The sequence below is a fragment of the Argentina silus genome (assembly GCF_951799395.1).
Source record: "Argentina silus genome assembly, chromosome: 10".
Lineage (NCBI taxonomy): Eukaryota > Metazoa > Chordata > Actinopteri > Argentiniformes > Argentinidae > Argentina > Argentina silus.
In genome coordinates, this window is record NC_139664.1 from 21,838,728 (window position 1) to 21,904,355 (window position 65,628).

Genomic DNA, 65,628 nt, shown 5'->3' on the forward strand with positions numbered 1-65,628 from the left:
TCAACGAACTGAATGTGTCTCTGCAGGGAAAGGACACTATCGTTCTGAACCAGTATGACAAGGTGGGGGGATTTCTCAAGAAAGCAGAGCTGTGGAAGAAGGCATGTGCAGAAGGGGATTTCACCTGCTTTCCTCAGGTGGATGCTTTCCTTTCCAATGAGGATGTGGATAGAGCTCCAGTGAAGGCAATAATAGAGGGACATTTGGCCAACTTGACTAGTGGTTTTAATTCTTACTTCCCTGATATTCAAGAGAAATCTGCACAGCTGGGCTGGGTGAGAAACCCATTTCTCTTGGCTGAAAGCAAGAGAATCAAGCTTCCTGCCAGTCTTCAGGAAAATCTCATTGATGTGTCATCTGACCGTGGCCTACAGATGAAGTTTGAGAGCTCCACTCTCACAGTTTTGGGTGTGTGTGAAGAAGGAACACCCTGAGCTGGGAAAGAAAGCTTTGGAGCAGCTACTACCATTTGGATTTATTTGTGTGAAACCTCCTTTTCGGCAATGACCCAAATTAAAACAAAGCAAAGAAACAAGCTATGCCTGGAAAAGAGCCTGATCATTGCAGTTACCTCCCTGCCACCCAGAATGACTAAACTCATCAATGAAGCACAGGCCCATGTTTCCCACTAAATTGTGAGTATATGCACCCTTTTAATGTTCATGCTTACACTGCCAAATAGAATGCACATACATTATTTATGTTCATTTTCTTTTTTTTTCTCCCAAAAATGTGGGCTTCTATGTGGGCGTGACCAGGCTCCGGTTCCACTGTCTCTCTCTCTCTCTCCACCTGCTCAATACACACCTTTTGGCCATCACCTCATCACCATGCAGTTATCTACCCTGGCTTTCCAACTACTCATCGCTAGATTGTACTAGTTCCTATGGTAGTTTGTAGCCTTACTACGTTTCGTCGTATTAGCTACTGGTGTTTTGTACCTGTTCTAACTGATCTCCCTGTTCCTCGTATCAGATTCCACCTACCCGTCGGCCTGCCTACCTACCCACTAGCCTGCCTGTCCACCCACCGGCCTACCCTTCCACGCTGCCGGTGCTACCTGCCTTCCAGCCGCCTGTCCACTGCCAGACTACCCCCTACCCTTATCCCCTCATTAAATACCCAAACGTGCTATGCTTGTCCGACTCTGTATTCGCACCTGGTTCCCCCGTTCAGTGCCTAACAAAATGTTTTGTGCCGGTGAAGGGGGTACTCATATTTTAAAGGGGGTACACTAGCAGAAAAAGTTTGAGAACCACTGGACTAGACTAAGGTGGAATGAAACATAGATAAACATTGATAGTGATGACAATAATTGTTAAAGGAAACAATTATATATTTTTGTGGATGATGACATTTTTTTTATTGTTGTAAAAAAGCTAAATGAAGATATGTTTAAAAAATACAAGCATTATAGGAACAAACATTTTGTGAATTTAAAATTATGTACAAAGTACATATGCTATTCTATCTTCTGAAAAACAAATACTGAATAATAATATGTTCAAAACAAATACAAGAAAGTACAAAAAAAACATTGCACATTACTGTAATTAAGATTTAAAAAAAAAAAAGCATTTGTCAAACACAAGCCACATATCTAAAAAGCTGTTTATCTACATCCATTAAACTCCAATTCAATAAAATGTGTTGGTTATTACAGATGCAGAATATAGTTCTGAGCTTTGCTGACCTCTGGCCACACTGAAATGAAAACGTAAATATACTACCTTTTTTTAATAGTAGCAACCAGTAGCGACTTTGACACAACTCTTTAATGGACACTCTTTACAGTACCACACAATCTCAATCCCTGATTGCTAAGGATTTATCATGGCCATGTAGCACTAGCTTGAAGCCCAAATCTACATACTGGACCTTGAATTATTAATCCAGGGATTTGTGTGTGTGTGTGTGTGTGTGTGTGTGTGTGTGTGTGTGTGTGTCTGATGATCCTCTGATGCCTCTTTAACTCCTATCTCCCTCAGTGACCTAGAACACATCACCACATGATGTTTGTTACAATATGCAGTCATACACAGCATACAGCAATGAATGCATTAAATGTTATGAACAGACAATGTGTGAGTATTAGTGCCATTTGAATCCTCAGCTTCAATACAGTCAGTGTCTGAGTCTTACCTGTGGTTGTCCATGGCTTCACCTCAGAATAGACAGTGTCTGCCTCTTGTGGGGTTGACATTTCTGTAGGGGGTTGGGGATAAAACATCAGGATATAAGGTAAGCTGAATGTAATGAGGTTAAATGAGAATGTGAGAATGATAATAGTAGGAGGATAGGAAGGAAGTGAAGTCAAGTCAGGTTTTATCTACATTACATCAGAGTCTCAACATACTTTACAGAGAAATAAATATATCTATATATTTTTTATATTTACAGAGATAGATCATAGGTCACATCAGCAGGTCTGGCTCCTGCTTCACAGTATGTACTGTATCTTTTTATTGTATCGTATTTGTTTAATTGAATCTAATCTTTATTTAACCAGGTAAGACACATTGAGAAAGGTAAAACAGGGAAGTAGCAGCATGCACATATATGTTACAAAAATACAAATGCACACACAAAACAAAGAGTTACAAGTTACAAATGTATGTTGTCATGTTAAAACCACTTTAGTATATTGTTTCTTTCTGAGATACATGAGAGGATGGATATACCCTCTAGGGGGAATGGGTGGCAGTGAGAATGTGAACACACATTACACACTTCTAATAAAAGATTAGCTTAAGGATTTCACTGGCTTATTGCAAATTCCATTCTGTCTCTTCATCAAAACCACAGATGCTGCTAAGAAGGCCTGCCTATTACTGCCGACTTCATCGAAGTTATGAACGACAGCTGCACCTATTTCCACTTTGAGCTTTGTTGAGCAGAGCAGTTTGATTTCCTGCTGCTATGTAAGCATTGCTTTGCTGCTACATACAGTGATACAGCTCATAATATGTGAACACTGCAGGATATTCCATTTACATTGCCATGGCCGCATCAGGACACTAGGGGGCGGCAGTAACCATTCCATGAACTCTGGCACAATCAGTTCATCATTGACATTCTCCATTTAAGTTGTATGTTTTGTATCTCCCAGTGTGAGAGCTTGGAACTTGATAGAAGCTTGTCTTTTGTGGCCCTCTTTTGTCATATCATAGAGTCTAGTCGTCTATGCTCTAGTGATATAAGTGGAGTACTTTGGTGTGTTATTTTTTCTAAGTCTGTTCCTGTCTACTCTGTGGATTACTGCAAGTAAAAGTGTCTTTGCATTTCAACTGCAATCATTCGTCTGGTCTCCTCTCTGCGCCTGGATCCTACCCCACACACCGTATACAATCAGTCTTGATTTATTTGTCCTTGCAGGAGGAGATGTTCACAGCTATCACAGGCCATACAGCCACAACATCAACAGCTTCATAATGTTTATTCCCCATATCATAACATTTTACATTCAAGTTCATGCAAACTTGTTACAATCCCAGAGATTCAATAATCAATAATCTGGGTTATGGATGATGGTCTTACCTGTAGTTGCACCTGTCTTCACCTCAGAGTAGAGGTCAGAGTTCTCTTTTGAATCAGTTTGTGTGTCTGAAGAGGATCAGAAATCAGAATTGTTGAATTCAATATTTTAAAGATTACAAATCATCCTGAATCACTCTATATTACTTTTCACATTTCATAAAAAGCGTATGTTTGATACTAAGATTGACAGTGGGAGTGTGGAACAGTTGAAACCCACCTCTCTTTCTCTTGGGTTGCCCCAACATTTTGAGTTGGATCTGAGCATAAGTCACATCATCGAGTCCAGCATCTGCACCATCTGAAACACGATACAAGACATCTCTACAAACAGGACATCTCTACTTATGACTAGAATCTATGTTTGTCATATGTGGGACAGAAACAGCACCTACTTAAAGCTTCTCATTGTTATTCAGCTTAAATGCAAAAATCTTTACCAGAAGCAGGAATGGTATCTTAGATATTGAAAAAAACGGGTTAGGAGGTTTGAGACCACTATATGATGACGGAAGAACATGTTCCAAAGAGGTTGGTGGTTGTGTTAGGTTCCAAAACCCTGATTCACACTCCACAGTTGAGCCAAGTTGAGAGCTGTACCAAACCTGTACCAAGTCATACTATTCTGTAAGGTTTCCTTTCACAGTGCATTTTTCAGCCCAGTTCGGGTTGTTAAAAATGTGCTCAGCTGGCCCCACAACACATCTGGTGCCAGCCCCTTTGTTCCCGTGGGGCGCATAACCATGACAGAGTCTAAAGCCGCCCGTGTTGAGGGCGGGCAATCATGAGGTTGTCCAAACACATGTCAACTCGATGGTGTTAACGCATTATTTCTTTTAACTTTAGCTCCCACCCTAACAGGGCTGTGATAGCCCATGTGTAATGAAAGCAGGCTGTTCAATACCAAGCCGTACTCGGCCGTACTCAATAAGGACCTGCACCTGCACAGCTCGGGTTGGCCCCATAGTGTGTAATAGTCCACAATAAGTGTACTGGGCTGGTTACGCATTCACCATAGTTGCTGAAACAGTGCTGTAAATGACAATGTGACAGGAAATTCCTTGGCCAGCACAGTAGAGTTCGGGTTAGACTAGTAATGTGTTACCAGTTACAAAGTAAGTGATAGAGATCTGCACTAAGACTGACCGTCCTGCAGAGGTGTATATCCAGTATCAGGAGCCTGGCTCTGATTGGCTGCCTGGTCCCCATCTGACCTCTGAGTGGTTTTCTGGGACTGGGTGACCCTGTAAAGGAGAGAGAGAGATTCTGAATATGTGAGCATAGTTGGTAGTACATGGATGGATTCATGTAAGTTTATTGATTGCAAAACATTTTTTTTAAGATCTTTGTGGGAAAGGAGTATGCAAATGCAATTTCACTGCAAACAGACAGTAAATAATCACATATTCTCAAGTTAGTTTAGAAAAAAAAGTACTCACACAAATATTATGTCAATACAGGGACCTGTTATGACAAATACATAAACAAAAATAAAAACGTATAATGTGTAACGATTTCCCCAGCATTGTAGTCAGAAGTAGAGAACACAATCAACTGGGTGTTGGACAAGTAAATAAGCAATAGCTGGTCTCACCTTTCACCTTTTTGTAGTAAATTAGCAGGAGCAGTAGAATGAGCAGTAGAACAACAGCTACACCCAGCCCCACAACCACTCCTACTACGACTGATGAAGAAGGTCGTGAGGCTGCGACTGGAGAGACTGATGAAGCCCAGCAAAATACCAGAGTTAAGGAAGAGTAAATGAGGTAGATGTATTGAAGAGCATGAAGGGAAACATAATCAGGTTGATGGATTCCTTGGACAATCTTGACAATTGAAATATGAGATCAGCTATAGTGTCTACACCTTCAAATACGTGCTTGATGATGATACAATTAAAACATTATCCTTCACACACACACACACACACACACCACACACACACACACACACACACACACATACACACACATTGTGTGTGTATGTGTGTGGTAATGTTGGTAACATGAGGTAATGTTTTGTCACCTCTCACTGAACTGTTTTAGAATGTTTTTTTGATGAGATACATTTAAAAATTCCTAATTCATCTAGTAAAGGTTTTGTGTATGTTTTCTCACCTCTCACTGCCACCCAGCTCTCTAGAGATTCTCCTTGGTCAGAGTATTCACACTTGTAGAAGCCTTCATCTGACTTTGATACTGTAGGGATGGTCATCTCTCTTGCGGTTCCATTCATAATGAGTCTTCCATCTTTATAGAAATCAGCCTTGGAGTTTGAGTCAGTGGCCTGATCCTTATATCTACAACCCAGAGTCACAGAGTCCCCTTCAGTCACAGGAACAGCAGGGCTCTCCAGAATCACATTGTCATCTGTGAAACAGTTTGAATTGAATATATATCTATTATGTCAAAAGTCAAAATATGTCAGCACATACAATATATCAGCATCGTGAGTTTGTATCATATTGTCTGATAAATGTAATGATTCACTGACTAAATGAATTTACATACAGTATCAAACATTGAAATGTAAAATGGACATACCATACACTGTGATGTTGACAGCATTGCTGTACTCTCCTGATGCAGACTCACACCAGTACACTCCATTGTCAGATGGGAATATGTAGCTAATGGTACACATGGATCCTGTCATTGATCCCCAGTAAGAGGGACACTGTGACAGCCGTCCACCCTCTGTGTACCTCTTCAGTTTCCATTCAGTAGAGTTGACCTTACAGCTCAGTGAGAGAGACTTCCGTGAAAACTGCTGGGTTCTGTTGGTACTCACTCTGAGAGAGACTGAAGGATGCGGATCTATTGATAAAGATAGGCAGGATCAGAGATCACACTGAGATACAAACAGACACACAGAGAGAGACTGAAACCGTTCTGCAGTAATTTACCTCCTGACCATAGGAACTGAGGTTGGCTGTAGAATGTATAATAGACTGGGTCTCCTCTCCCAGCTCTACACACATATCCCCCTGTGTATGTGGGACCAACAGATCTGAGAGAGTATGAGGAGATTCCTGCAGTTCCATTTGTGTTGTCTGACAGGAGCTGTAGAGAGTAGGACTTGTCTGATAGAGAAGGTAGCCCATCTCTGTAGGGAACAGTCTTGTACCAGGAGAACATCCAGCCTGTAGAGGACTCTGTAACTTCACAGCTCAGAGTGACTAAGTCCCCAGGGTTCAGCCACCATGAGGGAGAGATACTCAGGACAGGCTTGGGTATGGCTGTAATAAAGCAGGCAGATTCCCATATTTCATTTTTAGGGAGATTTTCGTTTATCAATTATACACAGACATACTGGCACAAAATACAGCACTGTATGCCTTTTATACACTCAGTCTTCAATGGAAAACAGTTATAACTGTAATGGAATTGTATTGTCTAATAAGTGTTTCATCACCAGTTTATCACTTTCTTCACTGATTAGACGTTGTCTGTTTTCTTCGTTTCTCATACAGTTGTCTCTCTCCTAATTGCCTCTTCTCTACTTAAACAGCAATAACTCGAGAAGCAAACAGACTTACCAGACACAGTCAGTTGAACAGCATCACTGGTCTTGGAGCGCAGAGAGTCACTTTTACCCTCACAAGTGTACTGACCACTGTCAGACTCGAGGAGATAATATATTCTATGTTCAGGTGCTTTGCTGAAGTTATACACTGAGTTACCATCCTTATACCATCCGTACTCCCAGCCAGTGTCTCCTCCCCCCTGGATGTCACATTTGAGAGTGACATACTCTCCATGGAAGACCTGTGTCCAGTTGGGCTGCAGGGTCAGAACTGCCATGGGTCTCTCTTCACAGACACAACACACAACATGGTGAATACACCAGTTACAAAAAAATATCATGAATAATACACACACACACACACACACACACACAATGACTCACCTTTCATATACAGTATATATACAGTGTCCTGCATAAGTCATCCTTATTTTGGCTCTACACTCCAAAAGTTTGGATTTGAAATCAAACAGATGACTGAAGAATGCTCACCATAATTAAGAAAAAACACAAAACAACTGTCCCACTGTCAGGAACACTCCAGAAGGTAGGTGTGAATGTGTCAGAGACTACCTTCCGCAAAATACACTCACTGGTCACTTTATTAGGTACACCTGCTCAACTGCTCGTTAACGCAAATATTTAATGGTGTGGGGAATATTTTCTTGGCACACTTTGGGCCCCTTAGTACCAATTGAGCATTGTTTAAATGCCACAGCCTACCTATTGTATTATATATTATATTGTATTAGTATTGTTGCTGACCATGTCCATCCCTTTATGACCACAGTGTATCCATCTTCTGATGGCTACTTCCAGCAGGATAACGTGCCATGTCACAAAGCTCACATCATCTCAAACTGATTTCTTGAACATGACAATGAGTTCACTGTACTCCAATGGCCTCCATCGTCACCAGATCTCAATCCAATAGAGCACCTTTGAGATGTGGTGGAACGGGAGATTTGCATCACCGACAAATCTGCAGCAATGATGCTATTATGTCAATATAGACCAAAATCTCTGAGGAATGTTTCCAGCACCTTGTTGAATCTATGCCACAAAGAATTAAGGCAGTTCTGAAGGCAAAAGGGGGTCCAACACGGTACTAGCAAGGTGTACCTAATAAAGTGTTACAGCCGAACTACAGAGGCTTCACCGTAAGGTGCAAACCACTAGTTATCCTCAAAAACAATGGTCACTTACAGTTTGCTAAAAAGTACCTAAAAAGCCTGCAGTGGTCTGGAAAAAGGTTTTGTGGACAAATAAGATGAATATTATCATGAGTGCTTGCAAGTGGAAAGTATGGAGAAAAAATAATCTGCCCAAAATTTAAAGCATACCTCCTCATCTGTGAAACATGATGGAGGGGGTGTTAATGTCAGGGTATGTATAGCTGCCACTAGAACTGACTCATTTGTGTTCATTGATGATGTAACTGCTGAGCACCAGAATGTATTCTGAAGTGTACAAAAACATCTTGTCTGCTCAAGTTCAAGCAAATGCCTCCAAATTCATTGGATGGCGCTTCAAACAGTAATGACCCAAAACATACTGTCATAGCAACTATGGAGTTTTTCTGATCCAAAAAAGTTCTCGACTGGCCAAGTCAATCTTCAGATTTAAATCCAATTTAACATGCATTTAATTTCCTAATCATTTTTAAATGGTGAAACCAATCTGTACAATCTCAAATACCATCAAATAAAAGCTGAGGTGAACCCAAGTGCGGACGAATACTCAGACGGAAGACGTAGTATGAAAATACTCTACCATTAAAATGGGGCCCATGGTGATGGTCATGAAGGTACTGATATGAATAAGAGATGTGCTGACTTACCAGTTACAGTCAGTCTGACTGGATCACTCCAATCAGAATACTGTTGGTTACTTGCGTTTTTACCAACACATGTGTACTCCCCAGTATGACTGAGTGTCATTTCAGGTTCCACTTTGTTGGTCAGGGTAAGATTACCATCCTGTTTCCAGGAGTACATCCAGTCAGTGACTTGTCCCTCATCTATCTCACATCTGAGAGTGATAGTCTCTCCACTGAACACCTGTGACCTGTCAGGCTGCCTCACAGAAGCCTTTGGTGTCCCTACACAAACACAACCACATTGCAATTACTTCAAGTGTTCAAGTGTTATCAGAAGACAGTAAACACTGAATATTATTCACCTATTGGTTCACTTATGTTTCACCTATTTTGAAGAGTGTAGAACACAAATTGAACATACATACTGTACATCTCTTTACATACACTGTACAAATAAATTGACACGTTTTTTCATGTAATGAATTAACAGAATGAAAGAAAACATTGAGACAAGCAACAGCTGTGAAAGAGACAGGAGCATAAAGAGATGGAGATGATCAAGAACTAATATCAACCATCACCTTGTGTGTGTCCAGAACATAGGAGCACTGAAACAAAGACAGAGAACGTCATGACTGAAAATGTGAAATATAATAGTGAAATATCATGCCATTTTCATGTTACCAAATACTAAAGCCATCCTATGTGGTCATCATGTGTCTTTACTCATACTTGTTACTTTACTCTGGGCAGCCACTCACTTTCCAAACTCTGCACAAAGAACTGTAGACTAAAGACAATAATCCCATTCTCATTACTCTTACTCTATTCAGCAGTGTAAATTAAGTGGCGGAAAATCAAACAATCATATAATGCCCATAAAATCATAACATATGCAAGCATGTTGTAGAGAGTATATTTGCCATCACTGTTCCCATGCTGACATACATAGGTTGTGACCTGTCTTAATGTACTGTACAGTACACCACACTGATAACCCCCACTTGGCGTCTGGTGTACAACCTCACATTCTCACAGAGATGACACTGATTAAACAGCTACAGGAGGTACTCTACAATAGCCTACAGTATATAAGCACTCACTCTCACTTTCTAAACACTAACAAACACAGTACTCACAGAGTAACACAGAGACAGCTACTGGAGTTCTCTATGTATTCAGTATTCACTCTCACTTTCCAAACAATTAACCTCCTATTGTTCTCCTACTTCACTCTTGCCAACTGACAAACACAGTACTCACAGAGTAGTAGCACACAGAGCGAGGTGTGCTCCATTCTCTCCTGCCAGCGATGAGTGACTCTCTCTAAGCGATTGTGCATCTTCTCACTCCTCCACTTCCTATGTGCTCAGACTAAGATCATGTCTCTGTAATAAAGAGAGAGAGAGAGAGAGAGAGAGAGAGAGAGAGAGCACTGGAAATATTTCAACATTTTTCTCACTAACTTCTGCTTCTGCTTTCCTCTTAAGTTGAAATGAAACGGGGGATGAAGCAAGAGTACAGATGTGAGATCCAAGATCCAAGCCACCCCGCACACAGACTGTTCAGCCTCCTTCCTTCTGGAAGAAGGTATAGGAGCCTCCGTGCCCACACCACCAGACTCATGACAAGCTTCATACCCCAAGCTGTTAGGAAGCTAAATTCTCTCCCCTCACTCCCCCCAGCCACATCCTCCAGGCTGCCAGGAAGCTGAAACCCCCCCCCCCAACCCTTCAGCCCCCCCCCTAAAAACATTACGGACTCTGGACAATCTACCGATCTATTGCACTATTATTATTACCAGCATTTGGCCGCTATTTACTGTATTTACTGTCTTTACTGACTGTTCTTTTGCACTGTTTAAATTATTTTATTGTCTGTCATTGAATGTTTCACTTTTAGTATGTCTTGTCTTATCTGTTGTGCCTGTGCACTTTATCTGTCTCACCGTGGGAGAGTGAGAAACGTCCTCTCGATTCCTTTGTATGTCTTGACATGTGAAGAATTGACAATAAAGCCACTTTGACTTTGACTTTGATATGTAATACTAGCCTAATTGCACAGCTCATGTAAGTGACAGATCATGACAAATTTAAGTGTGCTTACAAAACAATAGCATTACACAAATAAATAAATTCTACACCGTTATTATATAACATTTTATATAGCTAATCCAGCCGGCATAGAACGATATAGAATAGACAGTGACAAAAAAATAATAATACACAAGAAATACGCTATTATTTGGTACTTGATTTTTTATTTTATTCTTTACAGAATATTCGCATATGATTTACTTGAGAGAAAATAATGTCTTGTCAGCTGTCAATTTCAAGACTGAAGTGTCGTATGACGTTGAGTTTCCATAGAGTGTATCAGCAAATTAACGCGTTGAGACTGGTTCAAACGTAGGCACATACGAGGCGAGCTGAGTAACAAAACACTAGTTTTATTGTTTTTTACTTAGTTCACTCAACCATTGAACCTGTTAAAGAGTTGTGCTTGTGCATTTTAACATTATTGTAGCAACCGCAGCGCTCACAACGCCACTGTCTGTCTGGTCACATAATGTTAGCTAACGGGGGGAAAAGAGCCAAATCAAATGGATCGTTCACCAAAAAGAATCAAACAATCATATAATGCCCATAAAATCATAACATATGTAAGCATGTTGTAGAGCAGTGTTTTTCAACCTTTTTTGAGCCACGGCACATTTTTTACATTGAAAGAATCTTGCGGCACACCACCAACCAAAAATGTTACAAAATGACTGTAGCCTGATACAATAATATCCGTAGACTCATCAAGTTGCAACGCAAATTTCCTACTGATGCGTATCTTTCCCAAAACATGACTTTCGATGTCTGTAGACATGTCATCAATACGCCTGGCAATTGTGTTATCTGAGAGCGGGACTTTAGCTATGTCTTTAACCGCGTCAGGGCCGAGCATCTCGTTGACAATGGCTTTGCAGGCAGGTAGTATTAATGTCTCTGCCACAGAGTGGGACTTTTTTGATTTAGCTACGAGTTCAGCAACTAGGTAACTAGCTTTGAGAGCTTTCTCATTTACCTTTGTGGTTTTTCCTCATAAAAGTTGCCTGTTTCTCTGTGTTTTCACGCAGGCGAACAAAATAGTCCATCAGCTTGTTTTGAAGCGACGGGTGTTTCGTTTGGAGATGGCGTTTAAGCTTGCTTGGCACCATGGCGCTGTTGGACAGCTTCTCGCCACACACCAAGCATAACGGAGTCGGTGTCGTCTCATCCCCGGTGAAAGTAAATCCGAACGAAAGATAGCTTTCGCTGTATTGCCTCAAGCTCACCATCTTTGCTTTCTTTTTACCACCACTCATACTAGGGCCTTTACCTGGGTCAGAATCTTGTCCAGGGCCCAGTTCGGAGTTTGCGTTTTTCCTTTTTAAAAACTTCTCCATCACTGTCACCACGACCTGTCGCATGCGTCACTAATTCTCTTGTCTCTAAGAAGGAACGAGGCAATTAGCTACCTGCTGCCACCCGGACGAATATTACATTACTCTGCCAGTCACTATATTACAGCACAGACACTCGACAATGGCATATTATTTGCAGATAATAATTAATAAATGTTAATAAAAAAAATTTGAAATTGGATAATCTCTCACGGCACACTAGTGTGCCGCGGCACAGCGGTTGGGAAACGCTGTTAGAGAGTATATTTGCCATCACTGTTCCGAGAGAGAGAGAGAGAGAGAGCAATGAATGATTAAAGGTCCAGTATGTAGGATTAAATAGTTCTACATGGATATGATCAATTGCATGATAAAGAATGTTCAGTGCAGAGGGCTGTTTTGGTCCACAAAAGCGTGGCCTTCACCCAGGATTTTTACATTTTGGTTATGCACATATTTGCCAAAAAAAATTTCTGTGCACAAAAGCCCTTTCTAAAACCTGTTGCTGAGGTCAAGCGCTGGTCTTTACCTCCAATGTCTATATTTTGGTTATGCATACTATTAAAAAGGTAGTATATTTACCTTTTTATTTTTCACTGTGGCCACAGGGGGGCAACAAAGCTCAGAACTAAATGCTGCACCTGTAATAACCAATACTTTATTGTATTGGGGTTTATTGGATGTAGATAAACAGCTTTTGAGATATTTGGTTTGTGTTTGACAAATGTTTTTATCTTAATATAGTAATATGTAACATGTGGTTTTACATATGTATTGAACAAAATATTTTGTATTTGTATTAAACAATTACATATTAGAGTAGTTGTTTTTCAGGTGTTGAATATGTTGTATTGTATGTATATTATTTGAATTTCATAAAGTGTGTTCCTATAATGCTTGTTTTTTAAAATCTCTCTCCATTGAGCTTTCTTCCAGAAATAAACTTTTTTGATCATCCACAAAAATACATCATTATTTCCTTTGACATGTATTGTCATCACTATGAATGTTTATCTCTGTTTCATTCCACCTTAGTCTATTCAACCCTGTTGTAGAGTGCCTCTGGCCCTATGTGAGATTAACACCACAGTGGGTCCAGGTTTGTGTCCCAGCCTAATGCTATCACACCCGATTGAACTAATCAACTCATCTTCAAAATCTTGATTAGCTGAATCAGGTGTGTCACTGCTGATCTGGGTCGAAAGCTTGTGGTACTGCGGCCCTCCAGGGCCAGAATTCAGGCTCACTGGTTTTACCCTGATCTCACATCTGTACTCTTGCTTCATCCCCCTTGTCCTTTCAACTTAAGAGGAAGGAACTGTAGCAGAGGTTAGTGAGAAAAATGTTGAAATTTTTTTTTCCCAATGTCAGTGCACTCTCTCTCTCTCTCTCTCTCTCTCTCTCTCTCTCTCTCTCTCTGTCTCTCTCTCTCTGTTTCCGTCTTTCATATCACAGAGACATGATCTTAGTCTGAGCACATAGGAAGTGGAGGAGTGAGAAGATGCACAATCGCTTAGAGAGAGTCACTCATCGCTGGCAGGAGAGAATGGAGCACACCTCGCTCTGTGTGCTACTACTCTGTGAGTACTGTGTTTGTCAGTTGGCAAGAGTGAAGTAGGAGAACAATAGGAGGTTAATTGTTTGGAAAGTGAGAGTGAATACTGAATACATAGAGAACTCCAGTAGCTGTCTCTGTGTTACTCTGTGAGTACTGTGTTTGTTAGTGTTTAGAAAGTGAGAGTGAGTGCTTATATACTGTAGGCTATTGTAGAGTACCTCCTGTAGCTGTTTAATCAGTGTCATCTCTGTGAGAATGTGAGGTTGTACACCAGACGCCAAGTGGGGGTTATCAGTGTGGTGTACTGTACAGTACATTAAGACAGGTCACAACCTATGTATGTCAGCATGGGAACAGTGATGGCAAATATACTCTCTACAACATGCTTGCATATGTTATGATTTTATGGGCATTATATGATTGTTTGATTTTCCGCCACTTAATTTACACTGCTGAATAGAGTAAGAGTAATGAGAATGGGATTATTGTCTTTAGTCTACAGTTCTTTGTGCAGAGTTTGGAAAGTGAGTGGCTGCCCAGAGTAAAGTAACAAGTATGAGTAAAGACACATGATGACCACATAGGATGGCTTTAGTATTTGGTAACATGAAAATGGCATGATATTTCACTATTATATTTCACATTTTCAGTCATGACGTTCTCTGTCTTTGTTTCAGTGCTCCTATGTTCTGGACACACACAAGGTGATGGTTGATATTAGTTCTTGATCATCTCCATCTCTTTATGCTCCTGTCTCTTTCACAGCTGTTGCTTGTCTCAATGTTTTCTTTCATTCTGTTAATTCATTACATGAAAAAACGTGTCAATTTATTTGTACAGTGTATGTAAAGAGATGTACAGTATGTATGTTCAATTTGTGTTCTACACTCTTCAAAATAGGTGAAACATAAGTGAACCAATAGGTGAATAATATTCAGTGTTTACTGTCTTCTGATAACACTTGAACACTTGAAGTAATTGCAATGTGGTTGTGTTTGTGTAGGGACACCAAAGGCTTCTGTGAGGCAGCCTGACAGGTCACAGGTGTTCAGTGGAGAGACTATCACTCTCAGATGTGAGATAGATGAGGGACAAGTCACTGACTGGATGTACTCCTGGAAACAGGATGGTAATCTTACCCTGACCAACAAAGTGGAACCTGAAATGACACTCAGTCATACTGGGGAGTACACATGTGTTGGTAAAAACGCAAGTAACCAACAGTATTCTGATTGGAGTGATCCAGTCAGACTGACTGTAACTGGTAAGTCAGCACATCTCTTATTCATATCAGTACCTTCATGACCATCACCATGGGCCCCATTTTAATGGTAGAGTATTTTCATACTACGTCTTCCGTCTGAGTATTCGTCCGCACTTGGGTTCACCTCAGCTTTTATTTGATGGTATTTGAGATTGTACAGATTGGTTTCACCATTTAAAAATGATTAGGAAATTAAATGCATGTTAAATTGGATTTAAATCTGAAGATTGACTTGGCCAGTCGAGAACTTTTTTGGATCAGAAAAACTCCATAGTTGCTATGACAGTATGTTTTGGGTCATTACTGTTTGAAGCGCCATCCAATGAATTTGGAGGCATTTGCTTGAACTTGAGCAGACAAGATGTTTTTGTACACTTCAGAATACATTCTGGTGCTCAGCAGTTACATCATCAATGAACACAAATGAGTCAGTTCTAGTGGCAGCTATACATACCCTGACATTAACACCCCCTCCATCATGTTTCACAGATGAGGAGGTATGCTTTAAATTTTGGGCAGATTATTTTTTCTCCATACTTTCCACTTGCAAGCACTCATGATAATATTCATCTTATTTGTCCACAAAACCTTTTTCCAGACCACTGCAGGCTTTTTAGGTACTTTTTAGCAAACTGTAAGTGACCATTGTTTTTGAGGATAACTAGTGGTTTGCACCTTACGGTGAAGCCTCTGTAGTTCGGCTGTAACACTTTATTAGGTACACCTTGCTAGTACCGTGTTGGACCCCCTTTTGCCTTCAGAACTGCCTTAATTCTTTGTGGCATAGATTCAACAAGGTGCTGGAAACATTCCTCAGAGATTTTGGTCTATATTGACATAATAGCATCATTGCTGCAGATTTGTCGGTGATGCAAATCTCCCGTTCCACCACATCTCAAAGGTGCTCTATTGGATTGAGATCTGGTGACGATGGAGGCCATTGGAGTACAGTGAACTCATTGTCATGTTCAAGAAATCAGTTTGAGATGATGTGAGCTTTGTGACATGGCACGTTATCCTGCTGGAAGTAGCCATCAGAAGATGGATACACTGTGGTCATAAAGGGATGGACATGGTCAGCAACAATACTAATACAATATAATATATAATACAATAGGTAGGCTGTGGCATTTAAACAATGCTCAATTGGTACTAAGGGGCCCAAAGTGTGCCAAGAAAATATTCCCCACACCATTAAATATTTGCGTTAACGAGCAGTTGAGCAGGTGTACCTAATAAAGTGACCAGTGAGTGTATTTTGCGGAAGGTAGTCTCTGACACATTCACACCTACCTTCTGGAGTGTTCCTGACAGTGGGACAGTTGTTTTGTGTTTTTTCTTAATTATGGTGAGCATTCTTCAGTCATCTGTTTGATTTCAAATCCAAACTTTTGGAGTGTAGAGCCAAAATAAGGATGACTTATGCAGGACACTGTATATATACTGTATATGAAAGGTGAGTCATTGTGTGTGTGTGTGTGTGTGTGTGTGTATTATTCATGATATTTTTTTGTAACTGGTGTATTCACCATGTTGTGTGTTGTGTCTGTGAAGAGAGACCCATGGCAGTTCTGACCCTGCAGCCCAACTGGACACAGGTCTTCCATGGAGAGTATGTCACTCTCAAATGTGACATCCAGGGGGGAGGAGACACTGGCTGGGAGTACGGATGGTATAAGGATGGTAACTCAGTGTATAACTTCAACAAAGCACCTGAACATAGAATATATTATCTCCTCGAGTCTGACAGTGGTCAGTACACTTGTGAGGGTAAAAGTGACTCTCTGCGCTCCAAGACCAGTGATGCTGTTCAACTGACTGTGTCTGGTAAGTCTGTTTGCTTCTCGAGTTATTGCTGTTTAAGTAGAGAAGAGGCAATTAGGAGAGAGACAACTGTATGAGAAACGAAGAAAACAGACAACGTCTAATCAGTGAAGAAAGTGATAAACTGGTGATGAAACACTTATTAGACAATACAATTCCATTACAGTTATAACTGTTTTCCATTGAAGACTGAGTGTATAAAAGGCATACAGTGCTGTATTTTGTGCCAGTATGTCTGTGTATAATTGATAAACGAAAATCTCCCTAAAAATGAAATATGGGAATCTGCCTGCTTTATTACAGCCATACCCAAGCCTGTCCTGAGTATCTCTCCCTCATGGTGGCTGAACCCTGGGGACTTAGTCACTCTGAGCTGTGAAGTTACAGAGTCCTCTACAGGCTGGATGTTCTCCTGGTACAAGACTGTTCCCTACAGAGATGGGCTACCTTCTCTATCAGACAAGTCCTACTCTCTACAGCTCCTGTCAGACAACACAAATGGAACTGCAGGAATCTCCTCATACTCTCTCAGATCTGTTGGTCCCACATACACAGGGGGATATGTGTGTAGAGCTGGGAGAGGAGACCCAGTCTATTATACATTCTACAGCCAACCTCAGTTCCTATGGTCAGGAGGTAAATTACTGCAGAACGGTTTCAGTCTCTCTCTGTGTGTCTGTTTGTATCTCAGTGTGATCTCTGATCCTGCCTATCTTTATCAATAGATCCGCATCCTTCAGTCTCTCTCAGAGTGAGTACCAACAGAACCCAGCAGTTTTCACGGAAGTCTCTCTCACTGAGCTGTAAGGTCAACTCTACTGAATGGAAACTGAAGAGGTACACAGAGGGTGGACAGCTGTCACAGTGTCCCTCTGACTGGGGATCAATAACAGGATCCATGTGTACCATTAGCTACATCTTCACATCTGACAATGGAGTGTACTGGTGTGAGTCTGCATCAGGAGAGTACAGCAATGCTGTCAACATCACAGTGTATGGTATGTCCGTTTTACATTTCAATGTTTGATACTGTATGTAAATTCATTTAGTCAGTGAATCATTACATTTATCAGACAATATGATACAAACTCACGATGCTGATATATTGTATGTGCTGACATATTTTGACTTTTGACATAATAGATATATATTCAATTCAAACTGTTTCACAGATGACAATGTGATTCTGGAGAGCCCTGCTGTTCCTGTGACTGAAGGGGACTCTGTGACTCTGGGCTGTAGATATAAGGATCAGGCCACTGACTCAAACTCCAAGGCTGATTTCTATAAAGATGGAAGACTCATTATGAATGGAACCGCAAGAGAGATGACCATCCCTACAGTATCAAAGTCAGATGAAGGCTTCTACAAGTGTGAATACTCTGACCAAGGAGAATCTCTAGAGAGCTGGGTCGCAGTGAGAGGTGAGAAAACATACACAAAACCTTTACTAGATGAATTAGGAATTTTTAAATGTATCTCATCAAATAAACATTCTAAAACAGTTCAGAATGTAATGAAGGTTCAGATCCATTTTAAACAGACTATACTATTTGTCTGTCTTCATGGTGAAACACCTGTTTGATTTCCCCTCCAGATGGCCCCACTGTCTCCATCTCACTCCTGCCCAGGCTGCTGTGTGGTGTACTGGTGGTGCTCCCACACCTGCTGGTGACCATTGTGCTGCTGGTGAAATGTCGCAGGGCTCGAGGTGAGAATGTGTCTTTCAGTTGATCTCCTGTATCTACAAGCAGCCTGTTCATCTTCATCTCTCTCCATCTTTATGTCAGGATGTAGATAGAAGGTGTTGAAGGGAAGTTAGTTCAGTATGAACTTGTGGGGGGACATGCAGCGTTCGGCCTGTAGAGGGAGCTACAGGACCGTGGCCAGGGTGACGTCAGCGAGGCTCCGTTGCACACCTGTTGCAAATGAAGCCTCGTTGACTAGATGGTTTAAGAGGTGTGTGCCTCTGCGTTTGAGAGGGAAGGAGGGCGACTGGAAAGTCGCCGAGTGTTTTGGTTTTGGAGGGCTAAAAAGCCGAACTATTACTGACTTTATGAATAAACGGGACCTTTCCCTCACTATACCACTGCGTCTGCCTCTGTGTATCACGGACATTGTTACAGAACTACTTCTCCTCCTCCTCCCATCTAAAGATTATGTTTGTGTTCTACAGCCAAATCTCCTGAAGATGAGTGAAGAGCTGATGTCACTGAACACACCACATCATCCACATGGACGTGTAGGACTGGGAACTGAATATTAATTTAGGAATTATCTTTGAAGTATTGAAGCTTTGTTATGATGTACTGTATGATAGTCAACCGAGTTACCTGTACATGTTGGATGAAAGAAGATCCGTAAACGTCTAGCTTTATTTTAGGTTATGCTGTAACGTATCAGAACTAGTGTCAAAACGTGTTCTTTATTTGAAGGAGAAGACAAACTACTTCTTACTTTTAGCTATTTATTTATGTCAAAATTCTAGGCTTGTACAAGGACCACTTTTGGCGAAGAAAATCACAGTCAGCAAGCTGTTAATCTGTAACCAACCCTCCAAAAATGGATACATTCAAAATGTCACACAAAGCATTTCCGGTAAACAAAGTGATTGTGATCGGCTATTTGGTTGGGGAGGAGCCGCGGTTTAGACTTGGCTCGCCCCTTGTTGGTGCTTAGGCTGGTCCCGGCCCCTGACACCCGATCCGTTCCAGGTGGAGATATCGCCGATCCGTTCCATCTTGGGAACGAGTTGACCTGCTGAAAAAAACATATACATACTCTGATTTGTCCTTTCCTAGCCTAGTATTTTTCCATTACATCATTCTTGTATTGTGTGTGTTGCAACATCCTTCTTGATGACCTGGTTTAACCTCTCCATGTATTAATCCAACGTGCCACGGGACTAATGCTTGATCCATCTCTCATTTATCAACAGGCCATCACATTAGTAAATTTAGCACACTGCAGTAATGTATTTTTTATAGCAATAATAAACTGTTTCTTATAATAATGGTTTCCAACACTTCTCAATCAAGAGTTAATGATTCTCTGAATCAGATGATTAAAAAACAAGTTAATTCAATTGATTTGCACATGAAATATCAAATACAATTATTGTAATCACCTCAAATAAAGAACTGAATACCTTTATTTACTCGTCTGCTATTGAGCATTATAATGCAACTGTTTTCATAAAAATAATTTCTAACACTAGTGAACCCAAGTGTAGCACACAGAGTCAGAACACAGATATAAAATAATAGAGTATTTAATAAGCAACAGGGGGAAACAGGAAGGTAGGGTAGACTAGGCACGCAGGTGGGCAGGGCATGCAGAGCAGACAGGGCAGGCAGGCGGGTAGTAAAAGCAGGGGTCGATACACGAGAGGGCAGTCCATAGAAAGGCAGATAATCTGACGGGGTGTTCCAGGCAGAAGTCGAAACTCGATAAGGCAGTCCTAAGAAAAGCAGATAATCCGACAGGGGTTAGGCAAAGACACAGTCCAAAAACACACGTAGAGTCGAAACCAGGAAACAGGCGATATATTGCTGGAATGTATAGGAATTAAGCACTATGACGAACTGGCAGGGTAGACGGAAAACCAGGGTATAAGACACAGAAGGGTGATGAGGAGACGAGCTGCAGGTGTGTAGATGGTGACGTGAATGATCGGCAGGAGCCTGGAGCCACTCCCACACACTAACACCCAGACTGGGAAAAGGGAGAGGGACTGACACAGGCTAGGTGGAAGTGGAGGGCGTGACAGTACTCCGACGTCTCTCCTCGCCCCAGCCCCAATATCACTCCCTGTTAATCGGAAACAATGTAGAAACAACTGAAGATGCTCTTTCTTTACACTAGCCAAGATTCAATCCATATTAGAATTGATATATGTGAATTGTCTTTCCTTTCATTCCTCCTAGGCTCACTGCTCAATCTGATTTTCTTTTGGTTGATAGTTGTGACAATGTGATCATATCTGCACTTTTAAGACTCACTGTTTTCTATTTCCATCACCTCAGTCAATAGTTGAATTCTCTCTTCACCATTCCATCTACAGCAGGTTATTGTTTGATTATCTTTAGGTGTTTGGCCAGGTTAGGCAGAAGAGGTAATTGTAAACCCCTCCTTTAATTTAATTGTTTAATTGATTACAGGTGAGTAAATGTGTGTAGGAGAGAGGCAGTATGGGGTGAGATGCAAGGAGTGACCAGTAAGAAAGTTTGTTTTATTGAAAACTCTGACTTGGACCTTGCTGTATCTTTCTCTTCAGACATGCATTCCTATTCTTAGTTGGTGGCCTAATGGCATATTCTACCCTCTGCCCTGCCCAAGACACCCCATCCCAAATGACCTTCTGCCTTCTATCTTCCAACTTTCCATCAACTGTATTTCTTCTCCTCCTCCTATCATATCCCCCCTTCACTCCTCTAGTACTGGGAGAGACAGGCTCTAGGAAAGTTAAAGTAAATCTTGTGTAATACCTTTGTAATAAACATGGTTATCTATTTCTTACTGTCACTACCATGGTAACAACAGAAACAGTGAAGCCATTCTGCTGTATCAGGTCAGGTCAGCTGCATGGTCAGAGCTGACAACTTAGCAAAGATCTGAAGGTGATAATGACGCAATGACATTTCTGCAGGGTGGGTGAATATGTCACGCTCTCCACTTCCTCCTAGTCTGTGCCAGTGCCTCCCTCTCTCCTGTCTGTCTTGTCTGCCTGTTTGTGTTGTGTGTGGGCGTGGCCAGGCTCCGGTTCTCATTTCAGTTCATCATATCCACCTGCCCAATCTACACACCTGCTATTCACCTCTCATCACCGTGCTGCATTTAAACCCTGGCTTCCCATTCACTCATCGCCAGATTGTTGTTCTCGGCCTCTTAGTATTCTAGATTCTAGTCTGCGTGTTTGTTCTCTGTTTTGACCATCTTTCCTTTATCCTCCAGAAACCCTACCAGGCTATTCATCTGTCCGCCTGTCAACCTGCCTGCCCACACTACCCGCCTGCCCTGCCTGCCCTATGTGCCCGCCTGCCCTATCTGTCTGCCTGCCCTACCCCATTTTCCATTCCCCCTTGCTTGTCCCATTCCCTGCTTGTCCCTTATTAAATACCATATTATTTTATATTTGTGTCCTGACTCTGTGTCCGTGGTTGGGTTCATTAGATCTGACCATAACAGAATATTTAGCATTTGTGTTGCCCACAAGCTGTGTTTAAACCCTGATGTCACATCTTTCTTGCTGCATCCCCTTTTTCTTCCACCTAAAGAGGAATTAACTGGCCACGTAGACCAAAGCAGAAATTGGTGGGCAAATGAACATAACATTACATTTTTTCCCACCGTCACAGTGAAAATACAGCTGAGTTCCTGTTCCCACCATGGCTGTTGTTTTATGAATTGATAAATCTAAATGTGCATTCTTGCAGTGAGTGATATGATATTGCAGAAACCCTTTTTAGCAAGTTTGAAAGAATAGGATCCATATCTGTTTGTTAGAGAATAACATCTCAGTCTACCACAGGTTATTCTCCTGCTGAGATGTTACAGGGTCGCAGACTGCTCTCTGCACTGGACCTACTCCACCCAGACCTGAAAAGGAAAGTGGTAATCAAACAAAACAAACAGAAAGAGAACCATGACAAATGTACCAAGGGCTGAAGCTTGGGTGAAGGGGACGATGTCCTTACCATAAACTTCAGTCACGGACCAAAATGGATTCCTGGATTCATAGACACTGTGACAGGTCCGGTATCTTACATCAAATACTAGACATCAAATACTTAACCGACGACAAGAAACAATGGATGTTCTAGATGTGATGGCGGAGGACAAGCTGTGCTCCAGCTATCCAAGTGCTTCAGTGGTGCACATACCACAGACTGAGGCAAGGCTAGAGGAACATGTTCACCTTGAGGAAAATGCAGTTTCTCTGAGCCCTGCTCAGAAGAAACTGGTGGCTTCTCCACAAAGGGGCACTACTCCTACTGTCCATCATTCACAGAGGCTTACCAAATGTGCAAGCCACTTAAAAGACTTTCAACTTTGAAAAAGAAATTAATGTAAATTGTTGTTTATTGTGGATACTGACTTGTGTTAGTTCAGTCGAGTATAGTACAGGGGAAACAAATGCTATTTTAGTTAAAAGTGACATTATTTCAGCGTTAGTTCAGGATTATAGTAGAAAGACATAGTAAATGTTTTCTTATGTTTATTTGTACCCTCAGGGAAGGTGTATTGTTAAGTTATTTTGAAGTGAAATCTTAAGCGGTGAGGAATGTGGTAATGTGAGAATTAAGTATTCCCACTGCTGTCAGGACTGCAGAGTCACTACCTATCTTCCGCCGTAGATTGAAGACCCATCTCTTCAGGCTACATCTTGACTGTCCCTCCTTAAGACCTCTTCATCCCTACTACCCCCCCATACAGTTTCTCTACTGGAAATAATAAAATAATCTTTTTTAAAAACAAGCAAAAAACAGTAATCCTTCCTTCTTCTACCATTGTGAATGCCAATGGCCCCTGGTCCTAGCATTTTTTGTCTTGTATAGATGATTCACTTACTTTAGGCAAATGTACTTGTAAGTTGTAAGTCGCTTTGGATAAAGCCGTCTAAATGTCAAAAATGTAAAATGTAAATATGTGAGTATTCAATTACCAGTTGTTATACATCTACATCCTGTGTAGCTTACTACAGTGTTTAAGGTCAGCCTACAGTTTGTGAGTGCAGTTCTGAGAAATACCACACAACAGGTATGCCTCAGTCACATGACCAACTCTCCCTTCCTACCTGCAGATTTCTGTAGTAGCATAACAACCAGGACATGAAAGACCAACATTAACAGGGCATTAACAGGGCAACATAAATACCTACATAAATATGTTGCAGAACCAGTAAGACTGGAATAGAAGGCCTGGTTTGAACCCTCCCATTCAAACAAGCGAGTACATAGTGTGTAGCTGAGATTTTTTTTTTTTTAGATTAGATTCAACTTTATTGTCATTGTGCAGAGTACAAGTACAGAGACAACGAAATGCACTTAGCGTCTAACCAGAAGTGCAAAAAAGCAGAAAAGTGCAGTGTGAACAGTATATACAGGTAGTGCAGTATATGAGCAGTATAGTAGTGCAGTATAGTATAAGTAGTGCAGTGTAAGCAGTATCTGAATTAGTAGTAGCATTATAAGCAGAATAAATAGGATGCAGTATGAACAGTGCTGAGCATTCACCATCTAAGCTCTATACTGTAAATGCTCTACTTTTACTAAACATCTACTGAGGTTAGGCCTACCACGTGACACCAGATTACCTGGAAATTATTTCAAGCATAATAAAAAATCTGTAATGAATATCCTGGGTATAGTCATGTGCTACAAAATGTTTTCCTGATGAGCACAGTACGCAAAATAATAATTCAAAAACAATGTTTATCGTGGATGAGGTAGATAGTAATCTATCATTTGATAAAATAAGTAATCATGAGAAATGTTGTTTAAACAAAACAAAACAAATAAAACAAAAATATCTACCATTAAGTTTGTGTTTCAGTGTTTCACTCCACAGGGAAAACCAAAACACAAGACATTAGTGTTGTTGAAGTTTTTAGAATGGCAAAATTAAAACAAACATCAGCCTGGAAACCACACCTGCACACGTGAATAGGGTTGATCATTGTGCTGCCAGTCAAAGGTGAATGTCCTCATTCAGCTTCCTCAAAGTTTTAATGTAACACAATAGATCGTTTCAAACCCTGACACATAAACATGGCTGTACTGAATCTCTCCTCAATCCACCTGCTGCTTCTTTTCTTCTCTCTGTCTGGAGTGGGTGAGTAACAATCCTGCTAGATCATATGAGGAATTGATTTGAGAAACAACCTTCCATCGTTTTATTCCCAAACAAACACATTCAGTAGGTATATAGCTTTGCAAAGTGTTTACAGTTATCGACACATCACAACACTGCTGAATACAGTAGATTAAAGGCACTTGGAATGGCAGATTTTCCACCAAGTTGTAAATGGGGATTTTTCTGTTTTGTGCACATAGGCTACAACAAGGTCTGTTTGGTTACTTTTAAGGGTGGCATTCCTGCAGTATTCTTTTGTGCTTACCAGTTAGATGATATAGTGGAAGAGGAAGTGGCCTCTTATGAAAGGAGAACACAATTAAAAAAATATTCCACTGACTTCTTCACTTCACAGATGGTTTCTTTTCTCACGCTGAGGTGAAGTGTCGGTTCAGTTCATTCGGGTACCCCTATGATATTGAGTACCTGGAACAGTTTTACTTCAACAAGATGTTTCTGGGACAATACAACGGCACTTCAGAGAAATGGACCGGCACCACAAAGAGCTCACAGCACATCGCAGAAGCGTTCAATAAAGACCCTGGTTTTCTGAGGCAGAAACGAAAAGACATGGAGAAGAATTGCAGGAGCAAAATCCCTGCAGTCTATGAATACGTGGATGCAGTAGGTAAGTTGAGGTCACTGAGGAAAAATTAACCGATATATAAAGAAATATATGTATATATTTAACCATTGAATAGGTCTGTTGTGCCCACCTAAAACCTCAGTCAATCAGTCAATCCTCAATGCTGCATTTAGGGTCTTTTGCGGCCCTGCTTCAGAAAGAAACTGAGGGAAATACTGAGCAGGTATATGTTTGGTGGTTTACACACATCATTGATTTGTTTATAATAGAACTTAAGCCTATCCATATTCTAATTGTAACACAATTAGACTTATTGTGAAACCTTGTTGTGGTCATCTGTGGCTCACTTGGTAGAGTATGATGCTAACAATGCTTAGGTTGGGGGTTTGATTCCCATTGGGACCATATATACTGAAAAATGTATGCACTCACTGCAATGTAAGTTGCTTTGGATAAAAGCGTCAGCTAAAATGACATATATTAAACAGACACACATATTGTATAAACACTACTAGTGTATATTCTTTCATTACTAAATTCTGTAAGCTATATTCCCAAAAACATAAAATGACCAATGTTGCCAATTGCCTCTGTGCCAATTACTAATTAAATCATGGACCCGTGCATGTCTTTGATAGGGTATAAAATCAAATAGGAGAATATCTTTGTGGTAATGTGAGAATTTAGTATTCAATTACCTGTTGTCGCACTAGATAGCAAAGTTATACACCTACCACCTGTGTAGCTTTCTACAGTGTGTTGAACTAGCCATTCGGGATCTAGGAGGGAACCTTGAGTCGCTAATCACAATGGCTATCAGGATTGACAACCGCATCCATGAGCGGGTGCGACAATGCTACATCGATGCCGCCCAGTTTTTCAACTTTCCAATCATCCCAAGCGTCCCGAGCCCAGTCCTGAGGAACCATTGCAGCCGCGAAGGTTGCTGCCACTACTGCGGAGACCTTAGCCATTTTCGTTCTTCCTGCCTGGAGGTGGCAGGAAAAGCCAAAGCTCGCCAATAGGAGGCCATGACGAGCTGTGCACTGACTCCCCGACCTTCTGGTCACCGTCTACTGCTACCCGTGACCTTGCATTGGAATAACCGCCAGCACTAACTCCAAGCTTTTGTGGACTCCAGAGCTGTTGACAACAGATCGACAAGGACTTTGTCAAGGAGCTATAGATCCCCTGCATGAACTGCCCCATCCCTCTGCAAATACTACAACGTCCCATCGGTTCTGGTCAGGTGGAGGCCCAGACAAGACCCATCCACTTACAGGTTGGGGAGAACCACGTGGAGACAATTCACTTTCTTTTGATCACTTCCCCCTCATCCTAGGGTATCCTTGGCTAGCGCAACACAACCCACATTTCCCCAGGGCCTTATTGGACTGGGTAGAGACCTGCTGGAATGACTGTCTCCGACCCCGGCCAAGATCCTCCTGTCTCCAGGGAGACTCAAGACCTCTCCACACTCCCTCCCGAATACCACGACCTCCATGAAGTCTTCAGTAAAAAGCGGGCCGTTACCCTACCTGCCATAGACCTCCTGTCTGGGTCCACACCTCCCCGGGGCCACCTGTAACCTCTCTCAGGACTGGAGGCCGTGGCCATGGAGATCTAAAAAAAAAAAAAAAAAAAAAGGATGGGGGCCTGCGACCTTGTACTGACATTTACATTTACGCCATTTAGTAGACGCCTTTATCCAAAGCGACGTACAACAAATACATTTGTTTAAGTAAGTGAATCATCTATCCAACAATCATCATAAGACAAAGTAATCAATGCTCACACCAGGGGCCAGGGGCCCTGATAGTTCTCTGCTGGTTTGGCTGGTGGTTGTCTAGGTAGAGAGTAGATTTTTTTTATCCTTTTCACTCAGAGCGTTCTGGTACCATGCAGCTACCTCTCTACTCTTTCTCTCCATCTGGAATCTCTGACCCCTACATAGCTGCACATTGTTACCCATGCAGTCCCCCATAGACCTGTTTTGGAGGGTCTGTCTTAGGTGACTAATCGTGTTGTCCTTTGCTTTAAGCAGATCAAAAAAAGTTCCTCTCTCCATCTTTACTTGTGAATTAATTAATGCTAATGAATCAGTTGAAAAGTTGAACGAAAAGGCCAATATTCTAAAATGACGTGGTCATATTTTTTCAAACTGTAAAATGATATGTATTGACAAATAACGTGTCCATTTAGATCGTTTGAAATATTGTTTTGCTCCCATATGTAATAGGGTATGCATGTGTAAATGTAGGCTAGTTATTGATTGGTGAAAATCAACTGTCTATCACAGCATATTGCATATCACCTGTTAAACAAGCAATACTGGTGACTTTTGATGGGAGAATAACCCCCCCCCCCTTTCAGCTCGTGGTTACATTCGTTGCCTAGCAGTTTTTGTATATATATATACTCTATATATATTCATATTATCCATTCAAACATTTGCAGTGAAATCCTGATTGGTAGGGACAAAGAACAACTTCATGTCATATTAAAATATCTCCACCTGCTCATTACCGGAGACCTGCCCTCCGCCTCTATGCTAACTGAAACTTTGCTGAACGAAATTACCAATTTAGCGACCATGCCCATCAAAACTTAGTGTTGCAGTGCTCGTTAGCAGAAGCAATTTGGAGACCTTAAGAGTATAAATTAGGCTGTTTGAGAGAAGCTTTGAACCCTAAGCAACCTGTCCAGTGGTGAGTACCTGTTGTTGGTTTCTGTGATAACTTAGTTTATTGGTATCATCTCTCTATGTTCATGGATCTCCAGCTGAGCCGTACGTCAAGCTGAGGTCAGTGAAGCCGGACAGTTCCAGACACCCTGCCATGCTTGTGTGCAGCGTTTATGACTTCTACCCCAAACCAATCAGGGTGACGTGGCTGAGGGATGGACAGGAAGTGATGTCAGATGTGACATCCACTACGGAGCTGGCCAATGGGGACTGGTATTATCAGATGCACTCCCACCTGGAATACACACCCACACCTGAGGAGAGAATCACCTGTATGGTGGAGCACGCCAGCTTCACTGAGCCCAAGCTGTATGACTGGGGTAAGAGTGGTTGATGTGTGCAACAAGGTTGTGTGTCAGTCTTGCATGTGTAATGTATGCGTAATTGCAGCCTCCTCCCATCCTGAGTCTGAGAGGAATAAGATATCGATCGGAGCTTCTGGGCTGCTGCTGGGGGTGGTATTTGTTGCTGCCGGATTGATCTACTACAGGAAGAAATCTACTGGTGAGGAGCTACCGGCCTCTGCACATATAGTCAGTAAATGCAGTCTATACTTCTGTAGGACTGTAGGAATTGGACATCAAAGACATTTATTCTATGTCCAAATATTCAGGCTAATCGTGTACAGTAAGTTAATGTCCATGATAAAATAGTACAAGATGTTTGTGATATTCCTAAGTTGTTTGATCCTATAAACCCAGTGCTTTTATGTCTCTTTTGGTAGAACACACGTTGGTGCCCAACAGTTAAGGTATGGCTCCCTCTAGTTCTTATGATGGAGACAAGAAATCAACTAGAGTTTGTGATGTGATGCATAAGGTCTAATTTTAAATCCAAATGTATTTCTATCCAATCATACGTTTCTCTCTGTCTGACAGGCCTCTTCAGAGAAGAGGAGGATCTATAACCAAAGCTCCTCTGGGGCCTTCTATGGGAATCAGAATTAGACAATTACATTTTATCATTCTGATAGAAAGACAGCCTCTACAACAGCGTACCCGACATGATCCACATCTACAGCTTTTGTGTCAATGACATTCTGAGGGGAAGTTACTGTGTATGGCTGGCCACTTGTTTGATTTTACTGCATCTGTATGAAATGATCTGCTTACTTCTGAGGCTGGGTTCTGAAACATGTTTCCTCCTATACTGTCCCAGTCATACATCAATGATATAGTAGTTATTTAAAATGCTCTTTAAGCATGATTATCAGATACAGTGGGGGAAATAATTATTTGATCCCCTGCTGATTTTGTTAGTTTGCCCGATTACAAAGAAATGAGCGGTCTATAATTTTTATGGTACTTTTAGTTTAACAAATAGAGACAGAATATCAACAAAGAAGTCCAGAAAAAACACATTATATTAAGTTATAAATTCATTTGCATTTGATCGAAGGAAATAAATATTTGATCCCCAAGCAAAACATGACTTAGTACTTGGTGGAAACCCTTGCTGGCAAGCACAGAAGTCAGACGTTTCTTATAGTTGGTCACCAGGTTTGCACACATCTCAGGAGGGATTTTGGTCCACTCCTCTTTACAGATCCTCTCCAAATCCTGAAGGTTTCAAGGCTTTTGCTTGGCAACTCGAAGCTTCAGCTCCCTCCACAGATTTTCAATAGGATTAAGGTCTGGAGACTAGCTAGGCCACTCCATGACCTTAGTGTGCTTCTTCTTGAGCCACTCCTTTGTTGCCTTGGCTGTATGTTTTGGGTCATTGTCATGCTGGAAGACCCATCCACGACCCATCCTCAGTGCTCTGGCTGAGGGAAGGAGGTTCTCGTCCAAGATCTTATGGTACATGGCCCCGTCCATTGGCCCCTCAATGCAGTGAAGTCGTCCTGTACCCTTAGCAGAGAAACAACCCCAAAGCATAATGTTTCCACCTCCGTGTTTGACGGTGGGGATGGTGTTCTTGGGATTGTAGCATTCAGCATTTCTCTCCCTCCAAACACGAAGAGTCGAATTTATGCCAAAGAGTTCAATTTTGGTCTCATCTGACCACATCACCTTCTCCCAAGCCTTCTCTGAATCATTTAGGTGTTCATTGGCAAACTTCAGATGGGCCTGTACATGTGCCTTCTTGAGCAGGGGGACCTTGCGGGCACTGCAGGATTTCAATCCGTTACGGTGTAGTGTGTTACCAATGGTTTTCTTGGTGACTGTGGTCCCAGCTGCCTTGAGATCATTACCAAGCTCCTCCCGTGTAGTTCTGGGCTGATCCCTCACCCTTCTCATGATCATCCTTACCCCACGAGGCAAGATCTTGCATGGAGCTCCAGGCCGAGGGCGATTGATGGTTATTTTGTATTTCTTCCATTTTCTAATAATTGCACCAACAGTTGTCTCCTTCTCACCAAGCTTCTTGCTGATGGACTTGTAGCCCATTCCAGCCTTGTGCAGGTCTACAACTCTTACCCTGATGTCCTTTGAATGTTCTTTGGTCTTGCCCATGGTGGTGGAGAGGTTGGAATGGAAGAGATTGATTCTATTGACAGGTGTCTTTTATACCCATAACAAGCAGAGATTAGGAGTACTTTTCCTAAAGTGACAGGACTAATCTGTGTGCCTCATGGGCATATAACCGGTCTGTATGAGCCAGAATTCTTGCTGGTTTGTAGGGGATCAAATACTTATTTCCTTCAATCAAATGCAAATTAATTTATAACTTTATATAATGTGTTTTTTCTGGACTTCTTTGTTGATATTCTGTCTCTATTTGTTCAACTAAAAGTACCATAAAAATTATAGACCGCTCATTTCTTTGTAATCGGGCTTAAGTTAATTAAAAAGTATTTTTCAGCAATGTGTTTGTGATGGATAACTGACATCTCATTATGCTGTTGTTTTAGTTAATAGTTGTCTACTGTTCCAAATACACTGGCAAGAGTTCTGATCTTTACTGGGCCAACTGTTTTTACAGACACTCTTTTTATACAGTTTGGAAAGTAAGTGGCTGCCCAGAGTAAAGTAACAAGTAAAGACAGATGACGACCAAATAGGATGGCTTTAGTGTTTGTCTTTTTGTCTTTTTGTCTTTTAAGTCTATTTGAATGAAAATACAGGTTTAGGGTTAGGTTTTCACAGCTGAGTTCTTTTTCCTGCCATGGCCATTGTTTTAGGATTTCATGAATCTAAATGTACATTCTTGCAGTGAGTGAAGAATAACATTGCAGAAAGAATAGGATCCATATTTGTTTGTTCTTTATTCACCCTTAGAAAGATAAGCATTCATTATTTTACTGCAAAAGACATATGGGCAGCTTGTGTACTTGGAGCAAATTTGAATAAAGTTTAAAGACTGCAGGGGACAAAGACATTACAGATTTCACCTTTACTGAGTGGACCCTGTGAAGGAAATTTACAAATGTATCCTTAGATGACCTTAATATCTGTGAGAAAAGAAGAAAAACAATTCCTAATATGAAAATGTGACAAACAGGCAAGTTCCTATCTGAACTCGCCACACACAGATCCACAAGGCTAGTTTTCAAGGCCATATTCCCTTTTCTCTGCACCAAATGTATTAATGCTTTGTATGCACTTTCCTTATCTAGTTTTGTATTCATATCTCTGTGTTTGTGCTGCTCTTAGTCAGTCAGTCAGCTACAGTGCTACTCTGATCCATACTCGAATGTGACTTATTCTGTATCTGTGTTCGCTGTTTGACTAACAATAAATAACACAAAGACAGTTGTCTGTTTCTCTCCAAGAATTTATTAAACTCGGTTTGATTTCCACCACAGACACCATGTGTACATCTGTGTTTTGTTAACTTTTTTTAGTTTTTAGCCTGTTTTTAGCCTGTTTTTAGCCTTTTTTATAGGTTTTAGCCTACATCAACACATGGGCCATTTGGAAGGAGATGTGTGTCCAAGTCCGTTCTATTGAATTTTGTTTTTTGTATTGCTTTTATTTTGAACAACTTTGTGAATCGAATGTGTTATAGTTGAATCACAGGTGCAGATATGAGCAACAGCAGCTGTGATCAATTAATAGGTTTATTACAATTGAGTAGTAACATGTTGCAACAAGGGACAATATCCAGAATCAGACTTAGAGAAATGGTCCAACCTCCAAAAGGAACAACACCACTTATTGGGCGATCAGCATTGTTCCTATGATAGATTTACTGTTTTTTTACATAAAACAAAAACCCCTCAGTTTACAGATGACATGTCAGAGGGTCACTATATGCTCTGCGACATTTATGCAATTTGTGTTGGTCAAACAAATCCATCATTTTATGTCACTATCTTACCAGCATATTTTTTGCATGTTGCTCACCTATTGTGGCTGAAGTTTTGTTTTATATCCAAACATGTCAGCCACTGTCATATTCACTGTCAATAAGCCTCGTTCCTAAATGTTTTTGCTTTTCTAATAGGACTGTAAATTGTCTCGCAGGATAGTGATGGGATCACAGTTTTGTAATTTAGCAGCAGATCAGTATAAAAACAACATGTACCACTGGGCTGTTGCTATGGATTCAAAGCTTCTCTCAAACAGCCTAATTCATACTCTTCAGAGTGACAGTACAAACCCATAGAGGTCAGGCTGCATACAGAAGAATATGCAGGTCAGTCATTGAATGGGTCTGTTGTGCCCCACCTAAAACCTATTAATCCTAAAAGTCAATCCTCAAGGCTGATTTAAGGGATTTGGGCACCCATGCTTAAGACAAAAGGCTGAGGAAACACTGATACAAGTATATGTTTGGTTGTTTACACACATAATCTTTTGTATATAATAGAACTTAAAGGGTCTGGCAAGTCAATTGCCTGATTGCCTTGTAATTATGTTATTTGGGGACTTGTATGCATGTAATAAGCACCAAAAAGGAATGAGGAATATACTGTATTACATTGCAATTACGAGATACTGTTTATCAATCGAAATATTTCCCCATTTTCCCTGACATACCATCACTGGGCTTAAATTGGGCAGGATCAACGCAGGGAGAAACCTTTCATCATGTGTCTCTGCTTGTTGCATGCACCGATCAGAAAGTTGTCTCTGCACATTATTATTATCCTCTGCCCACAGCAGTAGTCAAATAAAACTTCTTTATCTGCCTCTTAACGTCTGAGACACATTCTTTTCAACCCATTTGTCTAATCTAATCTATATCTATCAACAATGGACTAGTCTGTCTGTGGTAATGTGAGAATTGAGCATTCAATTACCAGTTGTCCCCACTAGATGGCATAGTTATACATCTACCACCTGTGTAGCTTACTACAGTCTTTAAGGTCAGTCTACAGTTTGTGAGTGATGATGACAGACAAAGAGCCATTCGGCTTAGTTCAGTTGGAAGCCAAACCTACAGTTTAATGAGAAATCTACTCAGCCCTGACAAGCCTGGACAAAAATCATTTGTTGAGCTTGTGGACTTGCTGAAAGAACATTTCAACCCACAAGATTCAAGATTCAAGATTCAAGATTCAAGATTCAAGATTCAAGATTCAAGATGGTTTTATTGTCATATGCACAACAATTACAGAGCAATCGCTGGCAATGAAATTCTTAAGTCTTGGGCTCCTCCAACAGTGCAATAAGAAGTGTAAATAATAAAAAATAAAAGAAACAACAACAATAACAATAATTACCTAAATACAAAACTAAATAAATGTAAATGTAAATGTAAAATGTAAAAAGTGAAATGTAAACAGACGTTTTTATCCAGATGTCGACTGGTATAAAGTGGCATTTTATAAAGTGGCATGTTATAAAGTGGCATAGTTAAAGTGTCATTGTGGTGAGCTAAGTAGCTCAGGAGTTCAACAGTCTTATTGCCTGTGGGATGAAACTGTCCCTGAGTCTGGTGGTGTGAGACCGGATGCTGCGGTAGCGTCTGCCAGACGGGAGCAGCTGAAACAGTTTGTTGCTGGGGTGATGAGGGTCTTTAATAATCCGGTTAGTCTTCTTCCTGCAGCGCTGAGTGTAGAGGTCCTCCATGGATGGCAGCTCCGTCCTGGTAATGTGCTGGGCAGCTTTCACCACCCTCTGTAATGTCTTACGGTTGAGGGCGGAGCAACTGCCGTACCAGGCGGTGATGCAGCCAGTCAGGATACTCTCTATGGTGCACCTGTAGAAGTTGCAGAGTATCCTGGAGTCCATGTTGAACCTCCGCAGCCTGCGGAGGAAGAAGAGCCGCTGTCTTGCCGTCTTTGTGATGGCGTCGGTGTGGTGAGTCCAGGTCAGGTCCTCGCAGATGTGGACCCCGAGGAACTTGAAGCTGCTGACTCTCTCTACTGCCGTCCCGTTGATGGTGATAGGGGCGTGCCCGGCTCCCTGCCGCTTCCTGTAGTCCACAATCAGCTCCTTAGTTTTGCTGAGGTTGAGCTGGAGGTTGTTGTCCTGGCACCAAGATGTCAGGGCTCTCACCTCCTCTCTGTACGCCGTCTCGTCGCCGTCGGTGATCAGGCCGATGACGGTCGTGTCGTCAGCAAACTTGATGATGGTGTTGGAGCTGTGTGTGGCCACGCAGTCATGTGTGAACAGGGAGTAGAGGAGAGGGCTGAGCACGCAGCCCTGGGGTGCGCCGGTGTTGAGAGTCAGGGTGGATGATGTGGCGCCTCCCTACCCCAGTGAAATTGTGCAATTAAATTCAAGGAACAGAAATAAGGATGAGAGTGTTCTGGACTATGTGGTAAACTAGCACAAGATTGCAATTATGGAGACAATCTGAAGGAAATGCTGAGAGATAGGTTAGTCTGTGGCATAAATGATGATCACATTCAACGTAGATTATTATCTGAGACTGACCTTACTTTGATGGAGCATTGAAACTTGCTCAAGCCATTGAGACTGAGAACAAGGATGTACAAGAAATCCATGGTCATTGTTCAGACAGTGCAAATGTTGTTTGGAAGCAAGGACAGGCTAATGTGCACAATCTAGGCATATATCAAAGTAGGAAACCACAAAGTGAGCACATGAAAGCATGTTACAGATCAAAGGCGACCACATGGCAAGTGAGTCCCAAAATGTACACAGGTGAAAAAGTAGACACATTAGGTGCAGCTAATGTAACTGTGCAGCTTAAGGACACAGTGAGAAAGTGTATTTGTATCCGGCACCGGACCAAACCTTCTAGGTTGAGGCTGGATAAAATAGCTAAAATTAGACTGGGGAGCAGTAAATCAGATAGATGAGGGAAAACAGTTGAGTTGAGTAAACATGAAAATGTATTCAAGGATGAACTTGGAACAGTGAAAGGCCCCCCAGCTAAGATATACTGTTCGTGGACAAAGAGACATCGGCAAGGTTTTTCAAACCAAGACCTGTACCCTATGCAATGAAACCCAAGGCTGAGGCAGAACATGACCATCTCTTGAAAGAGATCATCATCAAGCCAGTGAAGTTTTCTGAATGGGCAGCTCCCATAGTGCCTGTTTTGAAACCAGACAATACAATAAGAATCTGTGGGGGTTACAAACTGACTGTTAACCATGCTTCCAAGTTAGAGCAGTATCCCATACCAAGAGAGACAATCTTTTTGCAAACCTGGCAGGAGGAGAGAAATACTCAAAACTGGATATGAGTCATGTGTACCAGCAGATCACACTGGACGAGGAATCAAAGAGGTATGTAACAGTAAATACACACACGGGTTTGTTTACTTATAACCCTTTAGCTTTTGATGTGTCTTCCAGTCCAGCTATCTTCCAAAGGACCATTGAAGGTGTACTGCAAGGGATTCCCCATGTTGCCATCTACCTGGATGACATTTTGGTGACTGGGAGGACGGACCAGGAGCACCTGCGCACTCTGGCAGAGGTACTGCAGAGGTTAGAGGATGCCGGGCTACAGCTCAACAGGAGTAAGTGTACTGTCCTCAGGCACGAGGCAGTATTCTAGGGACACAGAGTGGACGCTACAGGAGTCCACCCAATCAAAGACAGAATCCGCCTGCTCCTACTAATGTGACTGAGTTGAAAGCTTACCTACAGTAGGGTTGCTAAACTATTATAACAGGTTCTTGCCAAACTTGTCTACAGTGTTAGAGCCTCTTCACACACTACCATGCAAAGAGACACGGTGGCAGTGGGGGAAAGAGCATAAGGCTGCGTTTGCTGAGTCAAAAAAACTGATGCAGTCGTCAGATGTGCTGGTGCACTACAATGGCGAGAAAGACCTAATTTTCTTGTGTGATGCGTCACCCTATGAGGTAGGGGCAGTTCTGTCACATCGTATGCAGGACGTAACTGAGAGACCAATAGCGTTTATGTCAAGAACTCTAACACCAGCAGAAAATAACTATTCCCAGTTAGACAAAGGGGTTAGCAGTAATGTTTGGTGTTCAGAGGTTCCACAAGTACATATATGGCAGGAAGTTTACTATATGCACAGATCCTAAACCAAGCTAGATGATGAGATAGAAAATGTTGTCAAAAAGAACATTTAAAGACACCAGCAGCCGCACCTCTCCAGCCCTGGGAATGGCCAGAGAAATCATGGAAAAGATTGCACATGGATTACGCAGGTCCGTTCATGGGAAAAATGTTCCTGGTAATCATAGATGCTCATTCAAAATGGATGGGTATCAATGTGTATCCTGTCAACTCTGCTTCATCCACTACTACGATATATTGCCTACGACGGAGCTGCAGCATTCAAGGGTTACCTGAGATCATTGTGAGCGACAATGCAACGTGTTTGGTGAGTACAGAAACAAAAGAGTTCATGAGAAACAATGGCATTGTGCATGTGACGTATGCTCCATACCATCCTTCTTCAAATGGACTTGCTGCAGTACAGACATTTAAAGAAATTATGAAGAAAAGTGCAGAAGGGTTCTGTTCCAGAATAACACCTCGTTAATTTTGTTAATTTAGTCATTTGCACTAACTTTGTCTCTCTGCCTCTCTCTCTCTGTACCTCTCTCACAGGTGATCCACATACAGTAGCCAGTATCTCTTAATTGGGCATGCTCTTCATAGCCCCAATTTGGATCCCCTCTCCCCTCTCCAAGCCTTTATGAAATGAAATAAACTATAATATAACAAACTACAACTATAATAAACTTTATTTTTAGTTCAAACTAATATACTGTGTCTTTGTTTTCATTCACCTTTTTATGTCATTTGTATCAAAATGTACCTAGTTAGTAAGTTAGTTTTAAATTACTGATTGGTAGTATTAGTTAGTTAGATAAGTTAGTTATGTAATAAGACTAACAAATGGAAACTCCAGACTCTGTCACTTGAAACACAGCATGGTAATTTTTTCAATTGTTCTGTTGGTGCCCTGTGAAATATGCATTGTGAAACTGTACCATAGCTTAGCATAGCTTAGTATGGCTACTCGCAGCTATATTAAATATTGATGTTGTTAAGTAAAAGTTGTCATGTGGTAATTATTCAAACAGAAGATGTACTGTATGTCCTATAGATTACATTTTGTCTATTTCCTTCACTTTGTCTTCAATGGTTAAGTCATGTAAGGCCTTTGCATCTCTAGTGCCCTGTGTAAATAATGGGACAGTGAAGCATTTTTTCTTCTTTTGGCTCTACACTCCAAACAAATAAAACATTCAGCAATTACAACATTTTGATGTATAGTCTCCCACGGTTCCAAAAGTAATGGGACAACTGGCTTGAGAGGTGTTTTGGTAAGTCAGGTATGTTCCGTCACATCATTTGTGCAGGCATACGAGAGCTGTCAATGTCTAGTATTGATTCTAGGCTTTGCGTTTGCTATTGGTATCTGTCAACATGAGGACCAAAGCAGTGTCAATGAAAGTCAAGCGTTTATAAGGCAAAAAAACTCAAACTATCAGTCCATCCGCAGAATACGTCACCAGCCGAACTACAGAGGCGTCACTGCAAGGTGCAAACCACTAGTTATCCTCAAAAGGATGGTCACTTAGAGTTTGCTAAAAAGTACCTAAAAAGCCTGTGATGGTTTGGAAAAAGAGTCATTGCAAGTGGAAAGTTTGGAGAAAAAAGGATCTTCACAAGATTTACAGCATACCACCTTATCTGTGAAACATGGTGGATGGAGTGTTAATGTTATGGCATGTATAGCTGCCACTCGAACTGGCTAACTTTCTCATTGATGTAACTGCTGACAGCAGCAGCAGAATGTATATTCTGAAGTGTACAGACACATCTTGTCTGCTCAAGTACAAGAAAATGCCTCCAAATTCATTGGATGGCGCTTCGTCATACTGTACAGTAAGACAATGACCCGACACATACTGCCATAGCAACTAGAGAGTTTTTCAGGGCCAAAAAGTGTAAAGTTCTTGACTAGCCAAGTCAATCTTCAGATTTAAATCCAATTTAACATGTATTTCATTTCCTGATGATAAGTCTGCAGTACAAGCTTGACAGAGCATCACCAAAGAAGGTACCCAGCATAGGGTGGGTTAAATGGGTGGCAGACTTCAGGCAGTTATTGCATGCAAAGACTTGTCGACCAAATACTGAACATGAGTGCTTGATTTGGACATTATATGAATCTGTCCCATTACTTTTGGTGCCATAAAATAGGGGGACTCTATGGATCAAGATTGTTGTCATTTCTAAATGGTGAAACCAATATGTACACAAATGCCATCAAATAAAAGCTGAGAATCTATACATGGACCTCATAGTAATTGTTTGATTGAAAAGTGTTGAAAAGATTGATTGAAAAGTGTTGTTGTTTCTAAATGGTAAAACCAATATTTACACAAATACCCTCAAATAAAAGTTGACAATCTGTATTTAACCTCATCTGAATTGTTTGAATTCAAATTGAAACATTTGGAGTATAAATACTTACGCAGGGCACTGTATAAAAATATACAATAGCAAATAGTAAAAAAAAGCAGTAATAGTAAAAAAAGTTTTTTTTAAAAAAAAGTTGTAATATCCAATCAAAATATAGACAAAAATCGCACCACCATCACCAATCACCAAGAGAGTGATCCCTGCTATACAACAACTTATGAGCTGGAAAGATAGACACGGGACAATGAGTCTGCAAAGCGAGTCAGCTTGGGGTGGATCCACACACACACACACACACACACACACACACACACACACTCACACACACACACACACACACACACACACACACACACACACACACACATACACGTCTTCACATGCTTTATCCCAAACACAGCAGTCTTACCATGGATGCCAGGTTCCTCTGCAGCATCTTGAGCCTCCTACTGTCTTTCATCGAAGGTAAGCAAGCCACAGGGTAACACACTTTATGCTGTAAAGCCAGGGCTCAAATACTTGCCAAACGGGCTAGTATTGGGTCAGACACACTTTTCAGTGGTTTCGAATCTACAAAAAGGACAATCTTCCTTTGTCAGTCCGAAAATATCAGGGTCTGACATGCCTTTGTTCTTTTGGGGTTCTTTTTTTTGTAAATTCTGTTTGTTTCATCTCTGGCAGTGTCGACCCACACGTTTTGCTATGTTCATCATATCCCAGAGTCTACCTTTAAAGGTTGTCTTGACTAAAACTATAGTTGTTGCAAAATGCGTTGTTGCACCCTATCTACAGCGTGTACCAAGTACGGTATATGCTCTAGATAGAGTGCAAGAACGCATTTTGGAACACAGCCTATATTTCTCTCAAGATTCATTTGATTAAGATATTTGTCTTTGATATAAAATAAGCCCTCTGCTCAGTGAACAAAAAAAGGGCTATAGTTGGATTTTTCTTGGAGTTGAATGTCAAACAGGAAACAAAGGTTTTTGATCTCAACTGCTATGCTTTACCCAGGACTAAGCTTTCATGAAGTGACAGCTTACAACTAGCCCATAATGACTTTAAAGTTATAATAAGTGTGTATACTTTGTTGGTATAGTATATAATTAATTTCCAACTTGTAAATGAATACTTAGAATTTCACAGTAGATAGCAGTATATCACCATACCTGCAAGTATTAGACCAGAATTAGCATAGAGAAGAGCAAGAAGTGTGCTCTGAATGTGAGATAAGTTGTACATGAGGTGCTAAATAAATATACCAGGATTAATGTTAATGTTAATGTCTGTTGTGTCTTCATCTAACGTATAAAACACAGGTTTAATACATAAGAGCAGAAGTATCTTAAAAGTCAAAATACTGCACAGACAAACCCCTGTCCATTCACAATGAGTCATGGGAAACAACATGTACAGCTATTATTTTTAGCAACTGCATCATGGAATATATGTCTGAATGTGTCAAAAGCCTTATTTGATATAGTTTTTTCCTTTTTTTTGGTGGTATGCATCAGAGTGCAGCTTTAAAGGACAATGTCACCAATTGTCACGACTCAACAGCAAGTTATTAATGGTCTTTATTGTCTAAAGCCAGGAAGTTTAACAACATTTTTAGCAAATAATTAGTGAAGTGCTTGCTTCAGCAAGTCCAACTATTGTTCTTCGACATAATAATAATAAGTATGCCAATGAACAATTATTGGACTGGCTGAAGCAAGCCCACCTAATAATAATAATAATAATAATAATAATAACAAGTATTATTAGGTGGGCTAGCTTCAACAAGTCCAACTATTGTTCTTCGACATACTTATTATTATTATTATTATTATTATTATTATTCCAATTCTTCCTAGTGCGACTCCTCCTACAACTTTTAAGCTATTCACACCAATCCAACTTTAAAACATGCAGAGAGGTCGCTTTGCTATGACTTTTTCCTTTTGCTGCACTTACACCTGTTAAACTATTCATACCATTTCAACTGTAAAATGAATATGAATCTCCATCTTAAACTTGTTAAACTATTAATCTTTTTGGAACTCTTTTTGTAAGTTTCATCCAGTTAACATGGTGTAACATCATGTTGATTTAGGTCAACATTCTGTGAGCTCCTTTGTTACTGCAACTGGTATGGTACTTTCAGGACTCAAAAACAACAGGAGACCTGCAGAACACATTAGTAGAATCATTACATAACAATGCACTCTCTTGGCTACCAGTTCTACCCCACTGAAACCACTCAACATTCTATCTATGACCTTTTAACATACTATCTATCTGACGTTCTATCTTTCCAACCTTATAACCTTTCAACTACCTAGTCATCATCCTTTCACCAGTCACTTCTGCTTCACTCAGTATAGCCCATACTAATTAACCTCTTAATTGTATTGATGTATCTATACCTCCCCTCTCTCATCTATCCATCCTCTCTTTCATCTATCCATACATCCATCCAACCAGCCTCTAACCATTCAAAAACCCTCTCTAACTTAACCGCTGCCACAATAAGACCATCTCACTCTCTTTCAACTACCCTGCAAATCTATCTATCGACCTATCCAAACATCTTCAAGCATGTTCCACTACCAAAATAAGACTTTGTAAGCCCACAAAGTTTATTCTGGAACCTATTTTTCTATACCCCCCTCCCCCCCCTGCAGCCTCAGCTTCCCAAGACGATGGCTGGTCCATGAAGGTGCCCCCGGAGGTGAGGGCTAGGGAGGGCTACCCGGTGGTGCTCCCCTGCTCCTTCACCCACCCCCACCACATGCTGCACTCCTCCCTGCAGGTGGTGTGGCGTCTGGGCCACGGCCAAGGCTCATCTGTGCTCTTCCAATGCTCCAGCCCCAGCGGGACCAAGACCTGTCAGCCTGGGCACCTGCAGGACCAGCGCTACCGCCTGGAGGGCAACCCTCGTGAGCATGACCTCTCCCTACGCATCAACAGCGCCGCCCTGCAGGACAACGGACGCTACTACTGCCGTGTTGAAGTGCCTGGGCATGCCCATGCCAGCTATGAGGACAAGATGGGCACAAGGCTTCGAGTGGAGGGTAAGGGCAAAGATTGAAATGTTGGGTGCAGGCATTGTTACACAGCATTAAAGTGAAAACTTAAAGAGATGAGTCATGACCTCAGTACAGAAGGTTGGAGTGTTTGGCATAATAATAGGAGACACGTTTTGAACAATGTAGGATGGTTAAATATCTGGTACTATAGATTAGGTGTATTGTTTAGGAGAACTGTTTGAAATCTGAGAGAGTAACCAAATGGGTGATATCGTTGATATCGGTACGTGTTTGTTCATCTGCCCTTGTTTGTGTATATGTGCGTATATGTGTGTATATATATGTGCGTGTGTGTGTGTATATGTGTGTGTGTGTGTGTGTGTGTGTGTGTATATTTTCTTTTTTGTGTTTGCCGTGACTGTCATTGTTAGCTGCCCCTCGGATCTTGGGCTTGTGGGTGGAGGGCAATGAAGACACTGGCTACAAGGCGCGGTGTCTCGTACAGGGCTCCCCTTTACCGGACGTCCAGTGGCTGGGGTCAGACAAGCTCCTGGAGGGGGCTGACACATCCCCCCTCTCCCAGGAGTCCCCAGGGCAGCACCACACCACCAGCCAGCTCCGAGACGTCCTCCCTGGACAGCAGTACACCTGCATTGCCTCCAATCCCCTGGGAAAGGACCAGGCCACCCTGTACGTGCTGCCCCCCAGACTAGTGGAGGTCACCGGGGAGGCGCCTCCATTCCTGCTCCTTCTCTCACTTTCTCTGGGGACCAAGGTGATCCTGCTACTGGGAATGGGAGCCTGGATGGTGCATGGAGGGAGACTGTCATGGTGCAGATGCTGGTTCAGATGACATTGAGTGAATTGAGTTGAGAATTGCTGGTGCCACTTATAGGCAATTTTGGCATGTAATTCAGACAATGCTATTATTGGGTTATTGGAGAGGATGCAGCTAACTGTTAGCAAAGTAGAGAACAGATAAGCAGAGACTTTTTCACTACTGGTGTATGAGGATACTACTGGCTTCCCTTTAATTCAATATACATTTATATGAAATCCATCTCCGTCTTTTATTCTATAATTTAGGATGCGGAACAGGGTTGGGGTGAATTAGATTTCATTGACTAAACCACACAATCACTACACCACTTTACATCCGTGAGACTAGCAGATACAGAGTTGATACTATATTATATTCAATGTTACCTGCTAGACCAGAGTTGATAGACTATATTGTAGTCATGGTTACCTGCTACATCAGCGTGTGCCTAAAGTGTAGACGTTGCGTGGCCGTTGTAGCAATGTAAAGAAATATGTTTTTTTTTTCTGATTCACACACATAAACTCCATACACAGTGCCTTCAATGCTTTTTGGATGCTTAAAAACATATTCACTCAGCTTCACAGTAAGGTAATGTAATATGAACATGACAGTAGTGCATGCATATCATACATGCACGTGGTGCCTGTGTGATAAACTAAAATACAGCTCATGTCAGTTTAACCATTTATGCAAAGGATTGTCGACCAAATACTAAACATGAGTGATTAATTTGAACATTTGATAAATCTGTCCCATTACTTTTGGGTACCCTGAAATAGGGGGACTATGCATAATAAGTGGTGTAATTTCAGAATGGTGGAACCAAAATGTACACATATACCATCAAATAAAAGCTGAGAATCTCTACTTTAACCTCATAGTAATGTGTTAGTAATGTGTTAGTGTTTGATTTAAAATCCAAACGTTTGGAATGTAGAGCCAAATGAAGAAAAAATCACTGTCCCATTATTTACGCAGGGCACTGTATATCATATCGACCATCTCTACTACGTGAAGTCCTCTACCAGTACCTGAGCAGGCTAGACCCTTACAAGACATAAACACAACCTGCAAAAGATAATGAACAAAACAACGAGTTAGGTCAGAGCTTTAGACATTTAGACGTTTTTAACTTCCCTGTTTCTGATGGTACCGGCATGGGCACACCACTTAACAGGAGAGAGCACCGCTGTGGCAACAGGGACTGTAAATCTTCGCTGGGCCTTGCCAACCAGAATGGCAACAGGAACATCCGTATCCAGGCATTCAACGAAAAGCTGAAACAGTCATCATGATCGACGTCCATGAGGGAGCAACCTCCCGGCAAAGCTGAAACATTGAGAATGTGGCCTGTAGACCAACGGGAAATGTCAAACTTTGGGACAAGTACTACGCCGAACCTTGCTGACCCTCGACCCCCCACCTCATCGACCTCAACCGGCAACAGTACAGAAGCCGCCATTGTTGAGTCCAGTGGAACCTCTTCACCGGTTTCCTCGTCAAAAAGGCATTCATCGTCAGGTTCAGAAAGTATCTCCATAAGCACTGTATTAACAATATTTTAATTAATGTCTAACACCTACGGTACTATAATTGTCCATGACAAAAAAGTGATTTTACATTCAACATTAAGAAACAAATTTTGCTCAAGTAGTCTAAGATAGTTGAAAGAATCAGGTTTGTAATGCACTTATAATATATTAATGAATTACAAATAATATGTGCATGCTCTAAAAACCAACTGAAAAACAAGCTGACAGGATGGTTTTGGGTACATACTGTAAACTCGACCAACTGTACTTCTACCTGGTAAAGTACTGTAATGACTTACTGTACCACTTATACCAGGTACACCACCATTCTCATGCAGCAGGTACCCTAAACAAATACACTGTGTGGACGTTCTATGGTAGCAATCCATACCAGCTAATGCGGTACATCTGGAAAAAATCTATCAAGTTTTTAGAACTTAGGGTGTTCTACAGATACATCATGAGTTTGGGTAAGTGAGGTTAAGAATGAAATAGGGGGAATCAGAGGAGGAGGGTAGGTGGGGTTCAGAATGAAATGGGGGAATCAGAGGAGGAGGGTAGGTGGGGTTCAGAATGAAATGGGGGAATCAGAGGAGGATTTACTGCATGTGCAGATCCCTCCTGCTCTGTATATACTGTAGGACAGAGAAGTCAATTGTTGAGCAGACGGTTAACCAAAAGCTAGGCCCCCAGTCTTTCTTCTCACCTTGTTTGGAAAGCCTGGGGAAATTCAAGGCAGAAGTGCGTTAGCGAGGGGTGGAGTAACGTGAACTCCCAACCAGTCAATTGGCAGCTCAAACTGGAACAGCCAATAATTTTCAGTGATCCCCACGTGGGTAGTGTTCCAACAACCTAATTACAATTCCAGAAAAAATAAAACCACTTCAGCAATGCCCATTTTCAAAAAATATAGCTTGCTAGCAGTGTTAGCTAAGTTGATAACGATTAAACTATACAAATGCCGTCACGGCACCGTAACATCTCAGTACTGTGAGCCCCGGTTTAACAACAAATGGTGATCTATGAGACATGCTAGACTGCATGCAAAAGCAGCACGTCTGCGAAACGAGGCTCGCTTGAAGCAAGTTCAAATTCAAGTTTATTTATCATGACATTACATACAAGTATAGAATGCAATGAAATGCTTGGGGCAGAGCAACTCTTCAACAACATGACAGCAATCAACAACAATCAACAATAAAATGTAATAGCTAGATAATAGCGTAGTTTTATGTATTTTCCTCGGGAACAAGAGCATTGCAGAGGCATAGATGCAGAGAAATAAGCACAGAATATTACATGTAAATTCACAAATAATCTCAATCATCCTAAAACTAAGTTGGAAAATTCCCAAAATCACCCTTCACACATTGAAAGGTTTTGTATTAAAAAAATAAAAACAGTGTTGATGCAATTATTGATGTCATGCAGGTATAGGCTACTTCAAATAATTGAAATTGCAGATTAGTTGTTGAGGTTTGAAGAATATAAACCTTGTTGAGACCTAGTTTCCTAGTTCGGAAAGCCTGGGGAAATCCTTTGCAGAAAGTAGTGACAATGGTGTGGTTTGAATTAAGTGACGCCTTGCAACACATCAAACCAATCAAATACCTTGTTTGGGAGAATCAATTTAGTTTTTCCTTCAGGTTTTCTTTAATTTTCTTCAATGTTGAAAGCTAGCATAGGCAACAACTCTCTGCAAAATCATCCTACCCGGTCAGAAAAGATGATGCACATAACAACAAGCAACCGTTCTATGGGCATGTGGGTTATGTAAGTAACAATTTCTCCAGACCTCCAAATTGTGGCGTAAGAATTACATGATTTAGATGTATGGCTACATGAGATTAGCATATGTAATTTGCCGGGAGACAACACGTCTGAATTGGGAGACTAGAATTCAAGTGCTAGTTAACAGGGAAGTACTCCGGATCTTTGTAGCAGACGGCTCGGAGAGCCTGGCAACAGTTCTCGTCACTCCACGCAAAGTCAGCCTCAGGATCTAGACTCATCACAGCACACTGGCCCTGCATGGGGGTGCCCGGCTCGCCCTCTGCCCAGTGGGTAAAGTCAACTGGGGCCCTGCTCAACCAGTACCACTTCCCCGTTTGTGAGCTCCGACGGAGGCCTATCCACACCTGCCCCTTCCCCTTCCCCTTCCCCTTCCCCTTCCCCTTCCCCTTCCCCTGCCCCTGTCTCTGCCCGTGTCCCAGACTCCCTGACTCCCTCAATCTCTTTGTCACATGTTGATAAAAAGGCTGGGTGTTGAGGCTAATCAGTCTGAATCCTCTTATATGGCAGTACTGCAGCGACTCAGGCCAGCCATCTTCCTCCTCCCCTATTTCTATGACATCTGGTCTCAGAACACAGCCCTGGGAGTCTTTGCAAAAAACACAGAAAAAGAACAAAAGATTAATTCATGCTAAAGATTAGATCGGAACAAGCGTGATTATCTGCTATTCAGAATATTAATGTTATAATTTTTATGGTATCAAGCACTGTGTGTTAGCACATTTTTTCACTGGACTAGGAGATATATTTAGCTTATTTTAAGCCATTTATATGAGAAAACGGCTTAAAATAAGATCAATTATCTTCCCGTGCAGTGACATTTTACCTGGTAAGCAGTAAAAGCAGTAAGACAATTTTAAAGCTCTAAATATGTATAAACTGCTAAAAAGAAACATACAGCATGATCAAACTTAAACACTTATTAAAATCCTTCTGATTGATAATGCATTTTAACATTAAAGGGGCAATCCGAGATTCAAACAATAACAAAGTGGTCACCTGCCACTTTTTTGGTAAACAGCTAAGGGATGGGGCTGGAGAAATGTTACCACTCCCAAATTCATAGAGAGAGCTATGGATGCAAGGACTCATAATCCATGAGATGAAAATAATAGTTTAACCATGTATTGAAGCTACACAGTTTTTGTTTACAATTACATCGTTTCCAAACAATAGTAAAGCAAGCTTATATTTGGGTTTCTGATGGGGTAAGGCAAATTAACTAAGCTCATGAGGCATTTCTTATATTTTATTGAAGAATAAATGTCTATATATCATTAATTTAGATGTGAATTGATATACCAATCGAAGAATGCCCCTAATTTGATTCTTAACAATTGATAACGTAAAATGTATAGTGTGTACTTTTTGTTGTTTCTATTTAGTGTGCGTCTGCAATGAGAGACAAATAAATGTACCCATGAGGGTTAGTTAGGAGGAGTTGTGGATTGAATTGTACATATTGAATAAATATGATGATAAAAATAAGTTGAGCAGTTGTACATACAGGTTTGCAGAAAATTAATATTACAGGAACTACACTGCTCTGGAACACCATACCTGGATCATTGCCGAGGCTGAGAGCTGGATTCCCAAACATCTTTCCCCTTGCTTCATCAAATCCCAGGTAGTAGGCAGCCATTTTAGTGGAATTATGCCAGATCACATACTTCATCTTGTATGGTTGCAAGTCAATAACTGCCCAGGAGTGCTCCGTTCCCTCCATGGATGTCCAGGTGGCTGTAAGTTGATCTGTCCCCAAATGCACCCCATCTGTCTTGGCTGTGGGGGCCACTAGTAAGGCTTGGTTCCTACTGTACTTGAGGGAGTGTAGGAGGTAGCAGGAAGAGAAGTCGTTCAGTGGGATGAGGCTGAGGAGAAGGCCAGGCCTGTAGAGGGTGAGGGAAACAGGACCAGAGGTCCTGATCAGGGAGGAGCTGCCAGGGAGGCCGGGGTAGAAGGGCAACTCGTGGGCAGACAGATGAGAAGGCAGCTCTGGGGGTCCACTGAGAAGAGACACGCTCTGTTCGGATGTCAACAGAAAGACTGTTTCATTTGGGGCTCCTTTTGCCAACCAGAGGGGTACCAGAAAACTCGATCCCCAAGAGAGGACAGGGGCCAGGGGCATAACCAGCATGGTGCAAGTACAGTTATTCATCGCAGCACATGGATGGCTAAACAAAACCGCCACAGGGTGAGAGGCAGACACATGCAGCAATGGCTGTGACTCATTGATCCAGAGCTGGACAAGCCCATATGATTTGAGCCTGATGGTCTCGTCTTCCCCCCCATCCGCCCCAGAGATGGTGACCGTGTTGACTGTATCATTGACATTACCATTAATGATAAGGAGTCTAAACAAGCTATTCTGTGAGTCTTTTAGAGGCCCGGACGAGGAAGCGCCTGATGTTAAGGGGGATGGATGTTTCATCTTGGGTATCGGCGGGATGCGGTACTCTTTTCCCCAGCTCTCTACAGGTGGAACCAAACTTGTCTGGACGCTGTCACCTCTTTGGCTGATGACATGAACAGTGATGTCGTTGTTGCTCGATACAACCAATGTCTTGTTGGAGTACTTTGACCAATTGAGATCTGAATTTGGTAGGGGTACCGCCTGCACCTGTCCTGCCGACAGATACAAGTTTTGTATCATGGTGGATCTATCCATGGTGACAGTGACCTTGGTGTCGCTGTAAAGGGCTGTGATTTTGACCCTGTTGCTAACATGAGTAGGATGGTAAAAGGCGATGTTCTCAGGGAATGCTGTGATGAACTCTTTGCCATAGCTAGTTGGAGAGCAGAGTGCTGTGGATTTTAAGAGAGGGAAGGTGTTTGCTTAAACATTTTCAAGTGCCATTTAAAAAAAACTTTGCTGTCAGAGAAGTTAAAGTATCCAAAGCAACCCATTTACAGCTCCACTCCTGTGTATGTCTGTTGTAGTTCCCTTATTTAACTTTCATTATCACTATAATATCCCAGTAGTCTAAAATGGCTTCCTCTCTCTGGAAAAGTGATTTTGATGATGCCTTCAGTAAGTGTTCATCCCCTGGACTTTTTCCACATGTTATGTTACAACCTGTAGGCTGTGGGCTAAAGCGCTCTATCTGCTTTAATTTTTTAGATGATCGATCCCTGGCGAGGGAGGAGACAGTATTTTTATATATATATAAGCTACATATATTTTTTTTCAACATATTTTCGTTTGTTGGCAATGTAAATTCTTCCACATTTTAGTAAACCAATCCAAAACTCTTGTAATCATCTTGTGACATTGAGTCTGCCAATCACGTTCTTACCAACTGAGAGACAAGGAAGTAAACAGACACGGCGCAGAGAGGTATGAAAAACCTTCGCTCAGCGTTAGTGGCAGAATAACCATCATGAACAGGTGTAATGCCATCAGGTACGTACAACGTTTTGATTATTATCATCATCAAGTTAAATGATATGATGTCATTGATGCAAGCTGTAAAATATCTCTCAGGTTTGAACGTAGGATTTATGCATCTAGCTAACGAAACCTGCTAGTAGTACCTGGCTAGCTAGGTTAAAATCTACGGAAGCTATGGCAATATCCATCTTCAATATTCAATCAATGTGAAAACAATTTTGCTATTCTTAGTACAGTACATGTAGAACTAGAACTGTGGGTGCAGTTTCATCACGGATGTCTTCTGTCTGTGCTTGCACTTGTACCACATTGTAATGAGACAAAACGATAAGGGGGAAAGAGAGAAGATAGCCCCATCAGTTACCATCATATCATTCCATGTCTTAAAACTGTCTTAATCTCAGAAGTGATTGCTATTATTGTAATATTACACTTTACTTTTTCAGGGAATCTGTATGTCCCAATTTGGATTTGAGGTCAGGAGATGGCATTGAGCGATAAGTACAATTTACTAAAAATGTTTATGTTTGTACATACATAAGTACCTGTCATCTGTTTCTCATCAGCCCAAGACCATCTGTCTCTTTCATACTGTCACATTATATTATAACAGATAACAGTAGTTGTGTAAGAACAATAAAATTAACATCGTACCTATAGCCTTGTCAATGCTTGGTGAAGGAGGATGGGAGAGCTCCCTCAATGTGCTCTCTCTATTCTAGTACAGTAGTTTTGTTGCCAGTTATATACTGCTAGGATGTTCATCTATCTCCGCATCTGTAATGCTATGCCATATTTCTTTCATTTGGTTAATACTCTACTCTCTTACCTGGCATACACTAATGAGGAGCGGAGCAATTTAGCCCTGCTACCAGAAATCTGGTCATATTCACCAGTATAGACTTGAAGCTGGACCTGCCCTAGACAGAGCAGACCTCCCAACTGTCCATATGTGGGGTCCGAGGCTCCCCTGTTGGGGCTACTGATGGAATTGACTCCTACAACACAAGTCTCACGGGCGGTCTTAACATTATTTGATTCCTGACTGCAATACCTGATTCTGAACCTGAAGTCCTCTACTTCCATCCTACTTTCAAATAATCTTTGCAATTTAGACAAAATGTGTTCAATTTCACAATGAGATATTGCAATAGGGAATGGAATAACATTAAGACCTAGTAGGATGACATTGTACCATAGGAGTCAATCCCCTCAGCAGCCACAATAGGGGACCCCACATACGTACAATTGTGAGATACACTCAGGTTAGACCTGTCCCTGAGGGCAAACACCCCTACCACAAACCTGCAGTTATTTCAATATTTGATATAAAATTTGACAGATGCAAGCCAATATTCCCATTGTACAGATCTCATTTAAATAATTGTCAGTTGTGTGTTTGTGATGTGAACTGTGTCAGTGTATGTATAAATGTATATATTGTAGTGAACGGCAGGGTAGAGTAGCTTGCCCTAAGCGGGTATCGAACACACTGCCTTCAGTTTACAAACCGGTTGTGCTAGCTACAACACCAATTGAGTTAACTCCCTTGGTGGTGCCGCTAATGGGCCTTACACAGGGTCGTTACAGTATATTTTGATGTCATGAGGGGTTGTCGCCCCCTCTGGCCCTCCCCACACTACAAGCCCATCCATTTTAGGGGCATAGGCTGGTTAGATGGGGCCAGCTGAGACTGATTATCAATCAAAGGTATTGCTCCTACCAGCTGCTGCAGCCACACAGGTTGGATGTGTTTCTTTACTCACCTTTATTTTGAACTGTTTGATGTACGTGCTTGTAAAAGCTTGAGTTCATCAATGACATGCTGTATTTAACCTTATGTCAATAAAGACTTATGTCTGGACCTCTACCATGCCTCCCTGAGCCTCTGTACCAGTTAATCAACCCAGCTCCTTAGCCTGTAGTAGCACCTCACCCCACATGCTGCCTCAATATTTTTAGAATGCTATATATTGTTATGTATCAACTTGTTTTGTATCAACTCCTGGCTGAATAATGCATTTCCCTACTGGGATATTAATTGATTGATTTGAGGGGCTTGGCTGATTCTTAGCATAAACTGCTGCTGTACTTGAAAGAATAAATTGTTGTAAAATACATATAATCCCATCCAGGGATGTAGTGCTAAAAAGAAAATAAGTGGTCAAAACCCTAATGCAAAAAGCAGACCTAACGTAAAAGGTGGGTAAACCCTTTTCACCTAAATAAAAAAGTGTATAAACTGAGTTTACTTGGATTCACTGCACTAACATCACTGATGCTATCGTTAAGGACAAAAATTAAGTGGCATTCACATTGTGTGGTTTAAGTAAAGTTTAGTAAACCAAGGCAGATAAGAGAGACGCAAATAAACAGGTCAAATTGAACATTGCTCAGTCAAGATTGCACATAATTTAGAAACTATAGCCGCAGCCCTAAGCACAGGTTCTCTGTTTCTATTTCTTATATCATTACAATGTTTGACAATATAAACAAGCTTGAACAAATCCACTTACACCACGACGATGACATTTTATAATTCAAGTGCACCCATAAACAGATTTATCATATACCAAATAGAACGGCTAGCGGCAACGGTACGGGCATTACATGCTACCAAGTTGAACATTGTTTACTTATTTGTTCTGGTTTGAGGAACGCTATTGGCTGCCTTTTCCATGGCGTAAAGTACTGGAGATCTGATTGGATCATCAACAAAGTACTAAGACTGTAATATATTTAGAGTTATATATATTCACGTTTTCAATAACGGAGACAGAACATTACGTGGATGCTCGTTTACTGATCAATTTTAAGACGGAGTACAGCGCATGTGCACAACAGCTAAGGACTCTTATACAGCCAATAAGGAAGGCCCTTATTAATACATTTGAAACACAAAGTTGTAATAATGCCAATACATTACAAAGACGAAGATGCCTGAGCAGGCAGATAATTTAAAAAAAAAAGTTATTTGGAAGATGTGCACAAACTAGCGATGCCAAGAAATTGCGTAGGCTTTCTATAAATAGTTTAGACAATTTTGGGGTCCGGCCCATGCCCTACTGACATTAAAATAGAATTAATGGACTTTTTGGGGGGTCACTGATCGACACAAAAGGCCCCATAAAGTCAAAGTGAAATGTATTTGTTTGAAATTTGTACTAATTAAATAAAAATAAAAAGATTGAGTCAATAAGTATTCAGCCCCTTTGCTATGATACACCTAACGTGTAGCTAAATTGCCAACATGTCTTCAGTAACTCACCCAATAAGTTGAATTGAGTGCAAGGATAATAGTTCATGTGATTTTTACATTTTTGTCATGGCTGAGAGGAAAAACCACAGTCGATGGGACAACATCATCCCAGTCACTCTACAAAATTGGTCTATACAACCGAATGGCGAAAGAGAATCCTTTAATGAAAAAGATCTGTTTCACATCTATAATTGTGTTAACAATGAATTCAAGTGATACAGCAAAGAAAGTGGCTGGAAATGTGTTTATTTGTTTTTTACTACAAAGCATTAAGTTTTTATCAGCACATGCAATGCAGTTTCCACACCATCCCTCATGTGATGAATAGCGAGAGCTGCATGATGTTATGGGTATGTTTGTCACCGGCAGGGACCGGGGAGTTTGTCAGGATCAAGAGAAAAGTATGACATTTGCTGAGTTGGTAGTGACAGCCTAATCCACACAGTGTGTAATTGATTCCTATGCATCAGATGGACTCAATTCAACTTACTGAGTGACTTGTTGAAGACATTTTTGCATTTGAGCTAATTTTAGGAGTGTCATAGCAAAGGGGGTGAATACTTATGGTAGCTTTTCATTTTTAATGGATTTTTAATTAATTTGTAAACATGTAAAAACATTTATTTTCATTTTGACACAGGTTGTAACACAACAAAATATGGAGAAAGTCCAGGGGATGAATACTTACTGAAAGCACTTTATTATGGCACAAAATGCATCATCGAATATTTTTTCCAGGAGGTAAATATAAGCTTATCATTAGAATATACATTGCCCTGCGTAAGTAATGGACAGTAAAGCATGGTTTTCTTCTGTTGGCTCTATACTCAAAAAGTTTGGATTTGAAATCAAACAATTAATGAGGTTAAAGTAGATATTATCAGCTTTTAATTGAGGGTATTTGTGTACATATTGGTTTCACCATATAGAAATGACAACACTTTGTATACATGTTATTCAGAGCACCAAAAGTAATGGGACAGTTCAGGTGTGTTCTGTCACATCATTGTGCATCAGAGATCTGTCAATGTCTAGTATTGATTCTAGGCTTTGCATTTGCCTTTGAAGTCAGCATCAAGAACAAAGAGGTGTCAATGAAAGTCAAGGAAGATATTATTAGGCTGAAAAATCAGAAACATAGCCGAAGCACAGTTGTTGTGCTTGCCAAAATCAACAGTTTGGAACATCATTAAAAGGAAAAAAAACACTGGTGAGCTCAGCAATTGCAAATGGGCTGGTAGGCCAAGGAAGACTTCTACAGTGGATGACCAAAGAATAACCCTAAGCCTAACTCAAACAATTGTCCCACAGTTGTTTCCCACAGAATGTGTCAGAGACTACCATCTGCAGGATATGTCACCAGCCGAACTACAGAAACTTCACTGCAAGGTGCAAACAACTAATTATCCTCAAAAAGGATGGTCAGGTTACAGTTGGCTAAAAAAAGGTGTTGTTGACAGATAAGATGAATATGTACCAGAGTGATTTCAAGTAGAAAGTTTGGAGAAAAAATGATCTACCCACGATTTACAGCATACCACCATCATCTGTGAATCATGGTGAAGGGGGTGTTATGGTTTGGGCATGTATAGCTGCCACAAGAACTGGCTAACTTGTCTTAATTGATGATGTAACTGCTGACGGCAGCAGCAGAATGTATTCTGAAGTGTACAGAAACATTGTGCCTTTTTCAGAGCCAAAAAGTGGAAAGTTCTTGACCTGTGAAGTCATCTTCAGATATAAATCCAGTTGAACGTGCATTTAATGTCCTGATGATAATATGTTAGGCAAATGCTGCAATACAGGTCTGGTAGAGCATCACCAGAGAATATACCCAGTGTCTGGTGAGGTCAGTGGGTTGCAGACTTCAGGCAGTTATTGCATGCAAAGAATTGTCAACAAAATACTAAACATAAGTGCTTAATTTTGTTATATGTGTTGTCATTTCTAAGTATAGAGTATAGAGCCAATAGACAAAAAAATGCCCTACTATCGTATAACTTACACACAGTGTTTTCTCTTTATTGGCACTATTTGAAAGACAGTATAGCAGTATGGTTGATGAATCTGCTTTGTGTGAATGATAGAAAGGACATTAGAAGAGTGGAGCACTTTAGACTAGTAGGATGCACCCAATATTCGACCCTGTCTTTCTCTCTAAATCTTGTGACAGGGCAGAACTCGAGAGCTACTGTGTGGGACTCACTCACCTGGGTAAAATGATGCTATGATTACAATAATTATCATCAGACCCATGACTACCAGTGGGGCACCACTCCAGATGGGTACAGCAGGTACTTCAGGCTGGAGTTTAGCAGGAAGCTGGGCTGTTGAGGTAGACAAAATGTTTTGCCATGTGAGGCTATTCTATGGAGATAGAATCCTGCTGATATTATTCTAAATAAATAGAGTACAATTCATGAATGTCTACCATGATTCTCAAACAAAAAAGACAAAACACAAATATAATTTACTAACCACACACAAACACCTCTTGACTTGTATTTGTAAACCATTATTAATGGTTGCAAAACTTTATAAATGCAAAATGATTTGTAAATATGGCTAAAGATCTGTGAATAAATGCTCTTACATTTGCAAACAAAATGCCACGATGTGTGAATAAAAACGAAAGCAGTGACAAGCATCTTTCTGAAGTTATAAATAAAAGTATTACTTTGTGTAGGTATCCAATAATAATTCAGATTAATACCCTCTTTGATCATGTATTTTCAGTAGATAAACAGGGATCTTTAGGTTGAAATAGAGCAGATAAAAGCATCAGCTAAATTCATGCATGGGATATTGCGCATTACACCATGTTGTATGGTTAGGGTTTTAGGGTCGTCTCAAGGACTCTACTTGGCATCTACCTGTTCCATAGCTCTCCTTCTGTATTTATACTTTTCACAAATGACAAGAACGCCCAAAATTTATGTCGGGTAACAGTGGAATGTTCATGATGTGTTTGCGACTTATTGTATCAAATGACAGTACTACTGAGTATAAACCGTAGTAAAAATCGATGGGATAAACCAAGTCAACCCGAAATAATTTTTTTACAGAAGCCTTCCAGCCTACAACTTCTTGTTAAATTGAGATAGCCAACTAAGATAAAGCCAATGCATTTGTCGATCATTTCGCTATAAACACATTGAATGTTAGTGCCAACATTCTGAAAACAAATCCACAGACGTAATTTGATCTGCAAATGCAGATTCGACAGTTCTAATGCTTAAGTGTTGTATCAAATTCAGTGCTTTTTATTCAGAACTTTAAGAAAGATGGTTGTCACTGCTTCCATTTTTATTCAAATCTTACATATTACAAATCATTGTGCATGTATTAAAATAATGTTTTACAAATACATATCAAGAGGTGTTTGTGTGTGGATAGTAAATTATATTTGTGTTTTTTGTTTACGGATCATGGTACACATTTGTGAGTTGTACTGTCATTTATTTACAATAATATTGGCAGTAATCTATCTCCATACTTATTATTGAAATGTCTGTCAACAAATTCTCAAACCCAATTCTTTATTCTTTTCGATCGTTACCCACCTCCCGGGTAATTAACTCAGGGAGTTTCCCCAATTCTTGTACATTGCAAGAGGCCCTTAGCCTCCATTCTTTTGATAATGTGTCTAATGGTGTTTCTCAGATAGCAAACAGGTGTGAAAACAACACTCAACTCTATAACTACTATATCTACATAGCAATTGACAAATGACTATGTAACCATGAGTAGTTATTTTATAGATACAATGTTGTTACTACAGGAATAACATAATTACACAGTTATAGAGCTACTTTTAATTCTATTCATTAATTTATATTGGTGTCATGTACAAAAAGTGTTTCAACTTAAAACGTTTTGAAAAGTTAAGAAAACTAATATTGTTAAAAGAATCATATATATTCTGAAGTAATACATTGAATCATTCTGGCTGGAAGGTTTGGGTGTAGACGGATTTTGGTGGCGCCAGCCTTGATTTAAATGTGTATACCTATTTACAGTTGAAGTCGCACCCTCATCATTTGTCAATTCCTTTGCGATTGTAATGTGTCTGAAGAAATCGCATCCTCGCCATTTGTCAATTACTTTGCGATTGTAATGTGTCTCACACCTTGTCCTTTGTTGGGAATGACACTTAAAGAGGGGACAGCGAGACATTCTTTGAGTTTTTGGGTTAGGCCTGCGATGGGCACCATTCTCCTGTGTTGTTTTTGACACACATAGCTTTAGACGTATGGTTAAACTTCCATTAGTTTACTACAGTTTGTTTATTTTGTATGTTTCTTTGAAACCATTAAATCGGTTAATTTGTTGATACTCTATTCTCATTCTTCCTATGTGCGTTAATGTGATGTTGCGCGCTAGATAAAGGTTATGTTAAAACAGCACGACATAATCGTGACCAAGTTATCACAGAGTTCACCATTAATGTTTAATGTTCACATGCATAGTTAGCAACACGTAGACTCGAGTCATCACATCAGGTATCGGACCATGTGTAAACTCCTCACGATTTCTTCTAACTTAAAAGCATGGTCATATCATATTGGGTATTCTTAATGGAATCTAGGATCCGATATGATCGAGTGTCTGTCACACAGGGATGAGCAAAGCATTGTCAATCATTATTAACCATAAAATATCTTTTGGAGTCAGATATAACGGAATGTTAACATGTGTTAGTTGGTCATGTGACCACTTGTGTTGAGTTCGCTTTATCATGTCCATAACTGTTAGAATAATCATAATCATTGGGAATAAATGTATGTCTTATGTTTGACCCGTATTCTTCAGTGTTTTATTTTCATATTCTTCATGGGAACTTACTCAAATTCACACATACAGCAAAATAGCCCCATGATCTAATACCTTTGTAGTTGTTGTTAGCAACCTTGGTTAGGCACACTGCAGGTTTTACATATCTACTCAAATACCCAGTCTAGATTTGACCATATGAGTTGACTAGGACAACATTGGAAAGAGGCTTCTGTTGTTGTGACATCTAGTTTGTGATGGCAGGAAGTTATTTGCATCATGACACACATGAAGGGTTTTCTCCAACATGCTCTTTCATTTCAGAGAGGTGAGTAGTCAATGTTGAAGGCTTGTTTTATCCTGACACAAAAGTAATTAAGGTTAAAGGTGCAATACTTCACTCGACTTTCCGCCAAATGTTTCCTGACACTTGTTTTGGTATTAAACGGACAATTCAGCCTATTTTCATGTTTAGGTGAAATATCATCTTACCCTGAGTTGTCCTCATAGGCCAGTAGTGAAAGCGTCTCCAGTTCTACATTCTCTACTTAGCTACCATAGTAAAGGCTAACTAATAAGCAGTGTAAGTTGAGATGGGGCTGGGGAAATGTGACCACTTCTAGACAAATTCATAGACAGATGGAACAGTCCATGATATTGAAATATTATTTAGATTGTTTGAAACAATTTGAAAAGTGTTATGTAAATTCGATGACATGGACATTGTTTACAAACAGTAAATAAAACCACCTTATATTTCGGGTTATGATAAGGTAAGACAGTATTACTAAATTTATTAGGCATTTCTAACTAATATTCTTTAAACTGGCACGTTGGGTGGCCAATCAGGCGCACAGGTGATTTGTGTAAAAAAACTGGATAAATCAGATTTGAAATGGGAAGATACCAATTAAGTTCTATCAGAAAGCATTGCTTGCATAATGTCTTCAACTTTTTTTATTTAATTTGCTAATCCCTACCACCCCCTCCACTGATTATAGGACATGGAAAAAAAGAGTTTGATTTCGATTTACAGGTATTTATTGTACTTGGTAAAATGTCAAATATACAGTATATATCTGTCGATAATTTCTTATTATTGCTTGTAATGGACTTATAATTAATTAATTAATTATAATAGTTAATTAATTAATAATTCTATTAGTAGCTGAGTATAGGCTACTGTAATATTGAGTATTGTAATAACATGATGCGCCGGTGCGCACAGCAGTGGACGTTCGTTTATTTTTACTAACATATGTATTATTTTTACGGCCGGCATGAGGTGGCATTTGGTCCATTGCGGCCCGCAACCAAAATTAGTTTGACACCACTGGTGTATGTCATGAATAGAAATGACTATTGAACATCAGATTAAATCCCAGAATATAACAAAACAAGCAATCTATTAATGGTTAAAGTACTTGGTTAAAGTGACATCCCATTGTATAAGTGGTTTCAATTCATTTGAGGTAGAACAATCAAATCATTTCTGGATTTTACAGCAATAACCCCCTGATCCTAACTATAACTCTACATGCAATGTACATAGTTTAACTAATAATAACAATATTTCACTACACAGAAATACAATCACTGTTACATAATAGTTACAGATTGACCAATTGGTTTTAAAACAAAATGCTTATATTGGTCCTGAACAAAATTCCAAAGTCAACATCATCTTACCAGAGGGTGGATGCACTCTCTCCACCTTCTCTCAGTCTATTGACTCAGGTTAGATTCTCCTTTTTCCTCCTTTGGACATGTAAGGACACATTTGACAGTCAAACTCCTGTTATTTGGCAACTCTTTGCATGGGATGCAAAGGTTTGGAGGATTGGGAGGGGGGGGGGGGAGCATTTACTGCTGTAAGTGAACTGACAGCACCTACACTATGATACACTCAATTCTGTCATAACATGTCATTGTCATTGTCATTACAACAGTTGACATTCAGTTTTAACTAAATCATTTTGATTGACTGAAACTGTAATGGCATTGTGCTCACTGTACAGCCCAGGTCAATGTTGTATTAATCTCTGTACAGCACAGGTCAATGTTGTATTAATCTCTGTACAGCCCAGGTCAATGCTGTATTAATCTCTGTACAGCCCAGGTCAATGTTGTATTAATTAGTGGATTTCTGATTGTTTAGTGATTATTGGGATTTCCTTTACAAGTACTTTTTCATCAGTGACATGTGCATGTAATTTAAATTAGTTATTGTCCAGTACAATGTCCAGAACACAGTGCAGTGAAGAAAATTGTGCAGGTCAGTGATATTCAAACCTTGGATCTGGACTGCTTAAATCCAATCACAGTCATCTTATCATTATGTTTAAATGTCCTGAGTGAGTTAGCAGATTGTTTAATGGAAGTCCAGTAAATACATTGCCATAATAAACGCTTTACAATATTAAAAGCATCACAAATGGCCAAACAGTCACTTTGAGTAGTGACCATTCAGATCATTATACAACATGTTCAACTTCATACTGTAGTTATCGGAACACTCAAATGTCACATAACCTTTTGCTGTGGGCATTTTGTTATTGATGTGTCATTGCCCAGTATCACATATAATAAAACAATAAAGTAAGCTCAGACCAAGGCGGATGGAGGATGTTCTTTGTAATATCTAATATCTGTCTTTGCCACTTATTAGAGTATGTCATCTTAGCTCTACCTCTGATGTATTGAAAAAACAGACCTCTAGCTCTCCCAATCCAGCCAGAGACGTATTATGCATGGTTTCTCAAAGATGCTCACTTAAACCTGGCTGCTAAACTCCAACAGTTTGATGTGGGCTTCTTTTATTGACAGAGCATGAAGTATGAATTATGATACCTGAATATGATGTTGAAAACAACAAGCCCTGGCTAATTAGTTTCCTCCAGAACAGATAAGTAAGTAAACAAGGAGTATGGACTGTAATGGAAAGTATTTGACCACTAGGCCTAACAACAGTATCTTGTAAACAGCAAACAGACAGTAAGTACATTCATATGTACACACACAGCAATAAGCAATGCAATAACAGTTAACCCATTTAGAGCCGAGGGTGAATAAAGTCGCCCAAATGGTCAACATTCTAGAGTGCCAAGGGTGACTTTATTCACTGAAAATGCATAAATTATAATGCTTAATTTTGTAGCCAATCAAAGTATTATTGCTAGGTAAAACACTTGGCAGTCCAGGTGGTGAGTGTTCCGGAATTCTTTGGCAGTTAGTGAGTTAAAGCAATGATTAATAAGTAGACATTTTAGCAAAAAGTCAAACTCAAACAGCATATTTTCAGGTCTTCTGTATTAGATAAATCCAGCAACAAAAGGGCTTAATATCAGCACAGGAACTCTGGACCCAACTGAGAATAACAAGAAGCAGGAAGAACACTTTATATTAAGATGTTTTATTTCATATAATTATATCATTCTGAAATTAAATTGTAATGAAAATAAAGGTGTTCTGTCAACATAACCAGTCTCATCGATTGCAATGGTCGGTGGGGTCCTCTATTTCAGAAAGCCACTTCTGAACCTCAGCGTTCCTCTTTGCCTCTTCTACATTATTGCTCTTGTGCCTCAGCTCCTCTGCCCCCCTCTCCATCTTATTCCTGGCAGAGAAGTGGTTGTTTCTTTTGGTATTGGCCTCCAGGGACCTCCCCTGAACCTTCTTCATGTCACTCCGACAGCAGATCTCCTTCAGCTTCCTGTAGTAGACCCTGCAGCTGAAGCCCTCCTTCCAGCCCAGGGTGATGTGTGTCTGCAGAGATGACAGGCTGGGGTAGTACCACAGACAGCTGGCACAGCGGTACAACAGCTCCCCGTTGATTTTCTCCAAGGCAGAGGAGGCTCTCAGGAAGCGGAAATCAAGGTGGTCCGACGTAACCTGAGGTTCTACCGACTTACTTCCGCCTCTCCTCACTGTGTGTCTGTAGGAGGGGTCTGCTGGCTTCAGTGGAGGGCAAAAAGAGTGAGGGGCTCTGGCCCCAAGTACACAGGGGCGCTCTGCTGCTCTAAATGCCTGGGTGTGGGGAGGGCACCACAGGGTACCTGGTAGGGAGAAACAATGCTGTTGTATCCTGGTTGCATATCTATCAGTGTTAATCCTCAGTCATTTTATTTTACAATCAAGTGGACTGTAAAGAATAAAATACATCGTAATTGTAATACACATTTGCAAAAACATTTCAAAGCATTTATGGTACCTGTCCTGTCCTGTAGCCTATTAGAGACACAAGGATCTCTCAAGAAAACTTGTGAGGACTTCATCTTTAATAAAACCACTAAATAGAACACAGGAGAATGTGTGATTTTGTAGTAATTCTATGTTGTCATGGCAATTTTCAGAATCCCCAAAACAATTATGTCATAATTATCTGTTTCTCATGAATGATGATGATGTTTGCAGGCCATTGTAGTGTCATTAGAATAAATTAACAATGAGTTAAAAAAGGAATAAAAAAACAAAGAAATTAGCAACAAGAGGGTAATAAAGCTCCCACCTCAAAGTCAAAGTCAAAGTCAAAGTGGCTTTATTGTCAATTCTTCACATGTCAAGACATACAAAGCAATCGAGAGGACGTTTCTCACTCTCCCACGGTGAGACAGATAAAGTGCCCAGGCACAACAGATACACATACTAAAAGTAAAACATTCAATAAAAATAACCTGCTTTACTCCTTACTGTACTTTTCTTTCCTCAAAGAGTTTGTACTTTTTGCAACGGCCAAGGTCCAACATGAACACAAAACATGTTGAATCTGAATAAATCCACCAGAGAGTTTTATATATATATATACACACACATACACACACACACACACACACACATACACACACACATAAGGAAGGCAGAACTGATTGATGAACTGAATGATTCCATGTTACATACAATACAGTACTTCTCCCCCAACAAAAATAATGACATCTCATATTCTACTGCAAGTTAGCCAGCCAGCAGTAGTTACCTTAATGTAGCCACTATTATGCTAGTGGTGTTACAAGTGGGCCCTTGTCCCTTGCACTGTCATGTTCACCTACATTCACCTTTCCTGCACAGAATTTTCACATGGCAAAATGTGTGACCTCTTTGGTTAGCACAAAAAAAGATTGCATTCAATGTAAGTATTGTGTAACTGTGCAAAAGACTGGATCCTGTCACCTAACAGGAGATACAACACCAAACCACAGCAGAACATTAATCCACAATCTGGTACACATTATAGTTTTGGGCAGGACGTTTGTGCTGGTGACATCATTAGAAAGCAGGGGACAGAGATGTAATTGGTCTTCCCATGGCTCCAACCTCTTGTTGGTTGGTAGAACATGTTGTGTGCCAGTTTAAGAGGACTGTCAGACTCACACTGGTGAAGTGACACTACAGTCTGATAGGAGCAGAACAGCATGGTGAGTTTCTCAATCTGAGACATCTGTAGCTTTGTGGACCATGATTTGTTTGATACAAACAATGAGCTGATTGATTCTTTGTTTAATTGTTGATTGATTCTTTGTTTAATTGTATTTCAACAATAAACGCTTGAATGAAAACTTTTCTTTTGTTAAACATGTAAAACTGTATAACGGAAGTATCTTTTTACTTACAGGTTTCTAAGATTAATTTAATTAGATTGAATCCATTTGAAGTAATGCATTTGTATTAATCTTACATGATTTTAATGTAATGTGAATTGTCATACAATTTATTTGATTTAACTGGTATTTGGTGTATATTTCTTGTTTTAATTGAATATCTTTTTGGGACGTATGCAAACACACTGACACATTGAAAAAACAGTCATCTGATGTGTTTACACTATCCCTAGATTGGCAAATAAATACAAATTCAATGTAAAAAAACATGATTATATTCTGTATATAGACAGAAACAGTTGATATACCTACATATGATGGGAATAATAATGTTAAAAACTGCATAGACAATTAATGGAAAAATTCAGACATGATTTGTTCATTTGTTGTAATATACACACATTTACACATTTAAAGATGAAAATGATTAACCTTTACATTTAGACATTATTTTACTTTCAAAACTGCACACTGGATAGAAATACTGTAATTAGAGAATAAACTGATGCTCTGCTACGCAGAGAATGAGTGAAGCACATTTTCATGGGCAACATTTCTTAAATCTGAATATTGTATTCCAATGTGTACAGACATTAGGTCTGCATCAGCCAGAAGTAGATCTTTGATGAGTCGGATGCCCTCTTGAGAGCTGTCTTGAAATTCTATTGCTGGAAGAAAGTCATTGGCATTCGGCTGGTGCAACCAGCATGTGTGATAATCACATCTGAATTTAGCTCTGTGTCACCTCTATGTACATAATGGAGAGAGAGCTGTCTGGGGCATTGTGTAATATTCCGCCATCTCAATACATGAAATGAGAATGACGTCTTTATAAATATCACATTTGATCTGGTTTAAATTCTTTGTTTACCACTCTTGTCCACACTTACCCGACTCCTAAACTTCTCTCTTTGAATCTCTCTGGGGGTCCATATGTTAAAGGTTCAGAACTGCAGTCTCTGGTGTGTCTGATAAAGTGTTCTTATGTTATTTTGTTCATATATTATATATTTCAACCAAATATCATTGGGTCATATGATATTTGATATGATCATGATCTTGATTACAGCATAACAGCATGTTATGGTGTCTTAGATCTAGTGACTAGATAGATATATCTTTCAAGTTAGGATTTGGCCCTTCAATAATAACAAAGCAGCAAACACAGAGGCCACAGAATAACAGGGACCAGCAACTCTGCCATCTAGATTTCCCTGAGTTTGGTGCAGTTCAGAATGTACACAATACGAATTGGAATCATTGTCTCACCCCGGGACAGTGTGAATTGGAATCACTGTCTCACCAATGGGAGTCTGTAACACTGAATAGCTTACCCCTGTGGCTTACTCCATTTCACTTTTCCCTCTTGCCCTCTCTCACCTCTCTCAGCTGGCCACGTGTCATCACTGCAACATATCTTACAGAAATGGCATTGTGTGCAGAGACTCAATTTCGGCTCTATCCAAGAATCTCATGGCTCCCAGTTACACAAGTAAGCACAGCACACTTGTTGGACTTAGAGCCCTTTTACGAAGAGACTGATCATCCATCTGTCCTGTGTGGAGGCCAAACCTCGATCTAGAAGGTAAACTCCTTGAAAAGAAAAATAATAATCCTCCTAGGCAGCAGGGAAGTAATTTTTAGACTTTTTAGTGCCATCCTCAATACATTTTGGATACATGTGTACATTTTGACTAAGCTAATTCATGTTATGTGCTTAATGGCATGGATATAGTGCCTATACTGTATATATGAAGACTTTCCTGTGTGCAGGACCCCATTTTGTGGTGTGTTGGATTTGTCTGTTTTTTCTACAGCAAGTGTTAATGTTGATACTGCTAGGTGGTACATTTCATAGTGTTCCATCTCTCTTCTAAGGCCGGATCCCTCAAAATATGTTGTCCTCGCTCCCTCTAAACAAGCCAGCGTGAAGCATGTTGTGCTTGTGCATCTAAGGAAGTTGTTCATATTGAGTGACACCCAGAGGCATGGAAAGGGTGGTCTAAAGCTCCTCCTCCGAAATATTGCACTCTCACTGGATGGTAATGTCTATTACATGACCACAAGGGGACCCACCATTACTTCAGTTGAGTACATGGAGGAGCGTCATCAGAAGAACTGCTCATCTATCAGGGCCATACAGTCACTGAACACTTTATTAGGAACACCTGTACACCTTCTCATGGTGGAGGTGGTGTAATGGTGTGGGGCATGTTTTCTTGGCACACTTAATACCAATCAACCATCGCTTGAATGCCACAGCCTATTTGAGTATTGTTGCTGACGATGTGCATCCCTTCAAGGCCACAATTTACCCATATTCTAATGGCTACTTCCAGCATGACAATACACCATGTCACAAAGCAAAAGTTGTTTTCAAACTAGTTTCATGAACATGACAATGAGTTCAGTGTTCTTCAGTGGCCTTCCCAGTCACCGGATCTGAATCCAATAGAACACCTTTGGGATGTGGTAGAACAGGAGATTCACAGCTTGAAAGTGCACCTGCAGGAATTGCGTGATGCAATCATGTCATCATGGACCAGAATCTCAATGTTTCCAACACCTTGTGGAATCAATGCCACGAAGAATTG

The 65,628-nt window shown here is 40.6% G+C and overlaps 5 protein-coding genes across 6 annotated transcripts; 3 read left to right on the forward strand and 2 right to left on the reverse strand.

Moving 5' to 3' along the window:
- Nucleotides 1–1,445: 1,445 nt before the first annotated feature.
- On the reverse strand, nucleotides 1,446–6,189 carry LOC310811356 (uncharacterized protein; the record flags this gene model as incomplete). Its single annotated transcript, XM_083679476.1, has 9 exons — nucleotides 1,446–1,992; nucleotides 2,143–2,205; nucleotides 3,538–3,603; nucleotides 3,755–3,835; nucleotides 4,681–4,778; nucleotides 4,974–4,998; nucleotides 5,129–5,254; nucleotides 5,652–5,903; nucleotides 6,078–6,189. The coding sequence occupies 9 exons, from the start codon at nucleotides 6,187–6,189 to the stop codon at nucleotides 1,985–1,987; spliced, it is 831 nt and encodes a 276-aa protein (XP_083535602.1). The 3' UTR covers nucleotides 1,446–1,984.
- Nucleotides 6,190–13,650: 7,461 nt separating this feature from the next.
- LOC310811357 (sialic acid-binding Ig-like lectin 15) lies at nucleotides 13,651–42,724 on the forward strand (the record flags this gene model as incomplete). The annotated part of the gene is made up of 3 exons (XM_083679477.1): nucleotides 13,651–13,741; nucleotides 41,527–41,916; nucleotides 42,303–42,724. 3 exons carry the CDS (start codon nucleotides 13,651–13,653, stop codon nucleotides 42,722–42,724), a joined length of 903 nt encoding a protein of 300 aa, XP_083535603.1.
- Nucleotides 13,810–17,981, forward strand: LOC310810677 (Fc receptor-like protein 3; the record flags this gene model as incomplete). Its single annotated transcript, XM_083678522.1, has 5 exons — nucleotides 13,810–13,888; nucleotides 14,870–15,130; nucleotides 16,685–16,957; nucleotides 17,258–17,590; nucleotides 17,680–17,981. The coding sequence occupies 5 exons, from the start codon at nucleotides 13,810–13,812 to the stop codon at nucleotides 17,979–17,981; spliced, it is 1,248 nt and encodes a 415-aa protein (XP_083534648.1).
- On the forward strand, nucleotides 24,674–29,155 carry LOC310810536 (H-2 class II histocompatibility antigen, E-S beta chain-like). 2 transcript variants are annotated; one of them, XM_083678331.1, is made up of 6 exons: nucleotides 24,674–24,787; nucleotides 25,164–25,436; nucleotides 28,176–28,457; nucleotides 28,528–28,641; nucleotides 28,862–28,888; nucleotides 29,016–29,155. In XM_083678331.1, the coding sequence occupies exons 1-5, from the start codon at nucleotides 24,724–24,726 to the stop codon at nucleotides 28,885–28,887; spliced, it is 759 nt and encodes a 252-aa protein (XP_083534457.1). In that variant the 5' UTR covers nucleotides 24,674–24,723; the 3' UTR covers nucleotide 28,888; nucleotides 29,016–29,155. The 2 variants fall into 2 exon arrangements, with proteins under 2 accessions (XP_083534457.1, XP_083534456.1); XM_083678330.1 differs by lacking the exons at nucleotides 28,862–28,888; nucleotides 29,016–29,155 and having other exon boundaries at nucleotides 28,528–28,819.
- A 3,409-nt stretch (nucleotides 42,725–46,133) lies between the features above and the next one.
- On the reverse strand, nucleotides 46,134–59,156 carry LOC310811358 (IgGFc-binding protein-like; the record flags this gene model as incomplete). Its single annotated transcript, XM_083679478.1, has 4 exons — nucleotides 59,130–59,156; nucleotides 54,878–54,994; nucleotides 47,578–48,822; nucleotides 46,134–46,606 (listed from the first exon to the last, which is right to left on the reverse strand). Exons 2-4 carry the CDS (start codon nucleotides 54,921–54,923, stop codon nucleotides 46,134–46,136), a joined length of 1,764 nt encoding a protein of 587 aa, XP_083535604.1. The 5' UTR covers nucleotides 54,924–54,994; nucleotides 59,130–59,156.
- Between the last annotated feature and the right edge of the window lie 6,472 nt (nucleotides 59,157–65,628).

Bases quoted from the DNA above. Each gene is read 5' to 3' on its own strand.
- LOC310810536 (XM_083678330.1), top strand. From the start codon at position 24,724: ATGGCTGTACTGAATCTCTCCTCAATCCACCTGCTGCTTCTTTTCTTC. The intron at 24,788-25,163 runs GTGAGTAACAAT...TTCACTTCACAG, and splicing joins CTTCTCTCTGTCTGGAGTGG to ATGGTTTCTTTTCTCACGCT. The intron at 28,458-28,527 runs GTAAGAGTGGTT...GCGTAATTGCAG, and splicing joins GCCCAAGCTGTATGACTGGG to CCTCCTCCCATCCTGAGTCT.